This window comes from Balaenoptera musculus, chromosome 1 (assembly GCF_009873245.2).
Source record: "Balaenoptera musculus isolate JJ_BM4_2016_0621 chromosome 1, mBalMus1.pri.v3, whole genome shotgun sequence".
Taxonomy (NCBI): domain Eukaryota; kingdom Metazoa; phylum Chordata; class Mammalia; order Artiodactyla; family Balaenopteridae; genus Balaenoptera; species Balaenoptera musculus.
Genome location: NC_045785.1, coordinates 127005398 through 127066779, shown reverse-complemented (window position 1 = coordinate 127066779; position 61382 = coordinate 127005398). Strand labels below are relative to the sequence as shown.

Genomic DNA, 61382 nt, shown 5'->3' with positions numbered 1-61382 from the left:
ACAAAGACTAAATATTGTTTTGCTTTTTGCCTTGGTTATTTGTATGGTTAGAGCTAAATACAAGGTCCAATCAATCATTACAATACTTTTCATCTACTTGGGAGATACACTTTTCTTCCTCGACACTTGTTTTTTGAAAATGTCAATGATTATCCTAAATGTTATTATATAGGAGTTTTTATTGTAAATTCCTTCAAACGAATTTTAGATCTAGCTGAAATGTAACCCAAATATTATAAATAAACCTAATCAGATCTTACTTGTAAGAAGAGTGCTGTATTCTATGTAAAGTCCTCCAAAAGTAACATATATGTGATCATAAATAAACTGTTATTAAGTACTTGATTAATAATGGAGGTTTTTGTAAAAAAGTATATTATGGGGCAAGTCTTCATTTCTAAAGTCAAGCAAACCTGAGTTCCAATTCCAGCTCCATCACAAGATCAGCTGTCTGGTCCTGGGCATGTTACCTAACTCTCTGAGTCTCAGTTTCATTATCTGTAAAATGGGTGTAAGAGCTGCACCCATCTCACAGAATTGTCATGAGAATTAAATGAAATAATACATGCAATGTGCAAATTGTCTGGCCCTTGATAAGTACTCTCTATATATACTGTAAATACATATATCTGTCTCTTATGGCATGTTTATTTTTATTTTTACAGCAGTGTTTCTGTCAAAATATAAGACAAATATAAGAAATGTGGCTACTTGCTCAGCTTTCAATGTGAGGCCCTAAAAGTCTGTCTGAGCATTGCCATGTTCTAAGTCTATCCTCTCATTTTTTTCTCCAGTAGCTTTGAGTGATTCCCCATGAAGCAAATGGCGCATGACCTAACATCTGAGAACTTTGTTACCAAATAGAGTCCGGATAAGAAGACTATCAAAAACAACACACAGAAATTTTAATATTTGCCCACACTTAAAATTTTCCAATGATTTAAACCATGGGTGCTTTTCGTTCTGTGTAATTCTACTATTTTTCCACATGACTCTCCTTTACCAGGGCTTGGCAACACTGTTTAGCCAGTGTTATTTTATTGTCTTTTTTGGAGAGTCTAGTGGATTTGAGGGAAGGGTAGAATGGCAAAGAAATTTCATGACACAATTTCAGTTTTACACATAGACCTAAGTCTTCTAACTAACTCTCCACAATTACCTCTCTCACTCTGTTTTTCTCAACTCTAAAATTTAGACTTTAGATTTCATATTTTTTCTTTTAGTCTTCTTTTTTTTCTCTTTAAGAGGTACTGACTGACGTGAAAGCCAAAAGCATTATGCTGACATATTAGAACCACTGAAGTTGGAAAAAAAAGGCCACCACAACAGCAAGAAGCCCCAGGATTTTCAACAGGAAGGAAACTTGGAAATTAGATGAAGTTTTTAGAGCCCGTGTCTTTAAAGGCTTCAATATCCTTTGTTTCTGGGTGAAGATGGCACTCCTGGCTCCATCCCATTGCCCAGGTCCCACCAGGCGATACTGATAAGAGTTGCAGGGCCCAAAATAAAGTTTCACAGCCAGTTTAGGCTCTTTTAGCAAGAGAGAGAGGAGGTCTGGCTTTGCACCTATCTCTAAGGCAAGCTCGTCCAAGTAGTCGATGTAACTGGTCTGCAGTATCTGGCTGTTGCTCTCTCCAAACCTTAATGAAGAAAGAATAAAGGACAGATTCACAAAATGTGCTAAGTTATATAAGAACATTAGGTATTCATTAGCTATTGAAAGAATGAAGGAATGAATGAATGAATAAATGAGTTTTGAATAACTCTCCAAGTCTCCTAGCAAGTAAACCTAGTCAGGATTGCTGCAAAGATTCACAAGATAACACAGATGAAAGCATAGCTCAGTGTTTTGCACAGAAGAGACACTTAATATTTGCTTGTTAAATTATTAAAGTACCTTGCACTCTGGCTGGCATATAGTAGATGAATTAGAATTTGAACGTGAGATAACCCCTACACGTGATATAAGGCCCCCAAGTCTACTTTCCTATGTACTTGATCTCTATTGAACTCCATTCCACTTCATCACAAAATGTAAATCCTTGACCTTCACTTCACACCAACTCCTTTCTAATTTGCTTTGATGGGAGTTCCTCCAGCTAACTTTCCAGAGATGCTTAGGCTACTGTCACCACCATTGCCCCCATCCCACTTCCTCTTTACCACAGAGTGTGAGAGGATACAGAATCTAACATGGACAACATATAAAACAAATAAATTTAGGTCAAGGATAAATGTTCTTGTTTGGTGAAATTACTATTTTTAAGTAGTTGGATCTTAAAGTAGCATGTATAAGAATTTGCTTTTTTAGAAGCAGCTAGGTGGTTCTTGTGAGTAGTTAGATCACTATACTTGGAGAAACACTGTTCCATGTAAAGAATTTTTAAAAATTCTTACAAGTCAATTCTTTTTTTATTCCTCTTGATAATGTCTGCCATCATAGTTCTCTCCGAGGGCAAGGTACACAAGCCTAGAAAATAAAAGGTTGGTTGAGTAGTGGGTTTGATTCCATTTCATTGCTTTATCTAGTTGATTGATTCCTACAATCCACTGATTCCTACAATCAATTGATTCCTACAATTAAATTTTGGCCATTTACCCATGAGATACCGGTCAGGGCTGCTGTGTCGTTGAACTCCAGGGTGCGCCACTCGCATTGAGTTCTATGTGATGTTGCCCAGGGATCACCAGGCTACAGCGTGGACTCTGAGGTGGGAGTGGGGGGTTAGAGAAGAAGGTGGAGAGGGAAGGTGAGCCTGAGAAGTTGGGAAGCCGTCCCAGATGGCTTGAGCTCCATTCTGAAAGTGGTGGGAAGCCGTGGGGGACAAGATCAGATTTGCCTTTTGGAAAGGTTCTTTGAGGTGCTGAATTTTGGAAAATGGGCTCCAGGGAGGTCAGTTTAAAGGCAGCAAGACCAGGGGGAGGGGTAAGATGTGACAGGGTGAGAGAGTGTCATGGACATATATACACCACCAAATGTAAAATAGATAGCTAGTGGGAAGCAGCCGCATAGCACAGGGAGATCAGCTCGGTGCTTTGTGACCACCTAGAGGGGTGGGAGAGGGAGGATGGGAGGGAGATGCAAGAGGGAGGAGATATGCGGATATATGGATATGTACAGGTGATTCACTTTGTTATAAAGCAGAAACTAACACACCATTGTAAAGCAATTATACTCCAATAAAGATGTTTAAAAAAAAAAAAAAGGCAGCAAGACCAGTTAAGAGGCTGTTGAAGTAAACCAGGTGAGGGAAGGGGTGGCACAAACTGAGGTAGGGCAGTGGGGATAGAGAAAGATTGACGTCAGTTATCCCTGTGGGCTTGTGATTCCGTCCCCTGTCACAGGTGTCCCTGGAACTTCCGACATGCTGAAGAATGGTCAGCGTCCCTGGCTAGTCATCAGACATCTCAGATTCAATGAGTCCCAAACTGAGCTCATCACTGAAGCCCTCCTGCTCAGACCTGCCTCCTCTTCCACATGCTCCCTCTATAGCCCCAGCACTGCTCCCCACCCAGTTTCCACCACCTGAGATCCGCCTTGATCAAGTCACCCTTGATTCTGCTCTTTTCCTCGAATTTTCCTACATGGAGCCAAGCATTACGTCCTGCTGGTTTGATTCTTAACTATCTCTCTTCTCCACTTTGTCTCTTTGCCTGGCTGAGGTTGTATCACATTTTAGTATAGACGATTACAGCAGCCTTCTCACTGGTCTCTGAGACTCTATTCCTTTCGCCTTTCAAATCTATCTTTCACACTAATGTCGAAATAATCTATCAAAAGTGAAAATCTGATCATGTCTGGTCCTTGCTTCACCTTTCATTGAGTCTTCTGGCAGAAGAGCTTTCTTTTTTTTTTTTTTAATTAATTATTTATTTATTTATTTTTGGCTGTGGTGGGTCTTCGTTTCTGTGTGAGGGCTTTCTCTAGTTATGGCAAGCGGGGGCCACTCTTCATCGCGGTGCGCGGGCCTCTCACCATCGCGGCCTCTCTTGTTGCGGAGCACAGGCTCCAGACGCGCAGGCTCAGTAGTTGTGGCTCACGGGCCCAGTTGCTCCGCGGCATGTGGGATCTTCCCAGACCAGGGCTCGAACCCGTGTCCCCTGCATTAGCGGGCAGATTCTCAACCACTGCGCCACCAGGGAAGCCCCAGAAGAGCTTTCTTAAATGGAGCCACTGGGTCCTCAGGCCAGACTTAATCAGGGTCCCTAAGAGTCCATCAGATGGTTTTTATGTGTAGCTAAATTTGGGAAGAGCTGATATACATTTTATATTCAAGCTCCTTAGCATGTCTTAAAAGGTTCCTGTGTCTTGGCCCCTTCCTCTTTAAGAATATTCTCTCACCCCTCTCTGCCTCACACCTCATGTTCTAGGAATGTCAAGTATCTTGTAATAATTCCTCATCTGCATCACACCTCTGTGCTCTGCTTCCCTTTTCTGCACCTGGGAAACCCAGTTATCTAGGAAGTTTTCCTTGACCACATGCCCTTCCTTTATCCAAACTCTGCTGTTGCTAAGCACCCTTTCTCTTTTCCCACACACTCCATGCAGTCCTCTGACAAAGCACATGTCTTATTATCTTAAAATGATCCATTTAAATTTCTCTCTATCCTACCAAGTTCCAGCACAGGGCTAAGTATTCAATAAGTTTTTGTTCAGCTGAATTGAGCCCTGGATCAGGGAGATAGTAACAGCCTTCTGAGAAGTGCAAAGTGCTACACGATGCTCAGAGAGAAATATTTTAATAATTTTATAGCTTTGTAGGGATCTGTGAGGTTGAGCTGCTTAGGTATTAAGAGTTAATTTGGAGTTAAGTATGGAGTAGGCCCTAGGTCTCTTGATTTGCACATATTCTGAGGAATTTATAAACATCTTACAGGTAAAACTAGGAGTCATAGATGTCTTCCTTCCTTCTGTTCTCTCATTAGTCCAAGAAAAAATAATATTTACTTAACATTATGCCAACTGAAATTCTCTGGATTTTCTAATATTTTAAAGGAATGATTGCAGATATTTATTTTTATCGTATCCCAATATTGGTTATTTTGTGAATTCTCTGCTAACTTTTTAGGATGTCAGTTTTGTGAGAGCAGCCAAGGTTGGCAACCTCCTTGTTGGCAACCTCCTTTTCTAAACTTGTTATTGAGCAAAATCCACCAGGTGTGAAACACTCAGCCACTCACTTGCCCACTCACTTACCTTTGAAAACTCTTGTTACCCAACGAGCTTGAAGTTCAACAGTTGGGAAAATGGAACCTAGAGGCTGGATAAGACCAATGCATGCAAGGGTTGACTTCTCCAGGTGAGGAGGGAACATGTATTTGTACAGCGAGACCATATTATTCTCTACTTTAACAAGTGGATCTTCGAGGAAGGGAAAAGAGAAAGTATATCCTGTTGCAAAGACAATGACGTCAATGTCCTCCTCCACTGTTCCATCCTCAAAGAGGGCAGAAGTTTCTGTGAGCTCTTTCACTCTTGATTTCACCTTGATGGCTCCGTAGAGTATACGACTTGGAAGATCGTCACTTAGTATAGGCTCTTTCATAAGGTATCTGAAACATGCGGAAGAAAACACTCAGAAAGAGTATTTAATGAGGGGTCTTGAACTCTCTTGATATTTTATGGGCTTGGCTCTGGGAATAAAGAGGTTTCTCCAATATCCATAAAACTTTCTAACTTGACTAGTTGGGCTACCCCAAGCCTTACTCTCTGACTTTATTCTCGTGTCACATATCTCTTCCCTCAACAAATAAGGAAAAACACGTAGATGATGTGGGCAAAACACATTTCAAAAAAGGAGGCATTCCTAAGGGCTTAGACAAAAAAGGAGGCATTCCTAAGGGCTTAGACAAAATTCCTAAGGGCTTAGACAAAATTCCTAAGGGCTTAGACAAAATGCTTAGACAAGAATTGCCTATGGTCAGTTCCTGAGCATTCCAGTTGAATATCCCACTGATATTTCTGTTGTTTTATGTTATCTACCTTTAATTATCTTGATGTTCCATTTAATTTCTATCTATCTGATCATAAGTAAGTAAGGAAAACTTTGTTAAATTCCCATTAGTTTTGAAACTTATTAAGGGATCAGTGTGAAAATTAATGCATAGAATTAAGTTGGGGGATATTTCTTGATCCCAAATATACGTGGAGTCTCCGTATGTATCTGATAGCATGAATGGTGGAGCAAAGTCTGGTTGTATTTCTGGAATTTCCTTTTTTGTAGATTTGAGAACCATCTTGTTAAAAAAATAAGGATACATGGTACATGTACCAGATCTCAGAATATAGCAGCCACGTTGCATTTGTTGAAAGATTGCAAACCTCTTCTGTTTTTTTTTTTTTTTTAAGGGAAGGAGCCTGTTATCAAATAAAGAAAAATAAACATCCATATTGTTTGCTTGTGTTTATAAGATCAGTGATGTATAGCAGATTAACAGGCAGTGAGTATGTTCTCAAAAGCTACCCACAGGAAGAACCCTTATGGTGTACAGAGTTAGCAAAGTATGAATTAACAGATGTAGAATTTGGATCAGTTTTCCCACCCACCCTCTGAAAGGAAGGTCACAATCTCTTAAAACAGCCTTTTCCAATGTTGGACAGCTCTGGGTATTAGAAAGTCCTTCCCATGATCCTAGTTCTACTTTCTGGAGCAGCTCATAATATTTATACTTCATCTTCTTAAATATTTACTTTTTAAAAGGCATACAGAACAAATTTGGAATTCAAAATCCAGGAGCTACATGATACCCATACTGTTAGGTTGTAGTTTGAACTACCATGTTAGCAATTTGTCTCTTTGCAAAAAGAAACCCCTCTGACATCCTTGATTACCAATGAGTATACCATAAAAAAGCAAAGTAACTCTACTTGTTTTGAGGCATAAGGCCATAATTTTCATGGTTGAACCACCGATTCATCTGTTGTTCCATCACCCATTTTACAACTCTTCGTGGCAGGACATTTCGGAGCATGGAGCTAAAACGGGTGTGGAACACCATGTCCCAGGGATAGCCATCTTCAGAGATACGGCCCATGACCCAGGAACCATGTCTGGTGCTGATAAACACCTGGTGAGCAAAAAAGGATGCAGTTTAAACTAGGGCATCATCTCTTTTGGGAGGAACCCACTGTGTAGATAATACATCACATGTATGGCCCCAGAATTTGCTGAAATGCTTTGTTTTAAAGATGATTGACCTCAAAGTGAAGTACCTTCTAGTTTTCACAGCTCTGGGGCAGCTTTATCATGCAAGTGGGAACCAGTAGTACTTATGCTGATGGAGGAAGACCACCATAGTCTTGAGAACTTCATGGAAACATGAGAAAATCTTTGGGCTAAACCAATCATAAAACCCACACATTTTTGCCATGTTTGAAGTTGTGGTTCAATGCTCCTTCCCTCCTCTTACCTTTTCCATCCACCACAAGTTGTTTTTATAGGGAAGGTATGCAATTATAATCCTAGGAAATGTATGATTACAGCCTAATGTCTAGATAGGCACAAATATATGGATCTGTATATACCCAGAGAGGGAATAACAAGGGAAATCAGCTTCTTCCCATACTTGAAAGAACATTGTTATGTTCTTTCATATATTTTATATATTTATATATTTTATATATTATAACATTTTATATATTTTAAAAGTTAAAAATACTGACTATACTTCTGAACTGAATGAATAAGCATTTTCAGAACTCTAATGGAAAACTGATGAACTCATAAAAGTGCTAACAAAGATCAGGATGAAAAAAAAATTAATTACATGGGACTGAGCTGACCGATGAGAATGATTATAATTTTTGTAACTTTCTGTTTGAATAATAATAAAAAAATCCCACAAGGACTCAGAGGCAAAAAATATACAAATCAATTTTCACTGCAAAGTAAAGGAGCTGTTACAGTGGAGGATTACTGGACTGAATGTCAGTATTATGATATAGTATGAGTGTGTTTCGTGTTTGGTAATTGCAATCATTGTTGCTTTTGTTGTGGTCATCCATTTACAATGCTTGGTGTCAGTTTATTTACCTCTTGTAAAAATAAAATACAGTGTGTGTGTGTGTGTGTGTGTATGTGTGTGAAAAAATAAATTTCTGAACTTATACTGTGATTCCCATTCTCTTCAAGTGCACTTCTGAATCCCCTTTCAGATGTACTTTTTTTTTTTTTAAATGTAGCATTATTTTATTAACTACTGCATAAATTCTAAAAGCATATATGTTATGATTCCTTCCATCAGTTTCTATATCTTGATTAAGTTACCAGATTTTTAACTTTGAATTTATTTTAAAAATTCAGAGTTTAAAAATCTAACATTTACTATTCATAGATATTCCTTTACATGGAAGTTAATATAGGAGGTAATCAGTTATACATATATATATATATCTATTCTTTTTCAGATTCTTTTTCCATATAGGTTATTACAGAGTATTGAGTGGAGTTAGTTCCCTGTGCTATACAGTAGTTCCTTGTTGATTACCTATTTTGTATATAGTAGTGTGTATATGTCAGATGTATTCTTTACCTTGTAGACTTATATTTCCCTAGTTTTCAAGGTGTGCATTTATATCTCTTTTCAAATATATATTTTACCTTGTTTACTGTTACTCCCCCATTGACCAAATGCATATTTGACTTGCTTCTTAAAATTTTATATGCCAGTACTTTTACATGCCAGAACTCTATGAGTTCTGCTGTACAAGGCTGTCCTTGATAAACACATAAGATTCACTTACAAGGAAACTGATTCACTTAGGAGTTTAAGATCATGGATTCTAGATCTAGGACTCTGGATCCAGACTGCCTGGGTTTGACTCTCAGCCCCACTACTTGCAAGCTGTGTTGCCTTGGGTGAGTTACTTTAACCTCTCTGTGCCTCCATTTCTCCCTCTCTGTAAAATAGTACCTGCTTCATAGAATTATTGTACAGATTAAATGAGATAATACATATAAAGTACTGAAAATATTGCCTGGCAAGTGATAAGTACTGCTAGGTATTATTATTTTGTAAAATTAGCCTGGAGGAGAGGAGTTTCATATAGTGCCACATATCTGGAGTGAGCCAGAATTTGGAGACAAGTTTTGCTGGGGCTTCAACTCCTTAGCTTGTGAAGTGGCACTTACATAAAATGGTATAATGGTGTTGAATTGTTGGTCTGTGTGTGGTAATACGCTTATATCCTGATTTTCTCCTGCTGTTTCCCTTTTGTTGACTTGGCAATACTTTGGTTACGTATTAGATAATATACCTCAAATATTTCCATGAATGTCTCTTTCCATTACTTATTGTCTGCCCTTCTTCCTTAGGATCAATCCATGTTTCACATTGGAAGCTCTGCCTATTTTATTCATTCTCTTTCTGCTGTCACCATCTTTACAGCGGGGAGTCTAATCTGGCTAGCTGTACTAGCTGCAACAGTGTGATATGTCTCAGGATTTAGGATCAGGCTTCTTTCCCTGAGATGCATACTTCAGGCCAAGGGTCAGAGATCTGGTTTTTGGTGAGAGAGTGTGTGGATGACTCAGCACCATCCCACAGTATTTTGAGTGGTGCTTTTGGACTGTGATAGAGCATGCCATATACTTGTGAACATGAACCTCCTTTAACAGAAGCAGGGCACACTCAGGACTAAGGTGAGTTTAGGCTATAATTTTAAGCTTTGCAGATGCACCTGGTTCTATCCCTTACATACATAGCTCCTATGTATCTCTTCTCACAGAAGGGTTGAGAGTGCATTACTCTGTGCAAGACATTTTATCATAATTATCAATTATGTTATTAATCCAATAAATATTGAAGAGACATCCTATGTAAAGATTAATGAGGTGAAAGGCACACAAATATAGCAAAGGTGGTTTCTTAATATTGAATCTGGTATGACTGACAGGCTTTTACATGGCAAGGCCCATATAAGGAAATAGACTCTTGCAATCTAAGATTTGATATCTTTGGATCATCTTTTCTAAGTCCAAATCACTGACCTGTAACATGTAGTGGTCTAGTACGGAGCTTTCCTTGGTTGACAGCTAAGTCAGCTCCTTTGATCATACTCCCTGCCTCAAGCTTGGCAGGCATTCCCAACAGGAAAGAGACTGGACCTTGTGCCTCCCTACCTGAGTCGGCTCTTCTCCAAGACTTTACAGTTACTGCCTCCTCACTTGTTCTTCACACTGAGGTCTTTTTTTTTTTAACATCTTTATTGGAGTATAATTGCTTTACAATGTTGTGTTAGTTTCTGCTGTATAACAAAGTGAATCAGCTATACATATACATATATCCCCATATCCCCTCCCTCTTGTGTCTCCCTCCCACCCTCCCTATCCCACCCCTCTAGGTGGTCAGAAAGCGGGAGCTGATCTCCCTGTGCTATGCGGCTGCTTCCCACTAGCTATCTATGTTACATTTGGTAGTGTATATATGTCCATGCCACTCTCTCACTTTGTCCCAGCTTACCCTTCCCCCTCCCCGTGTCCTCAGGTCCATTCTCTACGTCTGCATCTTTATTCCTGTCTCCTGCCCCTAGGTTCTTCATGACCATTTTTTTCTTTTTTCTTTTTTAGGTTCCATATATATGTGCTAGCATACGGTATTTGTTTTTCTCTTTCTGACTTACTTCGCTCTGTATGACAGACTCTAGGTCCATCCACCTCACACTGAGGTCTTAAAGCTTTGAAAAGTGAAAAGTGGTTTCTTTTCACGAAAAAAGGTGAGGACCTCCTGGGTCTAGTAAATCTCTTTCTGGTGTTAGTGACCTGCTCTGTCACCAGGGTGGTAATTCTGACAGGTCCCAGTGGAACCCCTTCATCAACCTGCTGGGGAGGCACTATGTTCTTTTATCACATTTGCTACTTGGCATCTTGAGCACTGACAGTGTGAGTCTCAGGACTGGACAGTTTTGCTGGTTGTAGACATGGCCACTGCAAGTCCTGTGTAGCCAGAAGATGCTGGGCTACATCAGAGTGATAGGGCCCCTGGGTCCAGGCCCTGTTGAGAGGGGATGCTTTGGGGAGAGGAACCTTAGCTATTTTCCCATCTTTGCCTAGGTCTGTCCTTCTAAAAGGGTTTTATTTTCTGCCATTCCCAACCACCTCTGTCAGCATTATCTGTATCTTGTAATGTTTGACTCTGGAAGCAAAGCTGTGTCATTCCTGAGCAGGTGCAAAGATAACAGTGGTTGGAAGGCCTCAGGGAGCACCTAAATATCTGTGATTATGGTTGGGAGTCTTACTGTCTATTTAATCTTTCTTTTAATGATTCTTGGAAACTAAGGATTATTTACATTTCAAATAGAATTCAAATATGCACTAAATTTCTAAAAGGCACTCCCCCAAAGATGAACAGGTCAACTCATAAAGCCCCCTGGGTTGAAACAAGGCCTCCTGTGCTGAAAGTCATCTGGTCCAAACTTAAGTGAGGGAACCATAGCCCAGAGAAGTAAAATGACTCACTGTAGGTTACAAGGCTGATTAGTGGCAAAGCTGGGAGATAAACTCTGGCTTCTTGATTTCCAGATTTTCTGTGATACCACACTGGGCAACCAAACACCGAATCAACCAATTAATGAGCAATGGAGCCTTAGTTACATGGCTGGGATTTTCCTCTCCTCCACTGTACAAGGTAATCAGGGAACATCTTACCTGAGCAGCCTTCTTACTCAACTCAACTGCAATATCTGAGGCTGAGTTTCCTATTCCAATCACCAAAATGCGTTTTCTTTCAAATCCCTCTGGGTGCTTGTATTGGCGGCTGTGGAAATACTGGCCTTTGAACTTCTGGATACCTTTAGGGGGAAGAAAAGAGAAATCCATGAACTATGTCAAATTAAATTCAATAAAACTGCACCGTCAGCTTTTCCTTTCTGGGGAAAATCATTTGTTTTGTCTCTTCCCCTCTTAGGGAAGTTACAGTATCAAGGCCAACTGGCAATCTCAAAGTATGAACCACATAAGAAATGTTAGGTTAAGCATATGGTACAGGACCAAAAGAGTTGATTTCAGAGGCTGCAGCTTAGATATTTATTAGAGAGCAAACAATTGGTTTTGATTAATAGAGCAGAGTCAGGTGTTGGTTTCCAGCTACCCATTATCCTATTTTGGACTGTACAATGATACTTTATTATCACATAGCATATATTCTTTTAAATGTTTCTTAAACATATTATGAAGTACTATTATCACAATTGTGTAATAATTAGAATAACATTCATCAGTCTTATTTTGCAAAAGCAAACAAAAACTAAAATAAACTAAAAACAAGGCACGTTATAAGGTGAAGGATAGTTTCCACTTTGCAGTAAGTCAGCAACTTACTGGACAAGCCTTTTTGAAGATAAGCATCTCTTTGTCTTTTCCCAGGAAAACATGACTTTGTTAAAGTATTTGTGTTTGATGGTGGGTTGCTTGAAAGAGCCTTTAGATCATTAGTTCTCAAAGTGTGGTCCCTTGGCCAGCAGTTTTAGCATTACCTGGGAACTTGTTAGAGAGGCAAATTCTCAGCCTCATACTAGACCTACAGAGTTGGAAATGCTAGGGGTGGAGACGAGCAAGTTGTGGTTTTAAAAGCCCTCCAGCTGATTCTGATTGAGATTTCCACTGCCTTAGATCAGTAAGCCTCAATCCCAGCTGAATATTGAAATCACCTGAGTAGCCCTTAATTGACGGAGGCCTACCCTAGACCAATTGAATCGTTGAAGGTCATTAGAACTTTAAAAGCTCCTCAGGTGGTTTGAATAATGTGGGGTTTGGACTGAACCACCGTATCAGATGTTTTCCTGAAGGCCTTGGGAAGGAGATACGCTCTCTGAGGGAAGGGCCTGGGAGGTACCTCCTTCCCTGTGCTCCCTGAAACCTCACTGTCCTGTAGGAGCACTTATTTCCAGAAACTCTCCCCAGTAACCCTGGCTGTGGGCGTGGCTCTGTGGAAGTCTCCAAAGATGTAGCAAAGTCACAAGGTAAGCACATGGCTGAAAGGACCTCTCCAACAGAGAACCAATTTGGGTGAGAATTCTCTGAAATACTGAGTAATATTTAGTGACTTTGAGGGAGGCTGGCTGATAATGAAGACCCAAAGAGCTCAACAGAAACAGAGATGGTGTTTGGAGTCTCTCATCTTTCTAGCTCTATCCTGATCTCAATATTATGCCGAGTTGCAGTAGCTAGGTAATTCTGCCTGACAATCCAACCTGAATATAAAGTACCTGGACACCTACTCCCCAAAGCTGGGGATCCCCACAGGCCTCACCTGGAAATGACTCCAGTGGGAGGTGAGGGAGTGTGTGATGACCACTGCAGACCATGACTGCGTCAAAGACAGCACTTTGCTCCTTGCCGTTGCTCTCGGTAACAACCACCCATTGGCCAGTGGATGAGAAATCCGGGCATTTTTTCACACTGAGGATGGTTGTCTTGAACCGAACACAGAGAAGGCATCATTGAGAATTACTCCGGCATAACAGGGGCTTTGTCCAGTGCCCTGGGAGTGGAGATGGGTAGAGTGCAATGTCTGATTCCATTTAGGTCCCGTCTGAATCCATTTCAAGCCACTTAAGGCAAAGACTGCTAAGTGCGCCCAGCTGCTTCTTCCTTGGCAGGTGCTACCAAGGATGTGCTTTGTGCGAGAAGCCTGACTCAGCAGTAGTTACCAGTGTTAAGGACTGAATAAGGACTTGAGAGAGACCCAGAAAAAGCAAGACAGCGTCTGGGCAAGATACAAAATACATGTTCATCATTCAGGTGATTACACAATCAGTATTTATCAAGAAGCTTTAAAATTGTTGACCTCCGTGTAGACTCTCTATTAGAGAAGATATTCCATGTGAAGCAATTTGCATAGCGCCTGGCACAGTGACATCACTCCATGAATGGTAAGTTCATATTTATTATTTTTAAAACATCATGCTAGCAGTATACTTCATGATCTCATTTGGATGAAATAATTTATCAGTTCATGATTTTTTAGAATGCCATTTGCTCTCTGGAGGTTTGTGAATTTTTAAAAGTGTACATAAATGTGTGTGTCTGCTGTATTTAAGAAGCAGTGTCAAAGGAAACAAAGCTTTTCTCACTTCTAGAGGAATGGCATGCTTCTCCTCTTGTTGGCAAGTGTTTGAGTCCCTTGCCCATGGGGGCAAGTGTTGAGTCCCATGTTATACATGCATTTCAAATTTTCATATATTTTTCAAAATGCTGGGTTGGCAATGTTTGAAGCTGTTCCAATTTAAAAATGTGTATGGAATATTAGTATAAAGCTTATGAAAAGGCTATAAAATGTCTGGGCATTTTCAGTTGAAAGATTCAGATTTGAAGTTCTGGGTAGTATATTCTCTAAAGTACTGTGGATTCTTGCTATTAAAATGTGGTTTGAGGACCAACCTTCAGTATCACTGGGGAAGTTATTAGAAATGTGACTGACCTGAGCCAGTTCACCCCTCCTCAGGCGACCTGGTGGTTTCCCCCTCCCGGGAGGTCACCATATTGATACAGAACTCAGTGAGGACACCTCCTTTGATAGTTTGAGTTGAGTTCCATCATCTTATGGCTGTACTAACTCAGAGACCAATAAACAGAAGTGAGTTTTCCTAAGCCCTCTCCAACCTCCAGAAAACAACCTCAGTAAAATCATAAACAAGAGAAATGGAAACTGGGGAAAAACTACATTAGATAGAATGTGATATTTTAATGGTATTTGCATATATTGATGTCTATCAAATCAACTATTACAAATTAATGTACTACAAATCTGGAACAAAACTAAAGTTACTGAGAAAATGAACTGTGTTAAAAAAAATAAGTTCCACTAACAGTTTTTTAGTCAAGGCTATAATTTAAATTTTATTTCCTAGACACAGTTACTAGTTTTCAGAGTGTAGGTTACTGATAAAAATTCAGGATGTTTAATGAGAATATTGTTTTTTATCTTGTTGATTATTTGTTTTCAAGGAAACACAGGAAAGGTAGTTATAATTGTATTTCAAAATGGTCTGGTTATTCTTTTGTTGCTAAAGAATGCATCAAAAAATTAGCCAAAATGGTTTCTACAGGCTTCTGAGATGAATGGAGAGCTGTGAGTTTATTTAGTACATTTTTCTAAGAAATTTCATTTTTATGGGGATGGTAAGAAAATGAAATAACAATGTGGTATTTTTTTTCATATATCGTTTCAAAGGAAATGAGGCTAGGAGTCCTCAGTGGTTATAGGTATTAAATGCAGTTTCACCGTCAATATAATCATTCAAGTCATTAATTTTAATGGATGTTTTTCTTCTGTTAATGTATATAATCTATAATATCAGGGGTAATGACACTACTTTTTGGGTTTTCTACTGTGCTGTTGTTTTTCAGAAAATAATTGCATTAGAATGCTTTGTTTTATTCCCAATTTCTTTCATTATCAGATTAACTTCTCTATTTCAATGTGAGCTAAACTAATGTAGAGAAAACCATTCTTTCCCCAAAATACAATACCTGGAACTGAATATATTTTAGTAGATCAAACTTTTTGACAAAAATCCTGAAGTATTCCAGGAGCTTAGAATTGTGCAGGAAGTTTGGAAAATCTTCAGGCATTGGAAAGTCACTGAAACAGGACATTTCTTTGCTGGTGTTGGTGATGACAGATTGATAGATACTCGCTAGGCCATCTTCAATATTTTCCTATTGAAATAAAAGAGTGATAATCCTGTATTAAAAAAAAAAAATCCCTTGGTTTCCTACTCTTCTTCCAAATCTAACCCCTGCATGACATGAACCTCTTTCGTTGCTGTAGCGTGACTGAAATGTCTGCCTGATGAGGTGCAGCATATGTTCTTCATCATCCTGTGCGATATGACCTGGCTGGGGCCTTCCAGTGTTGTTCACTGGAGGGGCTATTGCCATTGGTGGGATCGGGAGTGGGGGTAGTCCTTCTTCTGACACGTTGCAGGATATTAGCATCCCAGATCTCTACCTGTTTAACGTCAATCATTGTGACAACCAGCCCTCTTCTGAAATTCCCCCTGGGGAGGCCATACCCATCTTCCACCTCTTTAGGAACCAATAAACCCTGGGACACTGGTCAGAGACTACAATGGAGAATTTCCATTAAAATGAGTACTTTGGGGGGCAGGAAGTTTTTGCATCTTAATTTGAATCCTCCCCTGCCTTTATTTTATGCTTTATGTGAATCAACCTTCCTCAAGTGACAAAGGTAAGTAGTATTAACACCAATCAAATCTTGAACTTGATTCTAAAGGTTATCGAGTATGCTTTGGTAAATCAGGAGACAGCACATGCTATGGTTGAGTTTATAATTCCCCCTGCAAAAGTGCTCTGCGTAATGATTTAATGTTAAATCATACAAGAGCCAAGTACGGTGATTCAGTGTCTGTGAAATCAGCATGTTATCAAAGAAAGTTTTATAAGAAATTTAAATAATGTCACCCAAGAACTCCTCAATAGATGCTTCTGCATATGCAGAGACTAAGCATAATCCAGGCAAACAGTAGTTGCTGTTATGACTCAGTACCAGGGTAGGATATAAAGAAATGGAAAGGTTGTAGGAACTCATAAGTTAATTGAAATAAGTTACTTCATCTTATATAAATGGCATTATAGTCTCTTTCACAGAATAGTAAATAAAGGAAGGTAAATATTCAACTCTGATCCCACCACTGCAATAAATCAGTTGTATAGGTTGCTTTCTCATCATTATTCATAGAAAATCATTACTTTCCTGCCAAATCTTTAGATCAAGACTCCTTACATTTTTGCAACACTTGAAAGAGGCAGCTTGGACTGGCAGAAGGAGCCTGGTCTTTGAAGTTAGACAAAGTTAGGTTTGAGTTCATCTCTTTCAGACTGTGTGAGCCTGGACCCGTCAGTACCCCTGAGCTTCAGTCCTCTCATCTGTAAACTAAGGAGGTACTAGGTGCTCAGTAGTATTGTTTATGGTGACTGAGGAAGCTATAAGCTTCAGCAAAGCTGTCGGTTACACCTCCCTGCTCACCGCAGTAGAAGAAAGGCAATGAGGCAGCTGCTCTGACACTAAAGGAAGTGATACAAGTACACTCACTATCACATCTGAGTTTTCTGATATTTCCTTTACAAGAGGCTGTACTCAGTTTCAAAGAGTTAAAAAAGATTAAACTGTGGGATCTTGCGTCTGTTATCAACAAAGCTCCTTATATGTACTGGGCTTCGCTGTGTCCAAATTTCAGAGATTATCCGTACTAACATGAGTTACCACAGCTAAGATAATGCTTACTCTCAGATCATGCCATTTAAGAGCAATAAAAAGTCCAAGTTTGTAAAGATCCTTCCTCATACATTTCACACGCTCTCTTTCTTCCTCATTCATTCATGCATTCATTCCCTCATGTCTACCGTAGGCCAGGAGTCAGATGCCTTTTTTCCATGAGCAAGGTGTTTAACCTTCCTAGTCCAGAATCAAGGCTTAGATGATAACTTTGTTACAGCTTTAAGTGGCTTGGTAAACATTAGTCAGATTAGGGTATGCCAGCTTTCTGGGTGATTAATTTGGTGTGGTGTTATTATTAACTGTATGTACATATTAGAAGGCAAAGGGGGTTTGTATTCGAATCTGAAGTGCTTTCTGTCTCATATACAAGGATACAGTGATCTGAACTCTGGATGAATAAATCATAGTATTTTTATTTTCAAACACTAGCTTCAAATTGCATAATACAGTTGTCCCTTAATATTCACAGGGGATTAGTTCCAGGAACCCTTGTGGATACCCACATCCACGGATGCTCAAGTCCATTATATAAAATGGTGTAGTACTTGCACAGAACCTATGCAAGTTACGTAAGGCAGAATCCTCATTTTCTCCTGTAAAATGGGGTTCTTCAGTTGTTTCAACATTAAGCAATCATTATGAAGCTTTGATGAGATTAAAGTGCTTATTAGCACAATGCCTGACTCTAAATAACTGCTCCATCCATGTTTGCCTCTATTGCCATTATTACCGGTCACTAGAGTTAGTCTTACTAAACCCGTCATAGTTTCAAAACAGCTAAACTAAGATCGACTGTTACACTAGAGCCAACATGTTAGTTTTTTCAAGTGCTTTAAATTGGCTTTAAAATGTGGTTGGCTTCTCTGTCAGGTCAATCTTAAGGGGATTTCGAGTGATGAGAACTGGTTTGATGTCTCAGCCCCTACGGTAATTTCAGAGCCAGGGCAAGGCTCTCCTTTGGGGATTTTACTTGTGTAATTTGACACAATTGATGATGACATCACAATTCTTCTTCTGAAGATCAAGTAATAATCTTTATCATTGGGTTGATTGGTATACAGCTGTGAAAAAAAAAAAGCTTTGTGCTCATGTGTTCTTCTTCCTGTGTTGGCTGAAGTAGATGTCTATATGTTTAGACAAATCTGGGTAAAATTGAGTTTGCCCAGGGTTATAAAGGGAAGATGATTCTTATTAATAAACAAATGTATATCAACTTTATCTCCTGTTCAGGCCCTGAGCTTGGAGTTAGGCATAAGATGTAACCAGGACACACAGCTTCTATCTTTATGGAGCTTACTGTTATATTGAATTAAAATCAATTTGGACTTTGAAGATGGAAAGTGGAGACAGAATAAGATGAGAGGCTTTGCTCAGCCAAGTCAAGGACAGGAGACATAGCTTTCAAAACAAATAAATTTAACTCACATATTTACTTAAAATACAAGCACTGCCTAAAAATGACAGTTAAGCACAAATACAGATAAATAGCCTGAATTTCCTAGCAAATAGAGTTTGCTACAATTTGCTTGTTTAAGATAAATGGTCATATGATAAGCATTTTCTTAATATAAATTTTTCTGAAGGTCAGAAGACTATATAGCAAAGCCAAGTTAGTTCAGACAATACTGATTTGGAATTTATGATCTTTTGATTGTAGGCTGGACTGAAGTTTATCTTTGACTCTATAAAAATAAAAAGTTGTAAAAACTAAATTAAGTTTAAGAAAGATTATAAGGCTAATATTTAATCTACTAGAGGGAGCAACTTACAAAGCAAAAATATTCACTTATTATAAATGTAAATACAAAATCTTATAAATTAGTCTTTTTCATTATGAAACGTAATTATATTGACCTCTACCAATCAATAGTTTGTTCTCACGGCTAGTTACTCTAACCAGTTTGGAAATAAAATTTATTTCTTTGAAAATATTCTCTCATTCCATATTTTCACTCTTTCAGGTGGACTTTATAACTATCTGCTCCATTGTTTGTAATAAGTGTAATTGAAACTCTTTTTACTTCCTTGTCCTACAGTTAGAGGCAAAATTGTCATTCCCACATGCTAGTCTAGTTGCATTAGAAGAATTCAGGGGAGATTTGAAAAATATAAAGTGTGAGTAGGTCTGGTTTGGGCCCAGACATCCGTATTTTACAAGCGCTTCCCAGCTGATTCTTATGCACAATGAACATTGGGAAACATCTTTATTAGGGTGTCACTGCATTCTGCCATCTCTCCATTAGGCTGGTACTTCCCTGATCTCTGGCCTTGATCACTGACAGAGCCCCCTAATTAAACTCCCTGACTCAGATATTGCCCACTTTCTTCACTGACTTCAGGGTAAACAGTACACTTGTTGGCATGGGACACAGGGTCCTCACAGTGAGACCCTGGCTATTCTCGCCAGCCTCATCAGTTATCACTCAGCCACTTTCATCCTTCTTTCCAGCCACATCACACGACTTTCTCTTCTCTAAGTGTATCAGGTTTCACAAGCTTCCATACCTTTGCACATGCCATTTGCTCTGCCTAGAACACTTTCTCCATATTCATGTACCTGATCTCTGAACATTGTCAAGACAAATAAGAGCATCACACCCTTTAGGAAGCTTGCCCTATTCTCTGCTGAGTGAGATTGCATGCTTTCCATAACATTTAGTGTATCAGCCCTTACACATTTGCACTCTGTAGATTTGCTTTAGTTCCACCCCGCCAGCCCCCCACCGACACCCCACTGAAAAATGAGCCCTTTGATGGCAGGGATGGTGCATTTGGGTCTTTTTAGTAGCTAGTACATGCCTGGTGCGTAGTATGCAATCAGGTAATATGTTTGTTGAATGAGTGAAAGAAGTAATGTTAACTGGAAGCTTTTTTCCCTCATTGCAAACAGGACTTAATGATACTAAAATGGACGTTTGGAATAAGTAAATGGTTTTGCTGATAGTATGCTATAAACTTTGTTTTGTTTTATGCATGAAAATGTTATGATTTTGCTAATATTATGCTATAAACTTTATTCTGTTCATGCAAACATTACATCTTTAAAAATACTAGGGAAAACTAACCAAAGTATGTCTTAAACAGCTGGAGAAGAGGCTTAAGAACCATGGTATTTTATATTTGGTTGTCTGGAGAGTTACAAATATCTAACATGTTAAATTTAGTTCTATTAAATGGGTAGCAGTGTACAAAAACTTATATTGAATTATGCTGTGATAGATTCTTTGGATAAATTTATCTAAGGGAACTTCTGAAAGTAAAACAAGGGTAAGGTGGTTATCTTTTCCGGGAAGGAAATGGCTCTTTGTTCTAAGCTAGTTCTATATGATGTTAAACTGAACATGCCAGTTGAAACAGAAGAAAGGCTGTGAGGCATAGAAAAAAATAGATGAACTACATGTTAAGTCAGTGTGGAAATGGCACCATATGGGAAATTCCATTTGGTGATATCCCACGTGCCTTCTTCACAGTCTTATCTTTCTGTTATCAACATTTAAATCAATGACTTTGATGGAGACAAATACAGGTGATCAAAGTTGTATATACCCAAAGCATGGAGGCATAGAAACTTAACACAGGATTGAAACTTCAAATAAACACTTAAAATGAAGTATAGTTGATTTGCAATATTATATTACTTTCTGGTGTACAACATAGTGATTCAATATTTTTATAGATTATACTCCATTTAAAGTTATTACAAAATAATGGCTATGTTTCCCTGTGCTGTACAGTATATCCTTGTTGCTTATTTATTTTATACATGGTAGTTTGTGTCTCTTAGTCCCATACCCCTATCCTGTCCTTCCCTGTTTCCTCTCCCCACTGGTAACAACTAGTTTGTTCTCTACATCTGTGAGTCTGTTTCTGTTTTGTTATATACATTTGTCTGTTTTATTTTTCAGAATCCACATATAAGTGATAACAGAGTATTTGTCTTTCTCTGATTTATTTCACTAAGCATAATACTATCTACGTCCATCCAGGTTGTTGCAAATGCCAGAATTTCATTCTTTTTTATGGCCAAGTAGTATTCCATTGTATATATATACCGCATCTTTATCCATTCATCTCTTGATGGACACTTTGGTTGCTTCCATATTTTGGCTATTGTAAATAATGCTGCTATATACATTGGGGTGCATGTGTCTTTTTGAATTAGTGGTTTTTGTTTTTTTGAATATATACGCAGGAGTGTAATTGCTCAATCATATGGTAGTTTTATTTTTAATTTTTTGAGGAACCTCCATACTGTTTTCCACAGTGGCTGTACTAGTATACATTCCTACCAGCACTATACAAGGGTTCCCTTTTTTCCACATCCTTGCCAACATTTGTTATTTGTGTTCTTTTTGATAATAGCCATTCTGACTGGTGTGAGGTAATATCTCACTGTGGTTTTAATTTGCACTTCTCTGTAGATTAGTGATGTTAAGCATCTTCTCATGTGCCTGTTGACCATCTGTGTGTCTCCTTTGGAAAAATATTTATTCAGGTCTTCTGCCCATTTTTTAATTGGGTTCTATTGAGTTGTATGAGCTGTTTATATATTTTGGATATTAACCCCTTATCAATCATATCATTTGTAAGTATTTTCTCCCATCCAGTAGGTGTTTTTTTGTTTTGCTGATGGTTTCCTTTGCTGTGCAAAAGCTTTTACGTTTTATTAGGTCCCATTTGTTTATTTTTCCTTTTGTTTCTTTTGCCTTAGGGGACAGATCCAAAAAAATATTGCTGTGATTCATGTCAAAGAGTGTTCTGCCTTATGTTCTTTTTCTAGGACTTTTATGGTTTCAGGTCTTACATCCATTTTGAGTTTATTTTTGTATATGGTGTGGGGAAATGTTCTAATATTCTTTTACATAGCAAACTTGACAGAAGGTTGAAACTTCAAATAAACACTCTTTGACTAAAGATAAAGCCAACTGAATAATGTTTAACATGCACAAATGTGAATTCCTACAAATAGGATTAAAGAATTAGTTGCACATAGATAATGACCCAAGTCATCAATGATTCAAATGAAAAACACCCAGGGGTTTTAATTGATCCCAAGCTTAGTATAAATCATTAGAATTATGTGAGACAAAGTGTGATGGTAAACCAACATAAGTTTAATCTCACTATTTTGGCTGGTTCTAAGACCTACCATCTACCACTTATTAGTCACTATAGGCAAACCACTTACCTTTGGCTTTCTCACTTTTCAGTTGGAATTAATAATAACTAATGTCGGAGAGTATTGTGAGTATAGAATGAGATAATTCATATGAAAATAATTATATAAATGATAGCTTTAATTTTGCGAATACTGAAAAAGCTGGTGCAACAGTAAACTGTTTTAGCAGAGGTGTAGCATTCAAACCAAGGGAAGCATAAGCTATCTATGGGAATGTGTCAAAGGAATTGATTATAAATTTTTTGAGAGCAGTGATTATGTCTGATTCACTCTCCATTGTCTAAAACAGTGCTAAACACCTCTTTGGTTCTGAAAAAAGTATATGTTGTGGAGATAAACTGGTTTGGAACATTGGATCTTGGGGGTCACATTTTAAGAGAGAAAGTGATATTTCAGATTGAATCTAGAGGAAGAAAACCAAGATGAAGAGACGTTTAGAGACTATTACACGAGAAGTAATTAAAATAACTGAATATATGTAGCTGGGATAAAGACATATTTATATCCAAATGTAAAAAGGAAAGAAAAAACAATGTATATTGGTAAGTTCTGTATGAGCATAGGTATCAGGAACAGTAAAGGAAGCAGAGCAGGTTAGAGGCTGAAGGAAGAACATGCTTTCCTCTCTCAATACCTCAGTAAGGTTATTAAGTGTGAGGGCTCAGGAATCCTACAGACCTTCACTTTTATTCTTTTCCTACTACCTACGTTCCCTTGTGCAAGTTGTTTATCCCAAACGTTAGTTTTGTCTTCATGTGTAAGTGACGATAATCATAACACCTACGTCCTAGGACTACTGTGAAGAAAAATGAGATGAAGCATGGCAAGTGCTTCCCATTGCTGGAGAAATTGCTAAAATATATGTTAATTACCCACCCTTCCCATGTTCCAAGGCGGCCACTAGGGGGTGTCAGAGAACTGGTAACCACTAGTTTGTTCTCTATATCTGTGAGTCTATTTCTTTTTTGTTATATCCGCTAGTTTGTTTTGTTTTTTAGATTCCACGTATAAGTGATATCATACAGTATTTGTTTTTCTCTCTCTGACTAATTTCACTTAGCACAATACTCTCCAAGTCCATCCATATTTTTGCAAATGGCAAAATTTTATTCTATTTTTATGGCTGAAGAGTATTCCATTGTATATATATACCACATCTTCTTTATCCATTCATCTGTTGGTGGATACTTAGGTTGCTTCCATATCTTGGCAATTGTAAATAATGCTGCTATGAACAGTGGGGTGCATGTATCTTTATTGAATTAGTGTTTTTGATTTTTTCAGATAAATACCCGGGAATGGAATTGCTAGGTTATATGGTAGTTCTAGTTTTAGTTTCTTGAGACACCTCCCTACTGTTTTTCATAGTGGCTGCACCAATTTACATTCCCACTAACAGTGTATGAGGGTCCCCTTTTCTCCACATCCTTGCCAACATTTATTATTTGTGCGTGTGTGTGCACGTGTGTCTGTGTGTGTTTAATGATAGACATTCTGACAGATGTCTGTATCCTTCCCCAGGTTAGGGTAGTTTTCAACCATTATTTCTTATTTATTTATTTATATTATTATTTTTTAATATTAGGTTTTTTTCAACATCTTTATTGGAGTATGATTGCTTTACAATGGTGTGTTAGTTTCTGCTTTATAACAAAGTGAAACAGCTATACATATACATGTATCCCCATATCTCTTCCCTCTTGTGTCTCCCTCTCACCCTCCTTTTCCCACCCTCTAGGTGGACACAAAGCACCGAGCTGATCTCCCTGTGCTATGCGGCTGCTTCCCACTAGCTATTTATTTTACATTTGGTAGTGTACATATGTCAATGCCACTCTTTCACTTCATCCCAGCTTACCCTTGCTCCTTCCCCTGTCCTCAAGTCCATTCTCTACGTCTGGGTCTTTATTCCTGTCTCCTGCCCCTATTTTCTTCAGAACCATTTTTTTCTTAGATTCCATATATATGTGTTAACATATAGTATTTGTTTTTCTCTTTCTGACTTACTTCACTCTGTATGACAGTCTCTAGGTCCATCCACCTCACTAAAAATAACTCAATTTCATTTCTTTTTATGGCTGAGTAATATTCCATTGAATATATGTGCCACATCTTCTTTATCCATTCATCTGCCAATGGACACTTAGGTTGTTTCAGTGTCCTGGCTATTGTAAATAGAGCTGCAATGAACATTGTGGTACATGACTATTTTTGAATTATGGTGTTCTCAGGGAATATGCCCAGTAGGGGGATTGCTGGGTCATATGGTAGTTCTATTTTTAGTTTTTAAGGAACCTCCATACTGTTCTCCATAGTGGCTGAATCAATTTACATTCCCACCAACAGTGCAAGAGGGTTCCCTTTTCTACTCACCCGCTCCAGCATGTATTGTTTGTAGATTTTTTGATGATGGCCATTCTGACTGGTGTGAGGTGATAACTCATTGTAGTTTTGATTTGCATTTCTCTAATAATTAGTGATGTTGAGCATCCTTTCCTGTGTTTGTTGCCATCTGTATATCTTCTTTGGAGAAATATCTGTTTAGGTCTTCTGTGCATTTTTGGATTGGGTTGTTTATCTTTTTGATATTGAGCTGCATGAGCTGCTTGTATATTTTGGAGATTAATCCTTTGTCTGTTGCTTCATTTGCAAATATTTTCTCCCATTCTGAGGGCTGTCTTTTCATCTTGTTTATGGTTTCCTTTGTTGTGCAAAAGCTTTTAAGTTTCATTAGGTCCCATTTGTTTATTTGTGTTTTTATTTCCATTTCTCTAGGAGGTGGGTCAAAAAGGATCTTGCTGTGATTTATGGCAAGGAGTGTTCTGCCTATGTTTTCCTCTAACAGTTTTATAGTGTCTGGACTTAGATTTAGGTCTTTAATCCGTTTTGAGTTTATTTTTGTATAAGGTGTTATGGAGTGTTCTAATTTCATTCTTTTACATGTAGCTGTCCAGTTTTCCCAGCACCACTTATTGAAGAGGCTGTCTTTTCTCCATTGTATATTCTTGCCTCCTTTATCAAAGATAAGGTGACCATATGTGCGTGGGCTTATCTCTGGGCTTTCTAACCCATTCCATTGGTCTATATTTCTGTTTTTGTGCCAGTACCATACTGCCTTGACTACTGTAGCTTTGTAGTATAGTCTGAAGTAAGGGAGCCTGATTCCTCCAGCTCTGTTTTTCTTTCTCAAGACTGGTTTGGCTTTTCGGGACCTTTGGTATTTCCATACAAATTGTGAAATTTTTTATTCTAGTTCTGTGAAAAATGCCATTGGTAGTTTGATAGGGATTGCATTGAATCTGTAGATTGTTTTGGGACTATAGTCATTTTCACAATGTTGATTCTTCCAATCCAAGAACATGGTATATCTCTCCATCTGTTTGTATCATCTTTAATTTCTTTCATCAGTGTCTTATAGTTTTCTGCATACAGGTCTTTTGTCTCCCTAGGTAGGTTTATTACTAGGTATTTTATTCTTTTTGTTGCAATGGTAAATGAGAGTGTTTCCTTAATTTCTCTTTCAGATTTTTCATAATTAGTGTATAGGAATGCAAGAGATTCCTGTGCATTAATTTTGTATCCTGCTACTTTACCAAATTCATTGATTAGCTCTAGTAGTTTTCTGGTAGTATCTTTAGGATTCTCTATGTATAGTATCATGTCATCTACAAACAGTGACAGTTTTACTTCTTCTTTTCTGATTTAAATCCCTTTTACTTCTTTTTCTTCTCTGACTGCTGTGGCTAAAACTTCCAAAACTATGCTGAATAAGAGAGGTAAGAGTGGGCAACCTTGTCTTCTTCCTGATCTTAGTGGAAATGGTTTCAGTTTTTCACCATTGAGAATGATGTTGGCTGTGGGCTTGTCATATATGGCCTTATTATGTTGAGGAAACATCCGTCTATGCATACTTTCTGGAGGGTTTTTATCATTAATGGGTGTTGAATTTTGTCGAAAGCTTTTTCTGTATCTATTGAGATGATCATATGGTTTTTCTCCTTCAATTTGTTAATATGGTTTATCACATTAATTGATTTTTGTATGTTGAAAAATCCTTGCATTCCTGGAATAAACCCCACTTGATCATGGTGTATGATCATTTTAATGTGTTGTTGGATTCTGTTTGCTAGTATTTTGTTGAGGATTTTTGCATCTATGTTCATCTGTGATATTGGCCTGTAGTTTTCTTTTTTGGGGAGATCTTTGTCTGGTTTTGGTATCAGGGTGATGGTGGCCTTGTAGAATGAGTTTGGGAGTGTTCCTCCCTCTGCTATATTTGGAAGAGTTTGAAAAGGATAGGTGTTAGCTCTTCTCTAAATGTTTGATAGAATTTGCCTGTGAAGCCTTCTGGTCCTGGCCTTTTGTTTGCTGGAAGATTTTTAATCTCAGTCTGAATTTCAGTGCTTCTGATTGGTCTGTTTATACTTTCTATTTCTTCCTGGTTCAGTCTTGGAAGGTTGTGCTTTTCTAAGAAATTGTCCATTTCTTCCAGGTTGTCAATTTTATTGGCATACATTTGCTTGTAGTAATCTCTCATGATCCTTTGCATTTCTGCAGTGTCAGTTGTAAGTTCTTCTTTTTCATTTCAAATTCTATTGATTTGAATCTTCAACCTTTTTCTCCTGATGAGTCTGGCTAATGGTTTATCAATCTTGTTTATCTTCTCAAAGAACCAGCTTTTAGTTTTATTGATCTTTGCTATCATTTCCTTCATTTCTTTTTCATTTATTTCTGATCTGATCTTTATGATTTCTTTCCTTCTGCTAACTTTGGGGTTTTTTTGTTCTTCTTTCTCTAATTGCTTTAGGTGTAAGGTTAGGTTGTTTATTGGAGACATTTCTTGTTTCTTGAGGTTGGATTGTACTGCTATAAACTTCCCTCCTAGAACTGCTTCTGCTGCATCCCATAGGTTTTGGATCATCGTATTTTCATTGTCATTTGTTTGTAGGTATTTTTTGATTTCCTCTTTGAATTATTCAGTGATCTCTTGGTTATTTAGTAGTGTATTGTTTAGCCTCCATGTGTTTGTATTTTTTACAGATTTTTCCTGAAATTGATATCTAGTCTCATAGCGTTGTGGTCAGAAAAGATACCTGATATGATTTCAAATTTCTTAAATTTACCAAGGCTAGATTTGTGACCCAAGATGTGATCTATCTTGGAGAATGTTCTATGAACACTTCAGAAGAAAGTGTATTGTGTTGTTTTTGGATGGAATGTCCTATAAATATCAATTAAGTCCATCTTGTTTAATGTATCATTTAAAGCTTTTGTTTCTTTATTTATTTTCATTTTGGATGATCTGTCCTTTGGTGAATGTTGGGTGTTAAAGTCCCCTACTATGATTGTGTTACTGTCGATTTCCCCTTTTAAGGCTGTTAGCATTTGCCTTATGTATTGAGGTGCTCCTATGCTGGGTGCATAAATATTTACAATTCTTTTATCTTCTTCTTGGATTGATCCCTTGATCATTATGTAGTGTCCTTCTTTGCCTCTTGTAATAGTCTTTATTTTAAAGTCTATTTTTTCTGATATGAGAATTGCTACTCCAGCTTTCTTTTGATTTCCATTTGCAGGGAATATCTTTTTCCATCCCCTCACTTTCAGTCTGTATGTGTCCCTAGGTCTGAAGTGGGTCTCTTGTAGACAGCATACACATGGGTCTTGTTTTTGTATTCATTCAGCCAGGCTATGTCTTTTGGTTGGAGCATTTAATCCTTTTACATTTAAGGTAGTTATCGATATGTATGTTCCTATTACATTTTCTTAATTGTTTTGGGTTCGGTACTGTAGGTGTTTTCCTTCTCTTGTGTTTCCTGCCTAGAGAAGTTTCTTTAGGATTTGTTGTAAAGCTGGTTTGGTGGTGCTGAATTCTCTGAGCTTTTGCTTGTCGGTAAAGGTTTTAATTTGTCCGTCAAATCTGAATGAGATCCTTGCTGGGTAGAGTAATCTTGGTTGTAGGTTTTTCCCTTTCATCACTTTAAAGATGTCCTGCCACTGCCTTCTGGCTTGCAGAGTTTCTGCTGAAAGATCAGCTGTTACCTTTATGGGGATTCCCTTGTATGTTATTTGTTGTTTTTCCCTTGCTGCTTTTAATATTTTTTCTTTGTATTTAATTTTTGGTAGTTTGATTAATATTTGTCTTGGCGTGTTTCTCCTTGGATTTATCCTATATGGGACTCTGCACTTCCTGGACTTGACTGACCATTTCCTTTTCCATATTAGAGAAGTTTTCAACTATAATCTCTTCAGATATTTTCTCAGTCCCTTTCTTTTTCTCTTCTTCTTCTGGGACCCCTATAATTCGAATGTTGGTGAGTTTAATATTATCCCAGAGGTCTCTAAGACTTTCCTCAATTCTTTTCAGTCTTTTTTCTTTATTCTGCTCTGCAGTAGTTATTTCCACTATTTTATCAGCCAGGTCACTTATCTGTTCTTCTGCCTCAGTTATTCTGCTATTGATTCCTTCTAGAGAATTTTTAATTTCATTTATTGTGTTGTTCATCATTGTTTGTTTGCTCTTTAGTTCTTCTAGGTCGTTGTTAAACATTTCTTTTATTTTCTCCATTGTATTTCCAAGATTTTGGATCAACTTTACTATCATTTCTCTGAATTTTTTTTCAGGTAGACTGCCTGTTTCCTCTTCATTTGTTGGTCTGGTGGGTTTCTACCTTGCTCCTTCATCTGCTGTGTATTTGTCTTCTCATTTTGCTTAACTTACTGTGTTTGGGGTCTCCTTTTCACAGGCTGCAGGTTTGTAGTTCCCATTGTTTTTGGTGTCTGCTCCCAGTGAGTAAGGTTGGTTCAGTGGGTTGTGTAGGCTTCCTGGTGGAGGGGACTGGTGCCTGTGTTCTGGTGGATGAGGCTGGATCTTGTCTTCCTGGTGGGCAGGACCACATCCTGTAGTGTGTTTTGGGGTGTGTGTGAATTTATTATGATTTTAGGCAGCCTCTCTGCTAATGGGTGGGGTTGTGTTCCTGTCTTGCTAGTTGTTTGGCATAGGGTGTTCAGCACTGTAGCTTGCAGGTCATTGAGTGGAGCTGGTCTTAGCGTTGAGAAAGAGATCTCTAGAAGAGCTTTTGCCATTTGATATTACCTGGAGCTGGGAGGTCTCTGGGGGACCAATGTCCTGAATTCCACTCTCCCACCTCAGAGGCTAAGGCCTGACACCCAGCCAGAGCACCAAGACCCTGTCAGCCACATGGCTCAGAAGAAATGGGAGAAAAAAGAAAGAAAGAATAAAATAAAATAAAGTTATTAAAGTAAAAAAAATTATTAAAAATAAAAAAAAATGAAAAAAAATAGAGAAAGAAAGAAGAGAGCAACCAAACCAAACCAAAACAAATCCACCAATGATAACATCTGCTAAAAACTATACTAAAAAAAAAAAAGGACAGACAGAACCCTAGGACAAATGGCAAAAGCAAAGCAATACAGACAAAATCACACAAAGAAGCATACACATGCATACTCACAAGAAGAGAAAAAGGAAAACAAAATCTATATTAAAAAAAAAGGCAGAAGAGAGCAACCAAATCAACAAACAAATCTACCAATGATAATAAACTCTAAATTCTAAACTAAGATAAACATAAAACCAGAAACAAATTAGATGCAGAAAGCAAACCCCAAGTCTACAGTTGCTCCCAAAGTCCACCGCCTCATATTTGGGATGATTCGTTGTCTATTCAGGTATTCCACAGATGCAGAGTACATCAGGTTGATTGTGGAGATTTAATCCACTGCTTCTGAGGCTGCTGGGAGAACGTTCCCTTTTTCTTCTTTGTTCACACAGCTCCTGGGTTTCAGCTTTGGATTTGGTTCCACCTCTGCGTGTAGGTAGCCTGAGGGCATCTTTTGGGAAGTCTGAGTTCTTCTGCCAGGGTTCAGTATGTTTTCTGTAGGAGTTGTTCCACATGTAGATGTAGTTTTTTTTTTTTTTTTAAAAGAAATTCACGTTCTTTTATTTATTTATTTATTTATGACTGTGTTGAGTCTTCGTTTCTGTGCGAGGGCTTTCTCTAGTTGCGGCAAGTGGGGACCACTCTTCATCGCGGTGCGCGGGCCTCTCACCATCGCAGCCTCTCTTGTTGTGGAGCACAGGCTCCAGACGCACAGGCTCAGTAATTGTGGCTCACGGGCCCAGTTGCTCCGTGGCATGTGGGATCTTCCCAGACCAGGGCTCAAACCTGTGTCCCCTGCATTGGCAGGCAGACTCTCAACCACTGCGCCACCAGGGAAGCCCGTAGATGTAGTTTTGATGTATTTGTCCACGCCTTATTCCTACACCATCTTGAAGGCCCCTCCCATTATTTCTTCAAATAAATTTTTGTGCTGTTCTCTTTCTTCTCGTGAGATGTCTGTAAGGCAAATGTTACTCCACTTGACGTTGTCCCATAGGTCCCTTAAGCTATATTCACTTTTTAAATTCTTTTTCTTTTTGCTGCTCTGTTTTGGTGAGTTCCACTACCCTGTCTTCCAGAACATTGATTCTTTCTTTGTTTCATCTAGTCTGCTGTTGAAACTCTCTAGTGTATTTTTCAGTTTAGTTATTGTATTCTTTGGATCTTTGACTTCTGTTTGGCAGTTTTGTACATTTTCTGTCTCTTTGCTGAAGTTCTTGCTGTGTTCATTCATTCTTTTCCTGAGTTTGATCAGCATCTTTATGACCATTACTTTAAATTCTTTACAGATAAATTATTTATGTCTGTTTCATTATGTTTTTTTTTCTGGGGTTTTTTTGTTCTTTCATTTGGAACCTATTCCTCTGTCTCCTCATTTTGCTAGGCTCTCTGTGTTTGTTTCTGTGTATTAGGTGAAACAGCTATCTCTCCCTGTATTGAAGGAATTGCCTTATGTAAGAGATGAAACTTATCATTTAATCTTGCCCTAACTCTTGGTTGTCTCTCAAGCCTGTCTGAGTGTCTAAGCAGTCTGATCTTTTTCTTGATAGGTTCCGTTTGTTGAGGTGCCAAGACTCTCTCTCTGAATTTTTTTCAGACTGTGGGGCCCAGATCACAATCCCCCCTGCTAGCCTCCAGAGACAAGCACTCTAGTGTCATCCACTCTGTGGTCCACACCTGCTCACAAGCTTTGGTGGGGCCCTGGGAGTGGCATGGGTGCAGGGTACCATCTGGCCAGCTTTGGTAGGAACAAAGGAGCCGTGCAGGGGCAGGGTGCATCCAGCAGTGCTAGTAAGGTAGGGGAGAATGCAAAAATGGTTCTGGCTGGTGCCTCCGTCTCCAGTGATAGTCCCAACAAGTTTCTGCTCCTTTGGCAGATGCTCTAAGACTAGCAAATGAAACCCTTTCACATATAGTCTAGGCAATTCCTACACTGCTGCTTTTGTGCTGGGTCCCAGGGTGAGTGAGTCTGTGACTGAGCCCTTTAAGAGTAGAATCTCCATTCCTACAAGTCTAATGTTCTCTTAGATGCAAGCCCTGTTGCTTTTCAAAGCCAGATGTTTTGGAGGCTCGGCTCTCCAATGCAGGTCCCAAGGGTTAGGGAACCTGGTGTGGGGCACAAACCCCTTGCTCTTCAGGGAGAAGTGTTCTATTCATGAGATCCCTTCTGCTTGTGGGTTGCCCTGCCAAGGGTAAGATGATGATGTCTTTGCCTCTCCTACCAGTCTCAATGTGGCCCCTTTATCCTTTGTTGTGGAGGAGCTGCTCAGCTAATTTTCAGGTCTCTCCCAGAGGGAGTTGCTCCATATGTAGCTGTGGATTTGTGGTGTACATGGGAGGAGGTGAGTTCAGAATCTTCCTACACTGCCATCTTGTACCACTTCAACCCATCAAATCTTATTTTTGACAGGCCACTCAAAACAAATCTTACTCTTCTGCTTCCAAGTTAAAGATAATTAAATAAGGGACATTTGGCTCTTCAATATTAAATACCAAACCAGGTAATAAAACAAAGCAATGACAAATTTATCATTAAACATAAATTTGTTGAAATTTCACGTTTCTTGCTTAGGTAAAAAAATCTACCTGGGGAAAAAAATCCCAAATGGAATCTACATGTGAAACCAGAGTCAACAAAGTAACACATTGTTGGTTAAGACAGAAATGACCATTTAATCATATCACCCTCTCAGGTAAAGCTATAATGATTCTAATGATCAGTTGTTAGTAAGAAATGAATGTGATTCAAGTTGTTTTTCCAGTTTCTTCTCAGCAAAGTTACCTGTTCTCTATAAGGATCAACATCTCCATCATTACCTCTGAGTGTGCTTGAATGGTTGAATAAACAGATTTTTTGGTTTGGTATTTGAGCAATGTTTGCTGAACTTATCTCATCATAGGATTCATTTGGGACTCTTGTTAAAAATAGATTCCCCCCCTCAGAAGATTTTGATTCAATAAGTCTGGGCTGGTGTTCAAGAATCAGTATCTTTGGGGAGACCTTCACGATGGCAGAGGAGTAAGACATGGAGATCACCTTCCTCCCCAAAAATACATCAGAAATACATCTACATGTGGGACAACTCCTACAGAACACCTACTGAACACTGGCAGAAGACCTCAGACTTTCCAAAAGGCAAGAAACTCCCCATGTACCTGGGTAGGGCAAAAGAAAAAAGAAAAAACAGAGACAAAAGAATAGGGACGGGACCTGCCCCTCTGGGAGGGAGCCATGAAAGAGGAACAGTTTCCACATGCTAGGAAGCCCCTTCACTGGCGGAGACAGGGGGATGGGCATGGGGGAAGCTTCAGAGCCACAGAGGAGAGCACAGCAACAGGGGCGCAGAGGGCAAAGCGGAGAGATTCCCTCACAGAGGATCAGTGCTGACCAGCACTCACCAGCCCCAGACACTTATCTCTCACTCAACAGCCGGGACTGGTGGGGGCTGGGAGCTGAGGCTCAGGCTTCTGAGGTCAGATCCCAGGGAGAGGACTGGGGTTGGCTGTGTGAACACAGCCTGAAGGGGGCTAGTGCACCACAGCTAGCTGGGAGGAAGTCTGGGAAAAAGTCTGGACCTGCTGAAGAGGCAAGAGACCATTGTTTCAGGGTGTGTGAGGAGAGGGGATTCAGAGCACCACCTAAACGAGCTCCAGAGATGCATGCAAGCCACGGCTATCAGCACGGACCCCAGAGACAGGCATGAAACACTAAGGCTGATGCTGCAGCCACCAAGAAGCCTGTGTGCAAGCACACGTCACTATTCACACCTCCCCTCCCAGGAGCCTGTGCAGCCTGCCATTGCCAGGGTCCCGTGATCTAGGGACAACTTCTCCAGGAGAACACACGTGTACCTCAGGCTGTTTGTAATGTCACGCTGGCCTCTGCCGCCACAGGTTGGCCCCACATTCCATACCCCTCCCTCACCCTGGCCTGAGTGAGCCAGAGCCCCCTAATCGGCTGCTACTTTAATACCATCCTGTCTGGGTGGGAACAGTTGCCCTGAGGCAACCTACACGCAGAGGCGGGGCCAAATCCGAAGCTGAACCCCAGGAGCTGTGCGAACAAAGAAGAGAAAGGGAAATTTCTCCCAGCAGCCTCAGGAGCAGTGGATTAAATCTCCACAATCAACTTGATGTACCCTGCATCTGTGGAATACCTGAATAGACAATGAATCGTCCCAAATATGAGGTGGTGGACTCTGGGAGCAACTGTAGACTTGGGGTTAGCTTTCTGCATCTAATTTGTTTCTGGTTTTATGTTTATCTTAGTTTAGTATTTAGAGTTTATTATTATTGGTAGATTTGTTTATTGATTTAGTTGCTCTCTTCTGTCTTTTCTTTTTATATATAGATATATATATTTTTTTCCTTTTTCTGTTTTTGTGAGTGTGTATGTATATGCTTCTTTGTGTGATTTTGTCTGTATAGTTTTGCTTTTACCATTTGTCCTAGGGTTCTGTCTGTCCCTTTTTCTTTTTTAGTATAGTTTTTAGCGCTTGTTATCATTGGTGGATGTTTTTTTTTTTGGTTTCGTTACTTTCTTCTTTCATTCTTTCTTTTTTTCTTTTATATTCTTGCTTTTTAATTTCTTTATTTTTAATAATTATTTTTTATTTTAATAACTTTATTTTATTCTATTTTTTTCTTTCTTTCTTTGTTTTTTCTCCCTTTTCTTCTGAGCCATGTGGCTGACAGGGTCTTGGTGCTCTGGCTGGGTGTCAGGCCTGTGCCTCTGTGGTGGGAGAGCCAAGTTCAGGACATTGGTCAACCAGAGACCTCCTGGGTCCACATAATATCAAACAGTGAAAGGTCTCCCAGAAACTCCATCTCAACGCTAAGAGCCAGCTCCAGTCAACGACCTACAAGCTACAGTGCTAGATACCCTATGCCAAACAACTAGCAGGACAGGAACACAACCCCACCTATTAGCAGAGAGGCTGCTTAAAATCATAATAAGGTCACAGAGACTCCAAAACACACCACTGAATGTGGTCCTGCCCACAAGAGAGACAAGATCCAGCCTCATCCACCAGAACACAGGCACTAGTCCCCTCCACCAGGAAGCCTACAAAACCCACTGAAGCAACCTTAGCCACCAGGGGCAGACACCAAAACAACAGGAACTTTGAGCCTGCAGCCTGCAAAAAGGAGACCCCAAACACAGTAAGTTAAGCAAAATGAGAAGACAGAGAAACACACTACAGATGAAGGAGCAAGGTAGAAACCCACCAGACCAAACAAATGAAGAGGAAATAGGCAGTCTACCTGAAAAAGAATTCAGATAAATGATAGTAAAGATGATCCAAAATCTTGGAAATACAATGGAGAAAATAAAAGAAACGTTTAACAACGACCTAGAAAAATTAAAGAGCAAACAAGCAATGATGAACAACACAATAAATGAAATTAAAAATTCTCTAGAAGGAATCAATAGCAGAATAACTGAGGCAGAAGAACGGATAAGTGACCTGGAAGATAAAACAGTGGAAATAACTACTGCAGAGCAGAATAAAGAAAAAAGAATGAAAAGAATTGAGGAAAGTCTTAGAGACCTCTGGGACAATATTAAACACACCAACATTCGAATTATAGGGGTCCCAGAAGAAGAAGAGAAAAAGAAAGGGACTGAGAAAATTTTTGAAGAGATTATAGTTGAAAACTTCTCTAATATGGGAAAGGAAATGGTCAATCAAGTCCAGGAAGTGCAGAGAGTCCCATACAGGATAAAACCAAGGAGAAACACGCCAAGACACATATTAATCAAACTATCAAAAATTAAAGACAAAGAAAAAATATTAAAAGCAGCAAGGGAAAAACAACAAATAACATACAAGGGAATCCCCATAAAGGTAACAGCTGATCTTTCAGCAGAAACTGTGCAGGCTAGAAGGGAGTGGCAGGACATCTTTAAAGTGATGAAAGGGAAAAACCTACAACCAAGATTACTCTACCCAGCAAGGATCTCATTCAGATTCGACAGAGAAATTAAAACCTTTACAGACAAGCAAAAGCTCAGAGAATTCAGCACCACCAAACCAGCTTTACAGCAAATGCTAAAGAAACTTCTCTAGGCAGGAAACACAAGAGAAAGAAAAGACATATAATAACAAACCCAAAACAATTAAGAAATGGTAATAGGAACATACATTATCAATAACTACCTTAAATGTAAATGGATTAAGTACTCCAACCAAAGACACAGACTGGCTGAATGGATAGAAAAACAAGACCCATGTATATGCTGTCTACAAGAGACCCACTTCAGACCTAGGGACACATACAGACTGAAAGTGAGGGGATGGAAAAAGATATTCCCTACAAATGGAAATCAGAAGAAAGCTGGAGTAGCAACTCTCATATCAGAAAAAATAGACTTTAAAATAAAGACTATTACAAGAGACAAAGAAGGACACTACATAATGATCAAGGGATCAATCCAAGAAGAACACATAACAATTGTAAATATTTATGCACCCAACATAGGAGCACCTCAATACATAAGGAAAATGCTAACAGCCATGAAAGGGGAAATCAACAGTAACACAATAATAGTAGGGGGCTTTAACACTTCACTTTCACCAAAGGACAGATCATCCAAAATGAAAATAAATAAGGAAACACAAGCTTTAAATGATACATTAAACAAGATGGACTTAATTGATATTTATAGGACATTTCATCCAAAAACAACAGAACACACTTTCTTCTCAAGTGCTCATGGAACATTCTCCAAGATAGATCATATCTTGGGCACAAATCTAGCCTTGGTAAATTTAAGATAATTGAAATCATTTCAAGTATCTTTTCTGACCACAATGCTATGAGACGAGATATCAATTACTGGAAAAATCTGTAAAAAATACAGACACATGGAGGCTAAACAATATACTACTAAATAACCAAGAGATCACTGAATAAATCAAAGAGGAAATCAAAAAATACCTAGAAACAAATGACAATGAAAACACGACAACCCACAGCCTATGGGATGCAGCAAAAGCAGTTCTAAGAGGGAAGTTTATATCAATACAATCCTATCTCAAGAAACAAGAAACATCTCCAATTAGCAACCTAACCTTACACGTAAAGCAATTAGAGAAAGAAGAACAAAAAACCCCCAAAGTTAGCAGAAGGAAAGAAATCATAAAGATCAGATCAGAAATAAATGAAAAAGAAATGAAGGAAATGATAGCAACGATCAATAAAACTGAAAGCTGGTTCTTTGAGAAGATAAACAAAATTCATAAACCATTAGCCAGACTCATCAGGAAAAAAAGGGAGAAGACTCATATCAACAGAATTAGGAATGAAAAAGGAGAAGTAAAAACTGACACTGCAGAAATACAAAGGATCATGAGAGATTACTACAAGCAACTGTAGGCCAATAAAATGGACATCCTGGAAGAAATGGACAAATTCTTGGAAAAGCATGACCTTTCAAGACTTTCAGCAAGAAATAGAAAGTATAAACAGACCAATCACAAGCACTGAAATTGAGACTGTGATTAAAAATCTTCCATCAAACAAAAGGCCAGGACCAGATGGCTTCACAGGCGAATTCCATCAAACATTTAGAGAAGAGCTAACACCTATCCTTCTCAAACTCTTCCAAAATATAGCCGAGGGAGGAACACTTCCAAACTCATTCTATGAGGCCACCATCACCCTGATACCAAAGCCAGACAACGATGTAACAAAGAAAGAAAGCTACAGGTCAATATCACTAATGGACATAGAAAAGAAAAACAAATACCCTATGCTAACACATATATATGGAATCAAAAAAAAAAAAAAAAAAGGTTCTGAAGAAACTAGCGGCAGGACAGGAGTAAAGATGCAGACATAGAGAATGGACTTGAGGACACGGGGAGGGGGAAGGTTAAGCTGGGACGAAGTGAGAGAGTGTCATGTACTTAAATATGCTACCAAATGTAAAATAGATAGCTAGCAGGAAGCAGCCGCATAGCACAGGGAGATCAGCTCAGTGCTTTGTGACCACCTAGAGGCGTGGGATGGGGAGGGTGGGAGGGAGACACAAAGGGAGTAGATACGGGGAAATATGTATATGTATAGGTGATTCACTTTGTTATAAAGCAGAAACTAACACACCATTGTAAAGCAATTATACTCCAATAAAGATGTTGAAAAAAAAAAAGAATCAGTATGTTTAAGAAACCCTCTAGGCATGTTTTATGATTATATACATCTGAGAAACCCAATGTTAAAAAAATTCCTTTTGGCATAAGATTCAGTTTGAACTGAGAAAGCACACATGGTAGATGTTCTTGCCATCCCCTTGACTGGTCAGCTTTTAGCAAGAGCCCTTTGGATGATCTCTGCTGGTGTGAGAGTCTGCTTTCACATATTCAAATTTTTCACTCCTGTCTGGAGTGTTCCCACTTGTTTTAACTTCTCACTTCGATGTACCTGATACATAATCCTAAAGTCACTGCTGTTGAGGTCTGAAACTTTTGTTTAACCATTTTGAGCAGGAATACAAGTTAGGGTTATAATTAGGGCCTTAGCTGCTTGGGAGTCACAGAGACCCAGGTTTGAATGTCAGTTCCTGCAGCTGTGTGGCAAACCACCTAACCTCTCTCAGTTTCTGTTTGCTTGTCTATAAAATATAAATATAGTTATTGTAGCTAATGTTTATTGTATTCTAAGTTCTTTACATGAATTATCTCCCTGTATCTTTAAAACGGTACTATGAGATAATCATACTTTTCTGTTGCCCTCATTAGACAGCTGAGAAAAGTAAGACACAGGAATGTAAATAACTTGCCCAAGATGTCACACCTAGGAGGTGGCAAGCTAGTTACTTATTTTTTTTTTCTTTTTGTTTTGTTAGTTTCTGCTTTATAACACAGTGAATCAGCTATACATATACATATATCCCCATATCTCCTCCCTCCCGCATCTCCCTCCCTCCCACCCTACCCATCCCACCCCCCCAGGCGGTCACAAAGCACCTAGTTGATCTCCCTGTGCTATGTGGCTGCTTCCCACTAGCTATCTATTTTACATTTGGTAGTGTATATATGTCCATGACACTCTCTCACCCTGTCACATCTCAACTCTCCCCCTCCCCATATCCTCAAGTCCATTCTCTAGTAGGTCTGTGTCTTTATTCCCATCTTGCCACTAGGTTCTTCATGACCTTTTTTTTTCCCCTTAGATTCCATATATATGTGTTAGCATACTGTATTTGTTTTTCTCTTTCTGACTTACTTCACTCTGTATGACAGACTCTAACTCCATCCACCTCATTACAAATACAATGGAATATTACTCAGCCATAAAAAGAAATGAAATGGAGGTATTTGTAATGAGGTAGATGGAGCTAGTTACTTATTTAAAAGATTATGGGAAGAAATATTTATAAATCTTCATAGCTGTCTATCTTTGTATTTTTCTAAATTTTATACAAATTCTGAGGCACAGCTAGCATTTCCAATATTTGGGTTTGGCTAACAGAATAAAATTAATGAATAAAATATATTTAATAATATACTTAAAGAGTTCTCAGAGTTACACTAGAGTGTCATCAAAAAGCCAAGCAAACAAATATGATTTGTTTGTCAGAAAAAAAGTCAGCAGTAATAAGAGCTCACTCTCTGAAAAAGCAAGTGCTCAATGGTTAGAATAGAAGTGGTGTCTTGAAAAGAATCCCTGTCACTTCTGTTTTGTAAAATGCTCTCTAATATCAGTGTATTGCTTTGAGAATAACAAAAGTATGGACTACATACAGGACAATTGCTAGGTCCATAAGAAGAGATTCCTTTACAGCCTGGGTTGGCCACCTGGGTTAGGATAGTAATGACCTGGGAGAGACACCAGCCTATTTCTTTAGTTCCTGTATAGCAGCATGAAATACATTCTATCAAAGTTGCTTAGGAAATACCTCAATAAGGCCCATCAGTAGTATGATTCACCCTACAGTAGCAGCACAACTTATTCAAGAAACAAGATCTCACTTACTTTGAACCTCCACAGCCCTCCAATATCTTCAGTCTTCTCAAAGCAAGTGGGTTCGAGTCCCTCATCCACACAGCACTTCAGAGATATCAGGCCACTGACCCCAGCTCCAATCACTGCCACCTTCTTTGCCATGGTATCCTGTGAAGGAGTTGATGAATTAATGCTGCTTCACTGAGGCAAAAGGTAAGACAGTCCTTATGGTGTGGACAGTAATTGGCTTTGAATGCTGAAGCAGTGTAATTTAATAAGCAGCACTAATTGAATAAAATGCCTTACCAGTCAAATCCCAGTCTCCTCTTTCCCTTGAAAGAAGCCAAGTTGTGTCATGGACTTTGCTGCAAACCCCGTTTACGACGTCTTTTTAAATGGTTTAACATTTAAAAGCAACCTATCTAACAAAGCCAACAGATAACATATTACTAGGGATATGAGCCAATCTTCAGTTACGTTCTTCAGAGTGCTGAGCTTTTCCGTTTCAGCCGCTCTCCCCAGCTATCATCCTTACCTCCGTTTTTGCCTTTTGTTGCCCTCTCTGACAGTAGTCTTCTGTATTGGTTGTGTGTTGGGAAGTAATCAGAAACGTTTGAAGAGCTGGAGGAGGCTGTGGGAAAGGGGAGGAGCTTGCACTCCTCTGGCATTCTGCCAGCTGAAACTCCAAGGCCTTTGTTAGGAGTCCTGAAATTAAGCAAGAGGCTTGTATTCTGAGGTCCAGGGTAAGGATGGAACATCTTTACAGTAACAACATTGTACACGTACCCATATATCATACAGATAGTAAAAATCCTTTTAATAATGGATTTAACCAATGCTCATTAACGAGTTTGTAAATATGGACAAATAAAAAGAAGTCAAAATTATCCCTTACCCCACCATACAGACATCACTATAACCACTGTTGACATTTTTGTATTTCTTTAATTTATATATATACATACACACAAACAAAAATGGAATCATACTCTAAGTATAATTTCCAACTCGAGTTTTCACTTTACAGTATAGTGATAACTTTATATCTAGAGCAACATTTTTTAATGGCTGTATGATTTCCATTTTGTTGATGAATTAATTTTCCATCTAACAAATACTCGTTTCTATTTGTTAGGCACTATTTCTGACATATCACTGTGCCTGGATGAATGATCTCATAGAATTTACATTCCTAAAAGAATTTTTATTGAAGTATAGTTGATTTATAATGTTGTATTAAGTTCTGCTGTACAGCAAAGTGATTCAGTTATACATATATATGTATATATATGTATAACTGAATATATATATATATATATTCTGGAATTTACAGAATATATATATGTATTCTGGACTTTACATTCTTGTTCTGGCCTGGCTTTCTTAGACTTGATGACTTCTGGATCTTAGCTTACTGTGCTTACCTGTTCCTAGATTGCTTACCCTACCCAGACCCATACACCATCTTATGTCTCTGCTTGTGTATCTGCTGGCTTGGATGAATCTAGTAGGACTTCTAATATCTTCCTGTTCATTGCTCTTTTTTGCCTTGATATAGAACTGGCTAACTTACCTTTGCCTACAATCTCAGTTACTAGCACTACCGTTAATTAAGAAAACTAAATCTAGAGGCTATAAAGCACATGTGTACCTTAGATATAGTCTAAATGATGAAAGTAAAGGATTTTGTTCTCCAGCCAACAAGACCAGTGGACCTAAGGACACTGAAATATTTTAATGCAAATTCATTCAACAAACATTTGTTGAACACCTCCTAGGTGCCAGACAATTGCTAAGTGCTGTAGACACAGCAGTGAGCAAAAGAGTCAATACTCCTTTCCCTTATGGAGCTGGCTTTCTAGTGGAGGAAGCCAGACAAGCAATCAGCAAGACAGAATAAACGAGTAGCTGGTGATGCGTGCTGTGGAAAAAAATTAAACAGAGAACTAAGGTCTGGAGTGGAGAAGTGAAGCGTAGTTTGACATTTTAAAATAAGGTATTCAGGAAACATCATTTTCCTGATATTTCCAAAACTGAATTTGGTCACAGTAGAAGGTTTTCTTTGTCTAATAAATAAATCAACTCTATAGCAAGAGTAAAAGACACTTCAAGGGCAATGGTCAATGACTAAGAAACAAAAGAGCTGAACATGTTTCTTAATTAAAGAGGAAAAAAGATAAGCCACTTCACTGACATTGGGTCACAGATTTTGTAACTAATCTATGAACAGTTTTCCAATTATGTCTTCACTCTCCCTTCTCTAGCTAATTATGGTCTCGATAAAAGTCCTGTAATAATTTTACCTAACAAACGAAACACCCAGATACGCTAGCAGTTTTTTAAACTGATTGAACACTTGGGAGATGAATGAACTCTTGTGCAGATGGTCTGGTTCTCCCCCAGTAGATAACCTATCTGGAGATATTAATACCGTTTTGTGTCCAATTGAACATACACCTATGTTCACAGCATCAACCATCAGCTTGGGAGCAGGCATCTTCTTGCCACTGGCACCAGCTGAGGAACTTGCTCAACAGACATTCCTGGCTGGCAAACGGTACTTAGGTATGCCGAGGGCCAACAAGCCTCCTGGGGAGAACGGGTATATCCACAAACGAACCATAAAGCACCTGGCCAATTTTCTATTAGCAGACCTTTAGATTCCTTCTAAGTTTTTGCTATTATGAAAATGCTGTAATGAACACTGTTTAGGTATATCTATTCCACACTTACCACATCATATTCTCAGGATAAAAACCTAAAAGGGGAATTGCTGTATGAAAGTATATGCCCATTTGAAAGTCTACAGTGCTCCTCAAACTTTAAAGCATAAAACGCTTGGAGACCTTATTAAAATGCAGATGTGGATTTAATAGATATGGGATGGGTCTGAGAGTCTTCATTTCTAACATGATTCCAGATGATTCCAATGCTGCTGGTCCTTAGATCACATTTTGAATTGCAAGTTTCTACTATATTTTGACAAGTTGTCTTCCAGGAAGTGGGTACTTTCTAATAGTATTTTATGTTTACAAAGTGTTTTAAAGTGTAAAAATACTTTTTCATACATTAATTCATTTGGTTAGCTCAGGACCTAGGCATTATTACCCATCCTTGTCTTATGGATATGGAAACAAACTTGGCTTGGCTACTAGGAAGTTTAAGAATAACCAGGATGGTAATGAACTTCTTAAAACCTTGTCATAAAGAGCCACTGAAGAAACTTTTGATGTTTAGCCCAGAGGATATATATTGAAAAGTATATTATAATTGCCTTCAAAATGGCTGTTACATGGAAAAGATCATATAAGCCAATTTTGGGTAGACGCAAAAGTCTATTCAGGATCAAATCTGTCAATGTTACAGAAAAGCTGTTTGCCTCAATATAAAGAAGAATTTTCTGGCTAACAGTGCTGTGCAGGGACTTCCCTGGTGGAGCAGTGGTTAAGAATCCGCCTGCCGATGCAGGGGACACGGGTTCGAGCCCTGGTCCGGGAAGATCCCACATGCCGCAGAGCAACTAAGCCCGTGCGTCACAACTACTGAGCCTGTGCTCTTGAGCCCTTGCGTGGCAACTACTGAGCCTGCAAGCCACAGCTACTGAGCCCGTGTGCCGCAACTACTAAAGACCGTGCACCTAGAGCCCGTGCTCCACAACAAGAGAAGCCACCGCAATGAGAAGCCCATGTACCACAACGAGGAGTAGCCCCCCCACTCGCCGCAACTAGAGAAAGCCCACGCAGCAACGAAGACCCAATGCAGCCAAAAATAAAATAAAATAAATTAAAAAAAAAAACAAAACAGTGCTGTGCAAATATGGAAGGGGCTGTTTTGTAAGGTAGTGAATTGTCTATCACTGTAAGTATTGAAACAGTTAGAAAACCACTTGTTAGTAGATAATAGAGGAATTCAGGCAGAGTGTGATAGTGAAGTAAAGTCCTAACTGCAAGATTTTAGCATCTGAGATCCTGGATTCTGTCATTATCAATTGTAGTTTTTTTTTTTTTAGTTTTTAAAAAAATATATATATATTTATTTATGGCTACATTGGGTCTTGGTTGCTGTGCGTGGGCTTTCTTTAGTTGTGGTGTGCGGGCTTCTCACTGTGGTGGCTTCTCTTGCTTCAGAGCATGGGCTCTAGGCACACGGGGCTTCAGTAGTTGTGGCTCACGGGCTCTAGAGCGCAGGCTCAGTAGATGTGGCTCACGGGCTTAGTTGCTCCACGGCATGTGAGATCTTCCTGGACCAGGGCTTGAACCTGTGTCCCCTACATTGGCAGGCGTATTCTTAACCACTGTGCTACCAGGGAAGTCCCTATCAATTGTAGTTTTAAGATAGGCACAGAGTTGCTGAGAAGACTTTGGATTGGATTTGAAAGTATACTGGTTATTGTAAAGGAATGGGAGGCTGTTGGCACTATGTACCGCTCCACATGGCTGGGGTCCTGGAGTCACCTCCTGAGCCATTCCTGGAATGTTCTAAGCTCTCTTGATTATGGCTTCTCCCATGAAAACAATGTACATATCAGCCTTGGTATCTCTTTCTCTTTCCAGTTTACTTTTTATTACATATTTCAACAGAAGACTTCTTAAAACCATGTGTCACTCACTGAGAACAGGAAGCACAGAGCCAGGAGAACAAGTTTTCTCATTAAGTTGCTTTAGACCATTAGGTAAATGACAGGCTAAACTAGTCTTATTATCCCTTGACTATGACCAAGTTTTATTGTTTGGATGAACTCATCTGTATCTCCTGTGTGATGTATATAGTCCCATCATTTCTATATGCTCTATATTTTCTGGGGCAGTCCTCTTTTAAAATAATCCTCCTGGAGCTTCTGGATTGAGAGAATGAACCGAGCAAGCATATTTACTACCCTTTCCAAAATCTCATTGAAATGGTAGGAAAGTTATACAAACAAATCAATACATGACAGGTCTGAGAAAAGGAAATGCTCTTTGGACCAGATTTTTTAAAGTTTTATTGGGATATTGCTATATAATTCATTTATTTAATTTAAATAGTTTAACCATTCAACTATTTAATTCAGTGGTTTTTAGTATATTGACAGAGTTGTTCAACCATCACCACAATCAATTTTAGAACATTTTCATCACACCCCCAAAGAGCTCCTGTACCCAATAGCAATCACTGCTCAATTTCTCTCCACATAGCCACACCCCCAATTAGGCAAACACTAATTTACTTTCTATTGCTATAGATTTGCTGATTCTGAATATTTCATATAAATGGAATCATATGATCTATTTTTTTTCAGGTCTGAATGACTTCTTTCACTTAGCATAATGTTTTTACAGTTTACTCATGTTGTAGCATATATCTGTATTTCATTCCTTTTTATTGCTGAATAATATTCCATTTTATGGATACCATACTTTATCCATTCATCAGTTGATGGATGTTTGGATTGTTTCTGCTTTTTGGTTATTATGAATAATGCTGCTATATGGATTAATGTGTAAATTTTTTGTGTGGACATATGTCTTCATTTCTCTTAGATACATATCCAGGAGTAGAACTGCTGGGGCATATGATAATGTTATGTTTAGCATTTTGAGGAACTGCTAAACTGTTTCCAAAGAAGCTATAACATTTTACATTTCTACCAGAAATTTATGAGGATTCCAATTTCTCCATAATCTCTCCAACACTTGTTATTATCTGTCTTCTTGGTTATAGACATCCTAGTAGATGCAAAGTGGTATCTCATTATGGTTTTGATTTGCACTTTCCTAATAGTTAATGACATCAACTCTCTTTTAAATGGCCGACTCTCTTGGCCATTTGTATACCTTCTTTGAGAAATGTCAATTCAGATGCTTTATCCCTTTCACCTTTTTATTATTGAGTTGTGAGAGTTCTTTACATATTCTAGATGTAAGTCCCTTGTCATATACATGATTTGCAAATATTTTGTCCCATTCTGTGAGTTGTCTTTTAACTTTATCGATGGTGTTCTTTGAAGTGCATAAATTTTAATTTTAATGAAGCACAATTTATCTATTTTTCTTTTTCTTTTGTTGCTTGTACTTTTGGTGTTGTAACTAAGAAGACTTTTCCTATTTGTGGACCAGATTTTCATGAAATTTCTGGAAGATGGGATTTGGATGAGATTATCTTGACAGACCAGAGTACAATCCATAGCCCAGAACACATGGGAGAAGGCTGGCACAGAGATGGGAGGTATCTTTACCAGTGGTGGCTGTGAGAGGCTCTATCACACATATCATTTATGCAGGGCTTATTATTTACTTATTGTCTAAGTTTTACAGAGATTAATTTAATTGATTGTTAAAACAATCCTATGAGAGAATAAATTTTGTTAACTGCATTTTATGAGTGAGAAAGCTGATACATCAAAGAATTAAGTAAAATGCTGAAAATCACACAACAAGGAGAGCTTTGAATCCAGGCCATCTAAACCTTCACAGTGTGTGCTCTTAATCACTTCATCAAATTACCTGTAAGCCTTAAGCACAGAGGAGGCAGGTGTAGGGAGTGGAGTACATTGTGGGACATTAATCAAGGTAATTAAATGAGGGTCTAAGTAACAGCTGGGCTAGTTCTTCCTTCATGTTTCTGCTCATCACAGAAACATGAATAGAGACTGGGAACAGCAGTATTTGCCTCCAGGATTCATTATAATTAACAGAATAAAATTCTAAGTCCTTAGAAAAGTATGTTCATTCTCATAATCTACCATATCCTGATATTCTTCCTAGACTTCATTCCCACATAATTTGTTTTTCATTTCCTCAAACTTAGCCTTTTGCAAAGGGCCTCAAAGCTGTGTAGTCTGACAATTTTTGTTTTTAATTGGAATATTTAATCTATTTACATTTAATCTATGTCTACCATTTTACCATTTATATTCTACTTTCCTTACCTGTTCTGTGTTTTTCTCCTTTTGTGCTTACTTTTGAATTAATAAAACGTATTTATCCTTCCTCCCCAATTAGCTTATTTGTTAAATTATCTTCTGATATTCTTTTAGGGAGTTTCCCTAGGGGTTACAATATGCGTCTTTGGCTTCTTAAATATATATATATATATATATATTTTTATACTACTTCCAAGACAATAAAAGGTCTACATAACACTCTATTTATTACCCTCACACCTTTTGTAGTCCTGATGTCATGTATATTTAATTCTTCATGTTTTTAATACCTCACAAGACATTTTGGTTATTGCTTCATGCAGTCAATAGTCATTTAAATTTACACACATATTTACCTCTTCATTCCTTAGTATTTCCATGCTTCCATCTAGGATCATTTTCATTTGCCCGAAGTACTCTAATTTTCCTTTAGTGTGGGTCTGCTGGTAACTATCTCAGTTTCTTTATTTTGAGTATGAATTATTTTACCTTCATTTTTGAAAAACATTTTAAAAAGGTATAGAATTCTAGATTGGCAGTATTTTTTTCTCCCAGCACTTAGAAGAAATTATTCTATTTCTTTTGACTTCCATCATTTCGATTGAGAAGTCAGCTGTAAGTCTTACTATTGTTCCTTTGACGGCAATACATCCTTTTTACTCCTGTGACTGGTCTTAAAATTTTCTCTTTGTATTCAGTTTTCATCAGTTTTACTATCGGGTACATAGACTACCTCTCTGGGGTACTCTGGAAGGCAGTTAGGCTGGGTTTGGCTGACTAAAAGCCCTTTAGGCATCCCAGTCAAAGGTCTGCAGTATTTGCCAACCTCCCTTTCCCCTTGAACTTCAGTCTTTGCCTCCCTAGCTCTTTGGGATTTCCAAAAATTCAGCCTCTCAGTTTCTGCTTTCTAAATGGTACCTGCCTCAAACAACTAGTGAAACTGACTGTCTGGCTCACCCTCAGTGAGCTTTCCTTCCTTTCAGGATCTTGATTCTTGCTACCTTGGTAGCTCTCTGATATTTTGAACAAATATTTTTTTAAAATAATATTTTATACAGTTTTTCTAGTTGTTATTAGTGGAAAGACAGGACAAATACAAGCTAGCCAGTCATAGCTGGAAGACATCCATACTTTTCAGCTATTTCTAATAGTTCCCTAGGTTTCTGTCTCAGTCCAGAATAAAAAATTTATTTTCTTCTGCTCTGTCTCTTCATCTTCAGAACATCCTTTTGCTGATGACCTTTGTGAGATAATGTCTTTGTTGGCACAGCTGTTCTTCATTGTTGAACTCTGTGTGTACTCTCACTTTGCAACAGCTTTTCTCTGAACCCCTACTGCACTACAGATAAAGATGTAATTTTATTTTTAACATTTATAAATATATTACAGAATTACAAAGGTATAACTCATACTCATGTACTCACTACCCAGTTGAAGCCCTCTTTGTAACCTCCCTAATTTTATCCTTTTCCATGCCTGCCAAAGGTAACCAGTCTGTTGAATTTATTCTTTATATTTTTTGTGCATTTCTTTATACTTTTACTACATATGCATGAATAAAAACATTATATAATATCATAAGAAGGTATCACACCATATACATTTTCATGCAACTTGTTTTTTTGCTCAACATTATCTTTATGAGATCCATGTTTTCTAAATATAAGCAACTTTATTTCATTTATTTTCATCATGGGCGAATTCCTTGATATATATAAATTACAGTTCATTTAGTTCTTCTCCATTGATGAATATTTAGATTATTTCAGTTTTTCTCTATTACAAACAATATATTCTTGTATTTATTTACTTGAGCACCTGTGCAAGAGCTTCTCCAGGGTACCTGCCTCACTGTGAAATGGCTAGATTATAGCATATTCATATTTTCAACTTTGCTAGATGTTGATAAATTGTTCTCCAAAATGTATGTACCAATTCGTACTCCCTCCACAAATGACTAATTCTCCTTGATCCTCATTCTACCTGGTACTTGGCATTTTCACACTTTTTTTGGCTGATATTAAGGATGTGAAGTGATATTTCATAATGGTTTTAACTTACATTTTTTGGATTACTAAGTGATATGAATTATAAAAGGCTTGGAGATAATAGTACAATATAAAGTATGTTATAGTTGATATTAGAATTGTCTTCTCTTAAAACCTATAATATTATTGCCCAAATCAGTTCTCAGAGTCCCTCACCAGGTTGACTCTGCTTAGCTTATAGCAGAGACAAACCTTAAAGCCCAGGCCTGGCTGCCTCTAAAACCCAGAGAGCACAGTCACCCTTGTCTGCCACACTCGCTTCTTGGGGATTATCCCATTCTCAGTAAAACTGACAATAAGGACTTCATACTCTCTGGGGAAAATCCATGCCCATGAAGAAAGGCATGTCTCCATGATCTGAACAAACCATAATAATAGAATGAGAGTATAACTGAATAATAGTTGACTGTTAGAATGACAGTAAAGACATCCCAAAGTTGCAGTGATGGGCCCTCAACACTATGTGGGTGACCCCAAATGTGGGGCATGTTGTGCTGCCTAGGCCAATATCTTTCTATTCAACTCTTTATCTCTCAGGGAAAGAGTGCCTGAATGTTCCTTTTTACTGTATTCTCATTTCTACTTTCGTATCTTGGAAACCAAATTAGAAATAAACACAAGCTTACATACATCATTCAACAAATGGTTTTAAGCATCGGTTGGTCTAGTTCCAGATTTATGAAAAATCAAAACAAACAAAAAATAATGCCAAACATCTCACTAGGTCTGAAGAATCATGGCTTTGCTAAAACATCCAACTTTTATTTCTAAACATAGTTGAATGTATGTGAAATGATTCATGCACAAGATTATTCACTGAAGGAAATAGCAAAACACTGGAAACAAAAAAATTTTCATCAATGGGAGACTGGTTCAATGAATCACAGTTCATCCATACAATCAAACAATACACAGCTTTAAAAAGAGTGAGAAACTTCTCTATATACTTCTTCCCAAGATTTGTTACTAAATAAAAAAGCAAGGTACAGAACAGTATACATACCATGCTATACTTTGTGTAAAACAAAAAATAAGAAAATGCACTTTAAGAGGAACCAAGATGGCTGAGTAGAAGGACGTGCTGTCACTCCTTCTTGTGAGAACACCAGAATCACAACTAGCTGCTGGGCAATCATCGACAGGAAGACACTGGAACTAACCAAAAAAGATACCCCACATCCAAAGACAAAGGAGAAACCAAAATGAGACAGTTGGAGGGGCGCAATCATAGTAAAATCAAATCCCCTAACTGCTGGATGGATGACTCACAGACTGGAGAACACTTATACCACAGAAGTCCACCCACTGGAGTGAAGGTTCTGAGCCCCACGTCAGGCTTCCCAACCTGGGGGTTCCGGCAACGGAAGGAAGAATTCCTAGAGAATCAGACTTTGAAGCCTAGTGGGATTTGATTGCAGGAATTCAACAGGACTGGGGGAGACAGAGACTCAACTCTTGGAGGGCACACACAAAGTAGTGTGCGCATTGGGACCCAGGGGAAGGAGCAGTGACCCCAGGGAAGACTGAACCAGACCTACCTGCTAGTGTTGCAGGGTCTTCTGCAGAGGCGGTGGGGGGGGGGTGGCTCTGGCTCACGGTGGGGACAAGGACAATGGCAGCAGAAACTCTGGGAAGTACTCCTTAGCATGAGCCCTCCCAGAGTCTGTCATTAGCCCCACCAAAGTGCCTGGGTAGGCTCAAGTGTTGGGTTGCCTCAGGCCAAACAACCAACAGGGAGGGATCCCAGCCCCACCCATCAGCAGTCAAGTGGATGAAAGTTTTACTGAGCTCTGCCCAAAGGAGCAACAGTCAGCTCTACCCACCACCAGTCCCTCCCATCAGGAAATTTACACAAGCCTCTTAGAAAGCCTCATCCACCAGAAGGCAGAGAGCAGAAGCAAGAAGAACTACAATCCTGCAGCCTGTGGAACAAAACCCACTTTCACAAAAAGATAGACAAGATGAAAAGGCAGAGGGCTATGTACCAGATGAAGGAACAAGATGAAACCCCAGAAAAACAACTATATGAAGTGGACATAGGCAACCTTCCAAAAAAAAGAATTCAGAATAATTATAGTGAAGATGATCCAGGACCTCGGAAAAAGAATGGAGGCAAAGATCGAGAAGATGCAAGAAATGTTTAACAAAGACCTAGAAGAATTAATGGAACATGAGATGAACAATACAATAACTGAAATGAAAACCACACTAGAAGGAATCAATAGCAGAATAACTGAGGCAGAAGAACGGATAAGTGACCTGGAAGACAGAATGTGGAATTCAACTTGCTGCAGAACAGAATAAAGAAAAAAGAATGAAAGAGATGAAGGCAGCCTAAGAGACCTCTGGGACAACATCAAATGCAACAACATTCTCATTATAGCGGCCCCAGAAGGAGAAGAAAGAGAGAAAGGACCTGAGAAAATATTTGAAGAGATTATAGTCAAAAACTTCCCTAACATGGGAAAGGAAATAGCCACCCAAGTTCAGGAAGTGCAGCGAGTCCCATACAGGGTAAACCCAAGGAGAAAGACGCCAAGACACATAGTAATCAAATTGGCAAAATTAAAGACAAAGAAAAATGATTGAAAACAGCAAGGGAAAAATGACAAATTACATATAAGGGAACTTCCATAAGGTTAACAGCTGATTTCTCAGCAAAGACTCTACAAGCCAGAAGGGAGAGTGGCATGATATACTTAAAGTGATGAAAGGGAAGAACCTACAACAAGATTACTCTGCCTGGCAAGGATCTCATTCCGATGCAATGGAGAAATCAAAAGTTTTACAGACAAGCAAAGCTAAGAGAATTCAGCACCACCAAATCAGCTCTACAACAAATGCTAAAGGAACTTCTCTAAGTGGGAAACACAAGAGAAGAAAAGAACCTACAAAAACAAACCCCAAACAATTAAGAAAATGGTCATAGGAACATACGTATCAGTAATTACCTTAAATGTGAATGGATTAAAAGCTCCAACAAAAAGACACAGGCTAGCTGAATGGATACAGAAACAAGATCCATATATATATGCTGTCTACAAGAGACCCACTTCAGACCTAGGGACACATACAGACTGAAAGTGAGGGGATGGAAAAAGATATTCCATGCAAATGGAAATCAAAAGAAAGCTGGAGTAGCAATACTCGTATCAGATAAAATAGACTTTAAAATAAAGAATGTTACAAGAGACAATGTAGGACACTACATAATGATCAAGGGATCAATCCAAGAAGAAGATATAACAATTATAAATATATATGCACCCAACATAGGAGCACCTCAATATATAAGGCAACTGCTAACAGCTATAAAAGAGGAAATCGGCAGTAACACAATAATAGTGGGGGATTTTAACACCTCACTTACACCAATGGACAGATCATTGAAAATGAAAATAAATAAGGAAACAGAAGTTTTAAATGACACAATAGACCAGATAGATTTAATTGATATTTATAGGACATTCCATCCAAAAACAGCAGATTACACTTTCTTCTCAAGTGCACATGGAACATTCTCCAGGATAGATCACATCATGGGTCACAAATCAAGCCTCAGTAAATTTACAAAAATTGAAATCATATCAAAGCACCTTTTCTGACTACAACACTATGAGATTAGAAATGAATTACAGGGAAAAAAACGTAAAAAGCACAAACACATGGAGGCTAAACAATACGTTACTGAATAACCAAGAGATCACTGAAGAAATCAAAGAGGAAATCAAAAAATACCTAGAGACAAATGACAATGAAAACACGATGATCCAAAACCTATGGGATGCAGCAAAAGCAGTTCTAAGAGGGAAGTTTATAGCTATACAAGCCTACCTCAAGAAACAAGAAAAATCTCAAATAAACACTCTAACCTTACACCTAAAGGAACTAGAGAAAGAAGAACAAACAAAACCCAAAGTTAGCAGAAGGAAAGAAATCACAAAGATCAGAGCAGAAATAAGTGAAATAGAAACAAAGAAAACAATAACAAAGATTAATAAAGCTAAAAGCTGGTTCTTTGAGAAGATAAACAAAATTGATAAACCATTAGCCAAGCTCATCAAGAAAAAGAGGGAGAGGACTCAAGTCAATAAAATTAGAAATGAAAAAGGAGAAGTTACAATAGACACCTCAGAAATACAAAGCATCCTAAGAAACTACTACAAGCAACTCTATGCCAACAAAATGGACAACCTGGAAGAAATGGACAAATTCTTAGAAAGGTATAACTTTCCAAGACTGAACCAGGAAGAAATAGAAAATATGAACAGACCAATCACAAGTAATGAAATTGAAACTGTGATTAAAAATCTTCCAAGAAACAAAAGTCCAGGACCAGATGGCTTCACAGGTGAATTCTATCAAATATTTGAGAAGAGCTGACACCCATCCTTCTCAAACTCTTCCAAAAACTTCAGAGGAAGGAACCACTCGCAAACACATTCTATGAGGCCACCACCACCCTGACACCGAAACCAGACAAGATACTACAAAAAAAGAAATTACAGACCAATATCACTCATGAATATAGATGAAAAATCCTCCACAAAATACTAGTAAACAGAATCCAACAACATATTAAAAGGATCATACACCATGATCAAGTGGGATTTATCCCAGGGATGCAAGAATTCTTCAATATACACAAATCAATCAATGTGGTACACCATATTAACAAATTGAAGAATAAAAACCATATGATCATCTCAATAGATGCAGAAAAAGCTTTTGACAGAATTCAACACTCATTTATGATAAAACTCTCCAGAAAGTGGGCATAGAGGGAACCTACCTCAACATAATAAAGGCCATATATGACAAACCCACAGCAAACATCATTCTCAATGGTGAAAAACTGAAAGCATTTCCTCTAAGATCAGGAAGAAGACAAGGATGTCCACTCTCACCACTATTATTCAACATAGTTTTGGAAGTCCTAGCCACGGCAATCAGAGAAGAAAAAGAAATAGAAGGAATACAAATCGGAAAAAAAGAAGTAAAACTGTCACTGTTTGTGGATGACATGATACTATACATAGAGAATCCTAAAAATGCCACCAGAAAACTACTAGAGCTAATCAATGAATTTGGTAAAGTTGCAGGATACAAAATTAATGCACAGAAATGTCTTGCATTCCTATACACTAATGATGAAAAATCTGCAAGAGAAATTAAGGAAACACTCCCATTTACCATTGCAACAAAAAGAATAAAATACCTGAGAATAAACCTACCTAGGGAGACAAAAGGCCTATATGCAGAAAACTATAAGACTCCGATGAAAGAAATTAAAGATGATACCAACAGATGGAGAGATATACCATGTTCTTGGATTGGAAGAATCAATATTCTGAAAATGACTATACTCCTCAAAGAAATCTACAGATTCAATGCAATCCCTATGAAATTACCAATGGCATTTTTTGCGGAACTAGAACAAAAAATCTTAAAATTTATATGGAGACACAAAACACCCCGAATAGCCAAAGCAGTCTTGAGGGAAAAAAACAGAGCAGGAGGAATCAGACTCCATGAATTCAGACTATACTACAAAGCTTCAGTAATCAAGACAATATGGTACTGGCACAAAAACAGAAACATAGATCAATGGAACAAGATAGAAAGCCCAGAGATAAACCCACGCACCTATGGTCAACTAATCTATGACAAAGGAGGCAAAGATATACAATGGAGAAAAGACAGTCTCTTCAATAAGTGGTGCTGGGAAAACTGGACAGCTACATGTAAAAGAATGAAATTAGAATACTCCCTAACACCATACACAAAAATAAACTCAAAATGGATTAGAGACCTAAATGTAAGACTGGACACTATAAAACTCTTAGAGGAAAACATAGGAAGAACACTCTTTGACATAAATTACAGCAAGATCTTTTTTGATCCACCTCCTAGAGTAATGGAAATAAAAACAAAAATAAACAAATAGGACCTAATGAAACTTCAAAGCTTTTGCACAGCAAAGGAAACCATAAACAAGACGAAAAGACAACCCTCAGAATGAGAGAAAATATTTGCAAACGAATCAACGGTCAAAGGATTAATCTCCAAAATATATAAACAGCTCATTCAGCTCAATATTAAAGAAACAAACAACCCAATCCAAAAATGGGCAGAAGACCTAAATAGACATGTCTCCAAAGAAGACATACAGATGGCCACGAAGCACATGAAAAGATGCTCAACATCACTAATTATTAGAGAAATGCAAATCAAAACTACAATGAGGTATCACCTCACACCAGTTAGAATGGGCATCATCAGAAAATCTACAAACAACAAATGCTGGAGAGGGTGTGGAGAAAAGGGAACCCTCTTGCACTGTTGGTGGGAATGTAAATTGATACAGCCACTATGGAGAACAGTATGGAGGTTCCTTAAAAAAACTAAAAATAGAATTACCATATGACCCAGCAATCCCACTACTGGGCATATACCCAGAGAAAACCGTAATTCAAGAAGACACATGCACCCCAATGTTCATTGCAGCACTGTTTACAATAGCCAGGTCATGGAAGCAACCTAAATGCCCATCGACAGATGAATGGATAAAGAAGTTGTGATACATATATACAATGGAATATTACTCAGCCATAAAAAGGAACGAAATTGAGTCATTTGTTGAGACGTGGATGGATCTAGAGACTGTCATACAGAGTGAAGTAAGTCAGAAAGAGAAAAACAAATGTCGTATATTAACGCATGTATGTGGAACCTAGAAAAATGGTACAGATGAACCGGGTTGCAGGGCAGAAGTTGAGACACAGATGTAGAGAACAAACGTATGGACACCAAGGGGGGAATACTGCGGTGGGGTGGGGATGGTGGTGCGTTGAATTGGGCGCTTGGGATTGACATGTATACAGTGATGTGTATAAAATTGATGACTGATTAAAAAAATATACATTTTAATCAAAAAAAAAACAAAAACAAAAAAAAAACATTTTATAGGACAGATTATGGGAAGTAGTCCTGCCTTTTTCAATATTCAATTGTTATTAAAACCATAGTTTGGAATGAATTCAGTGCTTCACTTTTGCTTGTTGAGCAAGTAGAACATGACTCCTGCATTTGAATCTGGCACTTACAGACTTATGACAGGGCTAGTATCCACCACTGTGAGTGAATAGTGGTCACACTGGATATATGCCAGAGGCAGTCAGTGATCTGAAGTCTGCTCCAGAGGGTAACAAATGAATTATATGTCTAAATAGGTATTAAAGAGGAGACTGGGTATTGTGGAGAAAACACAAACATCTATCAAGGGTTGAATTAGGAGATCTATAAAATCCCTTTGAACTTTAAAATGGTGATTATATGAAGACAATATCTATTGTTTCAAGGAAGGCAAGAAGGAGATCTTAAACTGGAAGCCCCTGAAAGCTGTGCTCACTCAAGTTTTATCTGGCCTGTCCAAGGCTTAAAAAATGTTGCTAAACATTAAAAATCCAGAAAATAACAGATACAGATATCAATACTAAGCTTACTAAAAATTTTAGAAAATCTGGTTGTGCTGGGCCTGCATTTTTTCCTCTTCAGTTTATTTGAATTTGGAATTATTGAGAAGGATCAGTGTTAACTCATTATTTATTTATTTACTCATTTATTTATTTGCCATGCCACACAGCTTGTGAAATCTCAATTCCCCAACCAGGGATTGAACCCAGGCCATGGCAGTGAAAGTACTGAGTCCTAACCATCCTAACCACTGGACCACCAGGGAATTCGGATGTTAACTCTTATTGAGAAGTTTGGTAGAATTCAGCTGAAGCCGTCTGGTCCTGGACTGTTGTTTGTTGGGAATTTTTAAATTACTGATTCAATTTCATGACTGGCAACTGGTCTGTTTATATCTTCTATTTCTTCCTGATTTAGTCTTGGGAGATTGAACATTTCGAGGAATTTATTCATTTCTTCTATGTTGTCCATTTTATTGGCGTAAATTGTTTGTAGTACTCTCTTAAGGATCTTTTGTATTTCTGTGGTGTCAGTTGTAACTCCTCCTCTTTCATTTTTTTAATTTGGGCCCTCTCTCTTTTTTTCTTGATGAATCTGGCTAAAGTTTTATCAATTCTGTTTATCTTTTCAAAGAACCAACTCTTAGTTTCACTGATAAATTGTTTTTTTAGTCTCTATTTCACTTATTTCTGATCTGCTCTTTATCATTTCTTTCCTTCTATTATACTAACTTTGGGTTTTGTTTGTTCTTCTTTTTCTATTTCCTTTAGGTTTAGGGTTAGAGTGTTTATTTGAGATGTTTCTTGTTTCCTGAGGCAGACTTGCATCACTATAAACTTTCCTCTTAGAACTGTTTTTGCTGCATCACATAGATTTTGGATTGTTGTATTTTCTTTTTCATTTGTCTTCAGGTATTTTTTTAATCTCCTCTTTGATTTCTTCAGTGACTCATTGATTGTGTAGTAGCGTATTGTTTAACCTCTGTGTGTTTGTGGTTTTTTTCTTGTAGTTGATTCCTAATTTCATACTAGTGTAGTTGGAAAACATGCTTGATATCGTTTCAGTCTTCTTCAATTTATTGAGACTTGTTTTGTGGCTTAGCAAGGGATCTATCCCAGAGAATGTTCCATGTGTGCTTCAAAAGAATGTGTATTCTACTGCTTTTGGATCAATGTTCTACATATATGTATTAACTCTGTATGGTTTAATGCATCATTTCAGGCCAGTGATTCCTCACTGATTTTCTGTCTGGCTGATCTGCCCATTGATGTAAGTGAGGTGTTAAAGTCCACAACTGTTATTGTGTTGCTGTCAATTTTTCCCTTTATGTTTGTTAATATATGCTTTATGTGTTTAGGTGCTCCTATCTTGGGTGCATATATATTTACAATTATTATATCTTCTTGTTGGACTTGTTGTCAAACCCAAGTTTATGTGCCCAATGCAGAGTGGGGCCAAACAAACAGAAGTGGGGTTTGAAGCAGAGGAAGTTTTATTGCAAGGGCCAAGCAAGGAGAACAGGTGGTTCATGCTCAAAAGACTTGTATTTCCAGATGGTTTTTGGGGAAGAGTTTTTAAAGGCAATATTTGGGGTGATGGCTGCATGATGCATGACTTTCTTCTGATTGATTGGCGGTGAGGTAACAGGGTGCTGTTCCAGGAATCTTGTGTTTAGCCTGAAGTTACCATCCTCCACCTCACCTCCCTAATTGGTAACAGTTTGAATCTGCCCTTTGGAACTCAGGGATGGTTTAGGAGGCTGAAACCTTTTTTCCTATAAACAGGAAATGGGGGAAACAAAGGATTTTGTAACCAGGAGGGCCCCACAGGGTCCTGCTCTTTCAATCCCCCCTTTTCTTTGATACTCTTCAATCTTGAGGGTTAACAGGTGTGGGACTGTAAGCAGATAGGTTAGGGGGTTCCCAGAGAAAGAGAACCAGGAATGGCTTTCTTGACATGAGAGAAGGCATTTTGGCCTAAGACATTTTGTGATCTAAGCCTGGCTACAGTGCTTACCCTTGAACAGATCTCAGTATTTAATGATCTTAAGGGAAGTAAGGGAATGCAGAACAAAGGAAAAGCAGGCAAGAAACAATAGTTCAGCAATAAAACAGAGTCCTAGTTCCTCCTCAAAGGATATTCATGACAATCTGATCAGTCTTTGAGTACTGTAGGAACTAAGGCTCCCACTAAGGTGGAGGATGGAATGATGATGTTGACCCTCCTGACTTCAATCAACTAAAGCTTGGACTCTGTCTGCCTTTTCCCCAATTCTATGCTGAATTCTCCCCTACTCAAGCCCCTTCATGAATATGCATGTACCCTTAGCTTAAAACTTCCCCAATTTTGCTGTTTGAGGAGACACTGCTTTGGGAAAGATCCCTGGTGTTTTCCTTACTTGCTGTAAGTAATAATAAGTCCTTCCTTCTCCTGACCTTTGGCATGGTTGTGTCTTTTGGCTTGACACCACCCAGAGGCAAATCCAGTTTTTTGGGAACAGGACAAGAAAGGGGATAAAGTTTTGAATAGGGAGGTTAATCATAAACTCAGCAGAGGAGATAGGTTTTAGGGGGAGTTGGTTTCAATCCCCACTCCTGTTTCAACCTTCACTCAGTCTTTGAGGGAATGGGGTGCTGACTGTTCTGGCTACATCCTGCTGAAACAGGACACAGTTCTGCCTCAATTTGTGGAATGGACACCAAGGAGTTGGAAATATTCATGAATTCCATGTCTTGGATCCGAGTCTTGTGATTAAGATCTCAGTCCCTTGGTCTACCATTTTGTAGCTACAGAGCCAATTAGACATGGGAGGAGAGGTGACAACCTGAGCTTTAATAAACCTTGGAAAATAAATCTTATTCCCTGAGGAATTCAGGAAAATAAGCCTGAAAACCAGTCTGGGTTTGGCACTTTGAGGTAGACTTGTTGTAGCCAACAAAAATTTTCTCATGAGAATTCATGTTTTCCTGATCCATTAATCTGTGTATTCATTTGAAATAATAATATACTTATAATATTGTATCTTTACACTATATTTAAACACCTGACAGAGCAATTTGCCCCCCAGATTTGTCTTCATCAAAATTTTCTAGACTGCTCTTTTTTATGAATTATTTCAGATTGATTTTGGAATTGTCACTTTATTTATTTTTTTAAATGTCACCCCACCCCTACCATCACTCTTTTTTTTTTTTTAAATTAATTTATTTTTGTCTGCATTGGGTCTTCGTTGCTGTGCGTGGGCTTTCTTTTTTTTAGTTGTGGTGAGCGGGGGCTACTCTTCATTGCTGTGCGTGGGCCTCTCATTGCGGTGGCCTCTCTTGTCTTGGAGCACCGGCTCCAGGTGCACGGGCTCTAGAGCACAGGCTCAGTAGTTGTGGTGCACGGGCCCAGCTGCTCTGCAGCATGTGGGATCTTCCTGAACCAGGGCTCGAACCCATGTCCCCTGCATTGGCAGGCGGATTCCTAACCACTGTGCCACCAGGGAAGCCCCCGGAATTGTCACGTTAATGAGCAATTTGTTGGGTTTACAAACTCCTCAAAACTCCTTTCTTTGTATTTCAGCATGTTACTCGTTCCTGGTTTCCACTCCTGTCTTTCTAATTACTTCTTTTTAGTTTCCTTCTTTTACTTTGCCAACTAGGGCTGTCTTCTTATTTTCTTTTGATTCTACATCTTTTCCCTGGCTGATTTTACTCATGTCTTTGGCTTCAACAAGTATTTTTACCCATGCTAATCTTTTTTTTTTTTTTTAATTAGAGTATAGTTGCTTTACAATGTTGCATTAGTTTCTACTGTACAACAAAGTGAATCAGCTGTATGTGTACATATCCATGCTAATCTTAAACCTCTTACTTTTGCTTTGTAGATCCATACTTCCAATTGCCTTTGGGACATTTTCACAAGCATTTCAAATTTAGCTCACCCTAGCTTATCATCACTGTTTTCTAATCCAGATCTGGTCCTTTGAGATTATTTAGTTCAAGTGGAAGAGTTAATATCTCTTAGGTTCCCAATGGAAATTGTAATGTCATCTCTGACTCTACCTTTCCATTTACTCAACACATATAGGTAGACACTAATTCCAACAGTTCCACTTTGAATTTAGCCTCTCATCTCCAATATCACCACCACTGCATCAGTTTAGGTCAGGGGATTACCATTTTTGGTTTGGACAACTGAAGAGAACCAGGAATGGCTTCTCTTAACTATGAGCCTTCCTACCAATATTTTCTTTGGTGAGGACATCCTCCATACTACTGCCAATGTTCTTTTCCTAAAAAATTCAGGTCATCGAAACCATAAAACTCTTAGAAGAAAACATAGGCAGTACACTCTTTGACGTTGGTCTTAGCAATATCTTTCTAGATATGTCTCTTCAGGCAAACAAATGGGATTATATCAAGCTAAAAAGCTTCCGCCCAACAAAGGAAACCATTAATAAGGTGAAAAGACAACCTACTGAAAGGGAGAAGATATTTGTAAATAACATATCTGATAAGGAGTTACATCCTTATCATATATATAATATATAAAGAACTCATACAATTCAACAACAAAAAACAAAGAACGCAATTAAAAAATGGGCAGAGTAATATTCCATTGTTTATATGTGCCACATCTTCTTTATCCATTCATCTGTCGATGGACACTTAGGTTGCTTCAGTGTCCTGGCTATTGTAAATAGAGCTGCAATGAACATTGTGGCACATGACTGTTTTTGAATTATGGTTTTCTCAGGGTATATGCCCAGTAGTGGGATTGCTGGGTTGTATGGTAGTTCTATTTTTAGTTTTTTAAGGAACCTCCATATTGTTCTCCATAGTGGCTGTATCAATTTACATTCCCACCAACAGTGCAAGAGGGTTCCCTTTCCTCCACACCCTCTCCAGCATTTATTGTTTGTAGATTTTTTGATGATGGCCATTCTGACTGGTGTGAGGTGATACCTCATTGTAGTTTTGATTTGCATTTCTCTAACGATTGGCAATGTTGAGCATCCTTTCATGTGTTTGTTGGCAATCTGTATATCTTCTTTGGAGAAATGTCTATTTAGGTCTTCTGCCCATTTTTGGATTGGGTTTTTTGTTTTATTGATATTGAGCTGCATGAGCTGCTTGTAAATTTTGGAGGTTAATCCTTTGTCAGTTGCTTCATTTGCAAATATTTTCTCCCATTCTGAG

General features: G+C 38.4%; 1 protein-coding gene across 1 annotated transcript; it reads right to left on the bottom strand.

The window, feature by feature from the left end:
• Positions 1-1288: 1288 nt before the first annotated feature.
• FMO2 (flavin containing dimethylaniline monoxygenase 2) lies at positions 1289-39939 on the bottom strand. Its single transcript, XM_036845965.1, has 8 exons — positions 39805-39939; positions 15471-15659; positions 13249-13411; positions 11646-11788; positions 6869-7068; positions 5198-5553; positions 2398-2470; positions 1289-1640 (listed from the first exon to the last, which is right to left on the bottom strand). Exons 1-8 carry the CDS (start codon positions 39934-39936, stop codon positions 1289-1291), a joined length of 1608 nt encoding a protein of 535 aa, XP_036701860.1. The 5' UTR covers positions 39937-39939.
• Positions 39940-61382: the final 21443 nt, after the last annotated feature.

Excerpts from the sequence above, each read along its gene's own strand:
- FMO2 (XM_036845965.1), bottom strand. The coding sequence starts at position 39,936 with ATGGCAAAGAAGGTGGCAGTGATTGGAGCTGGGGTCAGTGGCCTGATA. Across the intron at positions 7,069-11,645 it reads TGAGTAAGAAGGCTGCTCAG|GTGTTTATCAGCACCAGACA; the intron begins GTAAGATGTTCC and ends TTTGCTCACCAG. Across the intron at positions 5,554-6,868 it reads GGCCTTATGCCTCAAAACAA|ATACCTTATGAAAGAGCCTA; the intron begins GTAGAGTTACTT and ends CGCATGTTTCAG.